General features: G+C 34.5%; 3 protein-coding genes across 3 annotated transcripts; 2 read left to right on the top strand and 1 right to left on the bottom strand.

Annotated features, from left to right (window-relative positions):
* Positions 1-18,925: 18,925 nt before the first annotated feature.
* On the bottom strand, positions 18,926-20,539 carry LOC143560945 (cytochrome b561 domain-containing protein At2g30890-like). The gene is made up of 3 exons (XM_077049132.1): positions 20,249-20,539; positions 19,837-19,985; positions 18,926-19,281 (listed from the first exon to the last, which is right to left on the bottom strand). The coding sequence occupies exons 1-3, from the start codon at positions 20,522-20,524 to the stop codon at positions 18,972-18,974; spliced, it is 735 nt and encodes a 244-aa protein (XP_076905247.1). The 5' UTR covers positions 20,525-20,539; the 3' UTR covers positions 18,926-18,971.
* A 12,002-nt stretch (positions 20,540-32,541) lies between these two features.
* LOC143560961 (poly [ADP-ribose] polymerase 1-like) lies at positions 32,542-40,758 on the top strand. Its single transcript, XM_077049140.1, has 20 exons — positions 32,542-32,702; positions 33,934-33,983; positions 34,069-34,279; positions 34,695-34,878; positions 34,951-35,236; positions 35,547-35,742; positions 35,824-35,985; positions 36,061-36,121; positions 36,228-36,291; positions 37,002-37,256; positions 37,334-37,568; positions 37,916-38,031; positions 38,112-38,188; positions 38,283-38,443; positions 38,515-38,706; positions 38,794-38,902; positions 39,683-39,765; positions 40,104-40,241; positions 40,347-40,529; positions 40,622-40,758. Exons 1-20 carry the CDS (start codon positions 32,559-32,561, stop codon positions 40,667-40,669), a joined length of 2,955 nt encoding a protein of 984 aa, XP_076905255.1. The 5' UTR covers positions 32,542-32,558; the 3' UTR covers positions 40,670-40,758.
* Positions 40,759-50,602: 9,844 nt separating this feature from the next.
* On the top strand, positions 50,603-51,844 carry LOC143560946 (LOB domain-containing protein 16-like). Its single transcript, XM_077049133.1, has 2 exons — positions 50,603-50,922; positions 51,487-51,844. Exons 1-2 carry the CDS (start codon positions 50,617-50,619, stop codon positions 51,814-51,816), a joined length of 636 nt encoding a protein of 211 aa, XP_076905248.1. The 5' UTR covers positions 50,603-50,616; the 3' UTR covers positions 51,817-51,844.
* The last annotated feature ends 19,015 nt before the right edge of the window (positions 51,845-70,859 follow it).

Consider the following 70,859-nt stretch of genomic DNA (forward strand, 5'->3'; position numbering starts at 1 on the left):
CCTCTTCTTAACCTAAGTGGCTTTCAAGTAATCATATTCAAAACTTGTCACAATTATATCATTTCAAACAAAATTTTCTATGAGTTAGAATTTCTACTTCTATGACACATATGTGTTGACCTTTCCCCATGTACGACTTCTAATCCAACGCGACAGTCACACCAGGAAGATTTTCAGTATCATAGTAGACTCGTCGTTTTTGGATACTTCGATTGGCCAAGAAAGCAAAACATCGATTTTGTTTTCCACTATTCATTGAATTCTATCCACCTAGGTGATACATCGACATACCCTTCCGGCTACTTCATTCCCATAGATGGTATGCCTTAGTTCTACACAGCTACTATCAACAGCTCAAGTGAAACTAGCTGGACTTCTCCACACTGATGCAACCTTACTCACGAGTGCTAGTTCATCACGAATCATGTTTGAAATTGATATTAATATTATACCTAGGATATAAAGGTTAGGACTCGGAAAACTCGACCAGATGTAGGTTAGTGTCTCCAATCTCATTAAATTCTCTTAAAAAGGTTGTTAACCTATAACTTCAGACGTATAGCTTCCCAATATGCACACGCCTCGATAATAGTAAGCCACCTATATGTTCGAGCAAACCCACCTAATGTGAGAACATTCTGGCTTCACCTTCATACACTTTAGACCCATGTAGCATGTCCAAAGTTTGTCACATCTGTGCATGATCTTGCTACCTCTATTACAAAAATTACCCAAAGGGATATATGGTGAATTGTCTTCAAGAAGCCACTTATATATATAACTTATAAAGAATGATGCTAATGATATTTAGAACCGCTAAACAATTCGATAACACCAAGTGTTGACTTCCTCTATACTCACTCATGTTAACTCCATATCAACCATTCTATGTTAACATTTAGTATTCAGTGATCATTTTCATCAAAGATAGTGACCACTGAATCCTCATTAAAAATGAAAATTTTGGAATTTTCTTCTATCGAAAACTAATTTTGTAACCCTTACAATGGGAATGCATACCTAATTTTTGGTATTATTTATGCGTTTTCCTTTAGAATTGTGTTTAAGAAATATTTCTATGAAGAATTCTAAAAATATTTTGTTACTACTATTAGATAATAATTTGGAGCCTTCCCCTAGATATATCCTTTCTTAATTCTTCAGTTCTAACTACTATGCAAACGAACCATACAAACACCTCATGAACCTCATGACACACTACTACCTTGAAAGTCTAAATGTTGAAATCATAAATTCCCAATTCATGATAACTAGACTTAATGGCGAATCAACAGTGGTTAGGTAATGTATATGCAACTATAAACTATTGGAATTTGGAACTCGCTAGCTAGTTTTCAATACCTAGACTAAGGATCATCCCAACTCCCCTTATTTGCATCCTTAACTCAGGAAACCTTAACTTCTTAGTTATGTTCGAACTCTCCTTTATATCTAAGAGCTTACCTTCATGTCCTTCTAAGATCACTCTAATCTTTTTGATCCGTACATATGTCAACAACCTTAATAGTAAAGTTGTATTAATTCTTCGAGTCTTGTTAAGGATAACTAAGATTTTCTTAAAAATCTACAAACCATATCTAAAGATTTATTAAGGTTGACTAGAACTTTATTAAAAAGGGTTATAAAAGATATTTCTAAATTTTGTTAAAATTACTATGTTTTTTTTTAAAAAAACCCTACAAACTTAATGCGGAAGAAGAAGAAGAAGAAGAAGAAAAACTCTGGTTTTTCTTAAATTATTTTTTTCACCTCGTTCAAGTTTTCACTATCGTTTCAATTCAATAAACTTTTGAATGAAAATGACTTAACGTCTATAGGAAGTTTTGTAATTCCAAGATGATGGCTTAAAGACCGTTTCATCAAATACATCTCTTTACAATAGAATTCATCGTTATAAGACTTCTAAAAAGAATGCACATAAAAGTTCTATTTATAAATTATAAAATTCATGCATGCTTACGTTTATAAATCCATATAACTCTAACCCGTTTAATAATAATATTTTCATTATTACTTCTGTTAAACTGGCAATAGAGAAAAACGTGACTCGAATCAACATTCGCATGATACCTTATTCACTTTACCTATTAGACATCTTCATGCGATTTTCCTAAGACTACCCTAGCCTAAGTCAAAAATTGTTGACATCCATTCCAACACGTTGGTCTAAGTCCAACTTAGTTACTTCATGGCTATAGCATCATTTTATATCTTCTAAGCACAATTTGATTTTTCATTTATTTTCAGCATGATAATTACGCCCAAGCCTCATGATGGATTCCGAATGAGACGTGGAACCAACCTTAGCGGCCTTACGACTACAATATCATTTCATTTTTTATTAGAATACGTCATCTTTCCATCACATCTCTCTTCCTTAGTGAAGGTACTGGATTTGATTAAATACAACCTTCAAGCCACATTCTTTAGACAACACTCCTCCTAGGATCATGAACATCTAAATAGAATCCATCCCGGCAACCATTATGAACATTCTTGAAACTAATTCGCTTCTCGAAATTTCCTTCACCGTACTGTAAGCTCTTTGTTTTGTTTTATTATTAATGCTTGGTGAGGAGGCAAGAATTAACATCGTGTGAAGGGCTTCCACATGTTGGTTGCAGTCAATGTTCGTGAACAACAGACAGGTTTCTTTTGAAACATTCCCCATCCAACTAAGATAAATAAGTTGTTCCTAACAGTTTCAACATAGCAAAGAACTGCATTCTGTAATATAATCATTTTATTCTTGGGAAGAATGCCGGGTTTTGTCAACTCCTTAAATTTCCTTACTCTTTGTAGGATTCCATTCCATTATGTAGACCACTCCTAATCGGTCCAAATTCTTCAAACAAACATTTTTCGGGAAACATATATTTACCATAATGCGTGATGATATATCCTCAATTAAGGTACTAGAATTTAATCTTCTTCTTTCATATATTTGTAAACCCAAAAACTAGTGTATAAAATTTTTTTTTCTTAAGAGCCAAATAACTCATTGAATCTATCGAATTACCCCTGGGTAATATCTTATGAAACCTGATATGGTAGTTTAAACGCGAGTTACGATAAAACCAGCATAAACCGAACAAGTGTTTTGAAAGATACAAAATTATGAAGTTTTTGATTTCTAACAGTAAGTATAAGTTAATAAAACCATAATTTGAGTATTTACTTATTTTACAAAAACTTGCCAAGTCCTTAACCCGATTTTTACCAAAACGAACGTTAAACGAGAGTACAGGGACTAAACCTGTTTACACAAAACTTGCTGAATAATCAGACCTGGAAATAACATATTTTTGTATAATATATATTTCTGGAAAATTTGAAGTTTAATTTACAAGACCATTCGTTTACTTAAACTATTCTTTCAAAGCATCTCGTTAAAAATCGACAGCACTAGTGGTAGCCGGCATTGTTAACTTTTGTAAATACAAGAAGTGGTTGTCTTGAACAAGAATCATTAAATTTCTTACATGAATAAATTATATAGCTTCTATGGTCATATGGTAACCCGAAACCTAACCGAAAGCCCGAACTTTCCAAAAATGGAAACTTTATCGAAATCCGGCAAATGAACCAAGGTAACTAAAACTCTCGCGAGTTGAAATAAATACCTAAAAACACAAAACACCAATATTATAATATTATTTAAGTGTGATTGATATAACGTTTATTATTTGTTAATCTCGTGTATATTTTATTTAATATTTTATTAGTGTTGGTCGGTTTCTCGTAAGATTTGTATACTACTAACTTAGTTTTATGTTTTAGGTTTCGGGTTATTATTCCGGTGAAAAGAGGGCGAAAAACGAGCAAAAACAAGCCGAACCGGAGAACCGACGCATCAGGAAACGAACCGGATCGAACTAGGAGTGAACCGGACCAACATAGTGGACCAGACCCCCCTAAGGCCGGTGCGCCACGCGACGAGGGAGGGGAGCCCGCCGCGTGGCGCAGCGTGGTGAGGCGGTGCCCGACTTCCAAAATCTTCCTTGTGTTGGCCGACTTAACCTATTTTTGGACCCCTGTTGCCTATATAAAGACCCCTAAACTCACCATACAAAGATTACAAGTTTTTTGGCGCCGTTGCCGGGGATTCTTGGCAATTGCGTTATTAGCTTTGATTGGAGCTACTTGCTACATACGTGCTACTTGTTGGCGTTTTGTTTGAGTCATAGGAGTCTAATTAAGTCTAGTTTGTTTTTAATTAATAGTTTGTTTTTATTATTTTCGTTTTATTAGAAACTACTTACTCGGTCTTGTGCGTTTTTGTAGGTATATGCCACATCTTCGTTCGCAAGGACCACCGTTGGATTGCTTTGGACCTACTCAGTTGAAGTCCGAGGCAAGTTCAAGTTCATCATCATCTGAAAAGCAACCGATCACCATAAATACTTCACCGAAATCATCACCCACAAATTCTCCCGCAAATAAACCACCACCAAGCCCTAGACTCGTTCCAATGGCCGAGAATAACCGTACCGTGTACCAGCAAGCTTTTGAAGGGTTCCATGGAGACCACTCACCCATTGTCGCCCTCGACATTAATAACCCTAACTCGTGGCAGATCCCATCCTATGTCATGAACAACATCACCAATCACCACAAGTTCCATAGCCGCGAAGATGAAGATGCACCGGCACACATCAACCGTCTGACCCGTGTGTTCAAAACGTTCAACTTGCAAGGTGCTAACCGGGATGCGATCTTCCTTCACTTGTTCCCGTTTACACTTTCAGGTCGTGCAGCCACTTGGCTTGATTCACAACCTGCTGGAGCATTCACCACATGGGAGGCGCTTCGCAATGCATTCCTCAAGAAGTACTTCCCACTTGCTAAGGCCTCTCGCTTCTGTGATCAGATCCACTCCTTCCACATGGAGCCGGATGAGCCATACTACCAAGCTTGGGAGCGTTTTCAGAATCTGTTGTCCCGTTGTTCGCAACATGGTCTCACACCTTGGGCCCTTGTTGAGAAGTTTTACAATGGGCTTACTTATGAGGCTCAGGCGAGGTTTGACACGGCTGCTGGGGGTAATCTGATGGACAGAAAGAACGTGACTGAGTGTAACGAGATGTTTGAAAGTTTCGCGCAATCTGAGTACGCGAAGATGCCACGAGGCGGGAATTCCAATCCCGTCACCAGTACACCCTCATCTGCTCGAGGTGTGCACCAGGTTAATCTGGATACTGGTATGGCTGCTGCTTTGGAGAATCTCACCCGAGAGATAAAAGAGTTAAAGACTAAGGTGGATAAATGTGAGATATGTAGGGGTGGTCATGGCACGCTGGATTGCCCGCTGATGAATAATCAAGATGTTGATTTTGTGGCTGGTCAGAACAGGTTCCCTAATGCTTACAACAACAACAATCAGAACTGGAACAGCTACAAGAATCAGAATCAGAATCAAGGGCAAGGTAACTCGAATTGGCGTCCGGCTGGTGGGGCACCAGGTTTCCAAGCTCCGTATAACCGAAATCAAGGTCAGTATAACATTGGAAGTTCCAATGAGCAAAGTTCGGGTAATGGGAAAGATTCAAGTGGTGGTATGGGAAGATTGGAAGAAATGATGAAGCAAATCCTTAATAGAGATCAAGTCACTCAAAAGACCCTTGCCGACCATGATTTGCGTTTGAATAATAAACAATTAGCTATGCTCGACATGCAGTGAACCATTGGTGATATTGCTCGCCAGTTGAATGAAAGACCTCCGGGACAGTTTTCAGGTTCTACTCAGCAGAATCCGGCCGCTCAAATAAAGGCAATTACTACTCGTAGCGGCAAGGTTTTGGGTCCCGAGGTAAGAAGTAAAGAGGTTGAAGTGGAAGATGAGGAGGTGATGGATGAAGAAATCGACATGGAAGTACCGGGAAAAGTGCAGAACACCGCACCAGTTGCACCGCTAGTAGAGAAGAAGCCGGTTGAAGTCCGGCCATCACCTTTGATTGATCACTCTCGTATCCCTTATCCCGCTCTCGCAAAAGACCAGAAATATACGCGGAAGTATGGGCATTTTCTTGATATGTTCCGACAGTTGAAGATTAACCTCCCATTCATTGAAGCCCTCCAACACATGCCAAATTACGCGAAGTTTCTGAAAGACCTGTTGAAGAGTAAAGATAGGTTGGGGGAGGGGTCATCGATTCCCCTTATGGGAGATTGTTCGGCGGTAGTGTTGAACCACGTACCCGAGAAATTGTTGGATCCAGGTGTGTTTACGATTCCAGTGTTGTTTGGTAGTGATGCGATGAGCCATGCATTGGCGGATTTGGGCAGGAGTATTAATTTGATGTCGTATTCTTTGTACGAGAAGTTGGAGTTGGGCGAGCTTACACCGACTCGCATGTCCTTGTCGTTGGCCGATCGTTCGGTCAAGTATCCACGAGGTATTATCGAGAATTTGTTAGTGAAGGTGGATAAGTTTGTGTTCCCGGTTGATTTTGTGGTGCTCGATATGGAGGCCGATGAGAAGGTTCCCATTATTCTAGGTCGTCCGTTCTTACGTACCGCAAAGGCGCTTATCGATGTGTATGATGGGAAGATCACGCTTCGGGTTGGTGATGAGAATGTTACTTATGATGTCGTGAGGTCGATGAAGCACCCAAGTGATCAAGATGATTTCAGTGGTCCATGCCTTTCGGTCTATTTTATTAACTCTTTTATTGCAGGTATGGATAAATGCTTTGATTACAGTTGTGGTACGGATCTCATGGGAATTAATGGTTTTGGTCGATTGTGATGATTTGGGTGAGAATGAGCTGGGTGAGAACGATTCGGTTTGTGATGAGTTGGCTGAGATTTCGGGTCTGCCCGAGATGATAGAGGTGAATGAGATTAGTTGCGAGAGTGAGGCGGGTTCTGAGGAGAAACCAACTCCGTTGGAATTGAAGGTACTCCCGTCACACTTGGAGTATGCGTATCTTGATGAGGGCTCAAACTTGCCCGTTATTGTGTCATCCAAGCTGACAGAAGAACAAAAGACAAAGTTGATAGACGTGTTGAAGCTACATGAGGGGGCCATTGCATGGAGATTATCCGATATTCAAGGTATTAGCCCCGCTTATTGCACGCATCGGATTTTAATGGAGGACGAGTACAAACTAGTGGTGCAACCACAAAGACGTCTTAATCCGAATATGCAAGAAATGGTAAAGAAGAAGGTGTTAAAGTTGATGGACGCCGGAATGATTTACCCGATTTCCGACTCTCCATGGGTGAGCCCGACTCAAGTTGTCCCGAAGAAAGGAGGTATGACCGTGGTGATGAATGAGAAGAATGAGCTAATCCCCTCACGTACGGTTACCGGTTGGCGTGTGTGTATTGATTATTGGAGGTTGAATGATGCCACCCGGAAGGACCACTTCCCGTTGCCGTTTATTGATCAGATGTTGAAGCGTTTGGTAGGTCAGCAGTTTTATTGTTTTCTTGATGGATTTTCAGGATATTTTCAAATCCCCATTGCACCGGGAGACCAAGAGAAAACGACTTTTACATGTCCATATGGCACTTTTGCGTACCGTCGCATGCCATTTGGACTATGTAACGCTCCGGCTACCTTTCAGCGTTGTATGGTGGCCATCTTTCAGGATATGATTAAGACGTCCATGGAGGTGTTTATGGTCGATTTTTCGGTTTACGGTAATTCTTTCGATCAATGTTTGGCTAATCTTGAGAAGATGTTGAAGAGGTGTATCGAAACGAAGTTTATGCTAAATTGGGAAAAATGTCATTTTATGGTGACGGAAGGGATCGTGTTGGGTCATAAAATCTCGAGAGATGGTATTGAGGTGGATCGGGCGAAGATTGATACTATAAGTAGGCTTCCTCCACCGACGAATGTGAAGGCAATCAGGAGTTTCTTGGGTCATGCGGGATTTTATCGGCGACTTATCAAAGATTTCTCTAAAATTACTCACCCGATGACCCGACTCCTCGAAAAAGACGTACCGTTTGTGTTTGACGATGAGTGTGTGAAGGCGTTCACGTATTTGAAAGAGAATCTCGTAAGTGCTCCTATTCTTTGTTCTCCCGATTGGAGTTTGCTGTTCGAGCTCATGTGCGATGCTAGTGATTATGCGGTTGGAGCGGTTTTGGGGCAAAGACAAGATAAACATTTTCACCCCATCTATTATGCTAGTAAGACGTTGAACGATGCCCAAGAGAACTACACCACCACCGAGAATGAGCTTTTAGCCGTTGTTTTTGCATTTGACAAGTTCCGCTCCTATCTCGTGCTTTCGAAGACCACCGTTTTTACCGATCATGCAGCCTTGCGTTTTCTCTTTCAGAAGAAAGACGCAAAGCCTCGTCTTGTACGGTGGATTCTTCTACTTTCCGAGTTTGACATCAAGATCAAAGATAATAAAGGTGCAAAAAACGTAGCGGCCGATCATCTATCCTGTTTAGAGGACCCGAGGAGAGAAGAGTTGCGTGAGGAGGAGATCGGTGATACATTCCCTCACGAGTTGATCGATTTTGTTGCAGCCGATAAGCAAGGTATGCCATGATTCTCTGATTTTGCTAATTATTTGGCTAATGGTTTTGTTTTGGAGGGTATGACTACGCAACAAAAGAAGAAGTTCTTCCGGGATGTGAATAGGTATGTGTGGGATGATCCATTCTTTTTTAAGATTGGTGGTGATCGGATTTTGAGGAGGTGTGTAACAAAAGAGGAAGGTTGGGATATCATAAAGCATGTTCACGAGGGGTTGACTGGAGGTCATCATGGTGCGCATGCTACCGCTCAGAAGGTGCTGGATAGTGGGTTCTATTGGCCGACAATTGTTAAAGATGCTGAAGAGTTTGTGAAGCTTTGTGATGCGTGCCAAAGAACAGGTAATATTTCTTCCAAGAATGAGATGCCTCAAAACCCCATACAAATTCTTGAAATCATTGATGTTTGGGGCATCGACTTCATGGGACCGTTTCCCGTGTCAAATGGTAACAAGTATATCTTAATGGCGATTGATTATGTGTCGAAGTGGGTGGAAGCCCAAGCGTTGGCTACGAATGATGCACGAGTTTTTGTGAGGTTTCTTAAGAAGTTATTTACTCGTTTCGGTATTTCGAGAGCTATTATTAGCGATCGGGGAACCCATTTTTGTAATACCGTCATGGAGAAGGCGTTGGCTCGTTATGGGGTTACTCATCGAACCTCTACTGCTTATCACCCTCAAACGAATGGTCAAGTCGAGAATGCTAATCAAGGGGTGAAGAGGATTTTGGAAAAGACGGTTGGGTCAAGTCGGAAGGATTGGTCGGAGAAGTTAGATGATGCGTTGTGGGCATTTCAGACCGCGTACAAGACTCCGTTGGTTACTACACCGTTTATGCTTGTTTACGGTAAATCTTGTCATCTTCCGGTGGAGTTGGAGCATCGTGCTTATTGGGCGTTGAAAACGGTAAATGTCGATCTTACCAAGGCCGCGAGAAAAAGGTATTTTCAGATTCATGAGTTGGAAGAGCTTCGGGACGCAGCATATTCTCGATCGTTGAACATCAAAGAAAAGACGAAAGCTTACACGATCGACGTTTAAAAGGCGGAAAAGAGTTCAAGAAAGGCGATAAGGTACTATTATTGAACTCTCGTTTGAAGTTGTTTGTAGGAAAGTTGAAATCGAAATGGTCGGGACCGTACTTGGTGAAAGAAGTTTTCCCGTATGGAGTGGTGGAGTTAGAAAATCTAGATAATGGAACGTCTTGGAAAGTAAACGGTCATCGCTAAAAGCACTATCTTGGAGGACCGGAGGAATCAATCGAGGGGGAGGACACTCCTCTCGATCCGTCGCAGTGAATTGTCACACGAGGTTCTTGAGTGAAAACTCAAGTGTAGAGTTTGTATATTCTTTCCTATTTTTATTTCTATTTTCTTTTTATTTTTCCTTGAGTCACTAATATAGTTTTTGTAGTTTTTCTCTATTTTTAAGTTTTTATAAGTTTTGAAGGAAGATGGTGTGAAGATCCCTTTAAAAAATAATCCAACATTCAAGTGTGGGGATGGAACAGCTGGAGCAGTATACTTTTCTGATTATTTATTTGCTGCTTTTATTCATGCTTATAAGTTTGGTTGGTTGGTCCGATTCCATACTTTGAATGATTATATCTATCGAGGTTGATAAGATGAATTTTTAGATATTGTTTGTATTGTTGCCGCTTCCGTTCGTGTACGAGAGAAAAGAGATGCCGGTTGTGGAGCACGTTCGGTGTTGAAGGGCATTTATGGAAGAAGACTTTAGCGTCATACTTCACTTGCATATTACCAAGTCTTTTCCTTTTTACTTTGTTTTTAGTTTTGATTTTTTTTAGCTTTGTTTTGTTCTTATTTATTTTTGTATTTTTTGGTTTTGTTTTCTTTTAAATTTTTGAGTCGTGTTTCCGTCTTAGGAACACATGTTTTTAACTTATCTAAAAAAAAAAAAAGTTTTGAAAAATGTCCCTTGAATTTGTTTTTTTTTTTGCGTTTAAATGGGAGATGAGGATACCTATCGGGAATTGGTTTTTCAAACTACTAATAATAAGATATAATTAAAGAAGATGCACTTAACTTGGGATGTGTCGGTAGGCTCAGCCTTGAGAATGAAAGGGCAGTTTGATAGTTGGTTTTTATCGATAAATATGATTTTTAGTGGGATACATGTTAAGTCTGTATAAAACACGAGATGAAAGGTCGGCCATACTCAAGCCTCATTTTTAGTTTGATTGTAGAAAATTATGAATTTTATAGAAAATTTGAATACGCTATCATACGATGCTTGGGTAGGTTTAAACGTTAAAGTATACCGTGTAGCCGGTGATATAAACTTAAAGACTTGCACTTCTAGTTTTAGTGTTTAACACTTCATAGGCTATGGTTTTATAGCCATCCTGTATTGATGGGATACCTCGGGTTCAGAAACCACGGGTCTTTTTACGGTTGTTCATCTGGGTATCTTCGGATATTTCATCAAATAAAAGCTTTTAAGCATAAACCCGCAGTTTACTGCAATCATTACACTCACTTACATCAATTACAGTGAAGGAAAATCATGATGATCCAGTGATCATCCCGTTGTTCGTCATACGTGGTCCTCTTACTTGCGTTCCATACCATTAAGAACAGGATCAACTAGAGACACGACGTATGTAAACCGACAGATGGAAACTTGTAAAATCATGTGTGGTAATGGGTCTGGGGTATTGCTTGATAACGGGGGTATGTCATGTAGTGTGGAACACTTGCTAGATAGTTGAATAAATTGAACCTTAATCGTATCTAATGGCTGCTTGGTATACTTTGATGTTTAAATTTAGGCGGATAAACAATATCCTTAATCGTCTTAGTTATTTATGAAAAATGTGCAACAATGTTTTAATCTGCAATTATGAGGTTTAAGTCAAGTTGGGGTGGTTTGATCCGGTAAAATCTAAAACAAAGTGGTTCTTGACTGTGGGTTCCACTAGATTGTATACAAAATAATAATAATAATAATAATAATAATAATAATAATAACAATAATAATAATAATAGTTGGATCTTACTTGTCCCAGTAAAGACAAAGGCATGGGTTTAAGTGGACAACAATATCGGTGACTGCAGTTTTTGCGTTGTTTCTAAAAAACTTTTTTAAGATAATATATATGTTTTTAAGACTGTATTTCTCCGATTCTGATCCCGTTGCAATGAGATTTTTTCAGGGACGAAAAAAGGTTTAAATGTGGTGATATTTGATATAACGTTTATTATTTGTTAATCTCGTGTATATTTTATTTAATATTTTATTAGTATTGGTCGGTTTCTCGTAAGATTTGTATACTACTAACTTAGTTTTATGTTTTAGGTTTCGGGTTATTATTCCGGTGAAAAGAGGGCGAAAAAGGAGCAAAAACAAGCCGAACCGGAAAACCGACGCGTCAGGAAACGAACCGGACCGAACTAGGAGTGAACCGGATCAGCATAGTGGACCAGACCCCCCCCCCCCCCACTAGGGCCGGTGCGCCGTGCGACGAGGGATGGGGAGCCCGCCGCGCGGCGCGGCGTGGTGAGGCGGTGCCCGACTTCTAGAATCTTCCGTGTGTTGGCCGACTTAACCTATTTTTGGACCCCTGTTGCCTATATAAAGACCCCTAAACTCACCATTAATCATACCTTAATCTTCCATCCGAATTTGGTGAATCCCGAGGCACTCAAGAGCAGTTTCCGGCAGCTTCGGAGTTGAAGAATCAGCTGGTGTTGCGCGTGATAGTTGAAGACGAAGAACACGGGTTCTATCTGTTATTTCTTTCATTTATTTTACACCATGACTTCTTACTTGTTTGTTTCGTTTAATTTTAAGATGCTAGGCTAAACGTTATAGACTGCCTAGGCTTATGATGAACTTATCTTGACGTTTTGATTTGATTTGGGATTATTTACGTTATGGTTTTTATGATTTAGTAAAAGATTTGCTTATAATTAATTAATGCGTATGGATGCTTAGGATTGATTGATGAGTTTTGTTCCATAGTTTTCCTTGATTATTGTTTGTCATATGATAGGATTACTATTAGGTTAATTACTTTGTGTTCTTAATTATTTTATGATTTGATTTCGCGATAAGATCATAGGAATAATATTGTTAAATAAACCTAAGTGTGCTGCTAATCTAAAATCTGTAAAGTGCTAGATTATTGATAAGTCTTTACTATTTAATCTTGCTAGATTTAGTTCTTCGTAAGGAGTCCGTCTATGATTGATTATTTATTATTGTTTATCAAATCAATTAAGTATAGTAAATTGCCTTTGATTTCCGCGCTGTAAGGTAGGATTTCGTATAAAGGAACTAAATTATAAACAATTGGGTGACCGTAAGCGAACTTGATTTTTAATACTAGTGTGCGTTAAAACTTGTTAGAAATCCATAGGTTTTCTCTTAAGAAGGGTCAGGGGTACTATTCGGTTTTCTTTTAAGTGTCTATTTTACGATCCCAGTCCATAACTAAAGATTTTCCCGAGTCAAGTCATTACTGAGATTAAGGGAGTCTAGCCTAGGTAGTTTTCTCATCATCATCGTATTTTAAATAATAAACTTTGTTTTCGTTTAAATTTCTTGACTTCTTAATTAGTTTTTAATTATAGTATTAAATTAGTATTTTAAATAAAAAATCCCCCCAAACAAATATAAATAATAAGTTGTGTCTTGTAGTCGAGTCTAATTAGCTAATAAACGTAATTTAAAGAGTCTCGTGGGTTCGATATCCGGACTTACTTAGCTGTACTAGAGTCGATCGGTTCACTTGCCGGTTAGTAGTTTAGTTTAAGAGTCTAAAATTTATTACTTAATGTCTAGATTAGCGTAATTTTAGTTAATAATATTAAACTACTTCAAGCACATCAGTAATCTTTCCATACAAGGAAACTTTATTCACCAAGAACCAAACTTTGTGGCCAGCACTCTGAATTAACTAATATGCAATACCAATAACAAATTTTACATTGTTGTCCAGTAACTTATTGTGAAATAATGTATATACTAGGCATACTTGGTGATTTCTAGCATAGTGCAAGCTCACTGATTATCTTTCATATACATATTGCATACGGACTGAGGTGAGTTTCGAGCCCTTTTTACTTAAACTTTTTGGGCTTGATACTGCTGGTTTTACTTATGGTGTGATGTTTATCAAGACTTGTTTTCTGCCATATTTTTGTCCCGCTTTAAATTACGCAATCATTAACTCATGACTGAGCCTATGGCTCGTATGGGTAGTGCTATTTGGGAGACCCCCACGCACAGTGACCCTATGTCGGGTAAACCACACTGAGGTCTGCGAACCGTTGCGGCATATGACCTAATGTTTGGATTATTGCTTGGCAGAGTAATAATTGGGGACGGGTGTTGTTCGGTTGTAAGTCGAGGGAGGCTTATGATCGAATGCAGGATTGATTGTGGACTTGATTGATGTGCACCATGCTTTATACTTACATACATGCAAACTTGCGCGCTCTTATAAATTTACTCTTTTATGCGTATGTGAGTTAAATTCACCAACTTTTTAGGTGACACTTTTTAGCATGTATTTAGGTACCTTGTGGATAGCAATTTGGATTAGCATTGTAATGAGTATGCCTAAGGATAGAGGCGTATGCCGAACAATAACAATGAAGATTATATGTCAAGGAGATTAGTAGAACCCAACACATATTGCAGCAGTGTTAGAGAAAAGATAGTGGTGTAGTTACGCCTTGTTTTAAATGCGTAGTACAAACATTGTAGCTTATCTTTATTAATGATATTCCGCTGCTTGCATTGGTACTAATTTGTCTATAAAACGACCATGCTCCCTGGCAGGGTATGACCTATTATGATAAAGTCAGCTACCATGTTTTCTCAAACAGTAACAGTTCGAGAGGTGCTGCATTAAATTTCGATATGAAATAAATTATTCGTTTATGAATGAATTGAGGAAACTAAATTCTCATATCGAATACATTCGTGATATGCTTAAAGATCCTATAATTAAAGGTCTATTACCCATAAGTCTTATGAAAGCTCTTATAATAAAGACGGGATTATTTATAATCATGTATAATAGTATATTGTTATATAAATGACTAATTTTAATTAACTAATTATTAATTTTCCTCATCAGTTTTGATTTTGTATGTCTTTTAATATGTTCTTCATGCGTAATAACATATAGACAAATTAGTATACAAATCAAATATTCTGAAGGGCTTACTTGAAAATTTTGATCAAAACTACTTAGGTTTTAAATAAGGACTGCAGTATGATTAATGGGGTCTTGAGACGATGTTCAATTCAATGACTGTATTTCTCTGCTCCAGTTTGAGTTTAAAGCTAAAATGAGTGTTAAAATCTGCAGACTAATCTAATGCTCATAATAAATTATTATTCGGCCAAGTGGGAGAATGTAAGAATAAATATATGGATATACATATATTTATGTATGGCTATCATTATCATTTATATAATAATAGATCAAAATAATTAAATTATACCTTATTATTATATTAGCTAGGTAATTGTTGATGGACCATATTACCCTTTCTTGCTAATGAAAGGGTTTCCCCTTGGGTGTATATAAATATATGGAGAAACTTATTAACATCATAACAAAAACCTTAAACCTCACACAATAAATTCTTGACCCTTTTTCTCTCCATATTTTCGGTTTCTCAATAATCCTAATCCCCATCACTAATATACATCCTAAAGGGGAACTCGACCAAGTTGACTATCATGTTGACTGGAGCATTCTCATCAGCCGTGGCTACCCTCTCTGCTGTAACAGGTATGTTTTAGTTATAGGTTTATCATAATATTCATGTTTTCCATTACCAACGTAAAGAACTAATCAACACATTAGTCACGTATTTGTACCCGCAGCCATGACGTGTGGTAAGCTCTTTCCCTTTAATATTTGTACCCGTAGCCATGACGTATGCCCACAATCTAGAGTTTCACATGCCTAATTTTAGCTATATAAATAAGCTTATTAGTTCATATTTTTCCTTTTAACTAGAAATTTTTTTCTTTTCTTTTTTTCAAATAGAGAGTTTTCCTAAAGTTATTGCAATCATGCGTGTAGGTTGGACCTCATACGCTTACACATTCAACGCTTCGTTTAGGAACAACGTCATCAGACTAACCCAAAGCAGGCACTCTTCATCTCTATAGTAGTGTCTCGAGTTATAAAGGATAAAAATATATTTAAATATTATAAATCGATAAAATTTAAAATTTAGATACTGATGTTTGAATTTTAAAATATGAAATTCAAGCACTTCACATAAACTAAGAAGTAAAAAATTAAACATCACATAAACTAAACTGTTTTAAAGCATTCTCGGCACATTCCCTTAAAATATGTGAGGAGGATTTGTAAATTATATAGTATAGTTATGAGTGATTGTGAGTAAAGGAGAGAGAAAATGTTATATAAGAAAGTTAAATTTGAGAATTCACTATTCATACCTTATAATTTTTTAATATTTTTGAAAAGTGGATGTGAGTGGAGAAAAGAGAAAAAATAATGATAAAGGTATAAAAAGTATTATTTAATTAAACATGAGAGAGAAAAAACAGTAATTTGTAGTGTAATTATATGATATATATGGATATAGGGTAGGGAATGGGTTGGGAATGCTCTTATAGGTCAGAGGAAGTTGATTCTTAGGTTAAAATCTTAATTTTATACTAGGTTATTAAGAGTATTCTCATCCAACCCCTTATTTTGTGTGAGAGGTGTTTTTATAATTTAGAGAGTGATTCAGGGTGTTATGAGTGAAGGGTTTTTATATTTTAGAAAAAGTAGTGATTTTTCTGTATATTTGAAAAGTTACTGTTCATCCCCTATAATTTTTTTAATATATTTTGAGAGTGGTTGTGAGTGAAGGAAAGAGAAAAGGTAATGATAAAAGGTATAAAAATATTCTTTAATTGAAATGGAGATAAAAAATGTAGTGAGTTTTAGAGTAATTTTTGATTTAGAGATAAGGGGTAGGATGGAAATGCTTTAACCCGTATACTACATGGGTGGAAATTAATAAAATTGTCAAGTAAACATACTGTATATGTTTATTATTTATTTAAAGATATATAAAAATTTGTATTAATATGAATAGATAAATTTACATATATATAAGTAAAATCAGTTTCTAAGTAATCATAATTTTGAAGGAATGATTAATTTATATTATTAATATAACTATTAGTAATCAGATCTTATTACACTATAAATAATGTATTTCATAAATAGTTAATAAAAGAAAAGTGGTTCAAAATTTGAAAATAATACTAATATAATATAAAAGAAGCAAGTCGTCATCTTCATTCAAACCCCATAACTGATCCCAAGCCAAATGACCAAAATTTTTATTTTTTCGTGCCATACTATTGGAAAAAAATAAACTTATGGTTTTGATTCTTAATAAAGAGATAACTAAATGGATGGTTTAAATAACTTGACTGATACATGATTCAAATAACGACGGCGAGTGGGGGGAGCTAAATACAAAATAGAAAACGGTTGGGTGAAGGGAAGCATCTGTCAATTGGGGTGTGTGCTCGAAAAAGATAATAAGTCGGTATTTAAAATGGTCTAAAGAAAGTATGTGTTTTAAGACTTATTAAACAATTATTAATCAGTTTCATAAGATAATCAAAACTTTTTATGGTGAACCGAAAATTTAGTTCATTCAAATTTAAATTTAAATGAATGCAATAATTATTATAATTATTCATACAATTCAACTTCCTTTAATTATCTATAAATCGTAACCGCCTTATGTTTTAACTTTACTTGAATTTTCGTTTAGTGATATAAATCACTTACTCTATAACAATCATCCAATATTACCAATAAGTTTCACAATACAAAAATTATTAAATTTAACATAATTAAATTGTTAAATTTGAAAATCACAATTTCTAATTATTAGCTTATTTAACCATTTATTAGGATTTGAAAAGAATAGTGATTTAAACCGTTAATAACAATCTATATATTATATTATTACGTCATAAGCACAAGTTTAAATAGCCTCTCATAAAAAAATATTAAGTTTACAAAATTTAAAAACGGTTTCACTATCTAAATACTCGTATAAAAACATTAAATTTTAGGGCATTCCAAAAATCGGAACGAGTCGGGTTTCGGGTTCAAAAATTGACGAATGTCACACTTTACAAAATCATACAATAAGAACATGAATTATCAATTATTAATTTTATCAATTATCTCATATAACTAACAAACTGATCATGAAATATTCGGATTAAATGGGTCATAGGTTATTAGATATAGTAAATGGGTGCATTCAATAAGAGTTTTTTTTTTTTATTTTGTATAGAATTATTTTAATAATAAGAAATTTTAAGGTTGCATGAAAATAATCAAGTTAACCAATAGGAAAGGGCCACGTGCCCAAAAAGGTCTTGCTTTAATAGATATATAAATATATAGATATAGATATAGATTTCTGAACTTGATTCGGAGTCATTGCGTAAGAAAATGGTTGTGTTAAAAATAATTTAATTTAATTACTTGATTCTGAGTCATTGCGTAAGAAAATGGTTATGTGTTAAAAATAATTTAATTTAATTACTTATAATTTAGATTGTTCATAAAAATTATTAAAAATTATAAATGATGTTTTAAAGATCCACATTGACTATAGTAATGCATTTTAAGATAGTTAATGCATTGACTATGATTTAAAGATAATTAATGTATTGACTATAATTTAAAAATTGTCTAATGATCATATGATATAAGTTGGCATCCAATATGAATTTAGAATTATTTAAATGCGAATAAAATCTAGGAGGCTTGATATTTTATTTTCTTTTTGAATTATTTAATTGTGAAGAAAATCAAAGAAGTGTTTGTTATATGTGGAAACAATAGGGTTGGACCAATAAGAAGAGGCCATGTGTCCAAAAGCTTTATTGTTTTAATAGTATAGTTAGATTAGATTTTGGTGGTTAAAATATCACATTTTACTTTCTTTTTTTTTTGTTTTTGGTATTAAGATGTTGGGTACTTAATCTAATAATCTCTAAACTGCATGAGGCAACATGATGGTTTCACTTCATTCTGCTTTTCTGCCACTGCATACTTAATGGCTTATGCTAGCTGTTGTGGGCTTAACTTGATCATTGCTCATGTTTTCATTTTTTTAAACCGCATATATCCGACTGCCTATGCTGCCCGCGTTGCATCATGAACATATAACTTTACAAAAGTCGGTTTCTCGTGAATATGATAACACGTTAGCCTGTAAGACCCTACTGATTTCTTCAACTTTTGTTAATATTTTAATCAGATCTTTTGTAGCAAATATTTAAATGAAAAAAAAAGAGAGAGATGACAAATAGTTTTGTAACATACCATATATGAATGATTCCACATGAATACTAAGCACATTGTTTTATCTACTTAACACTAACCGAAAATTTTAATTAACATGAATCTTTATTTTGTTTGGCTAAAACCTCTCGATTATCCGTTGGTTGTACTGTAGTTGTAGGTTGATCATTACCGCGAATCGTGCCTTGCTTTTGTATATACTCCCACTTATCTTGAAATAGATATAGAAATCCAATGCACACAATTTCTGCTGTGAAAAAAATAACCCAAGGTGTAATATTCCTTGATGATCTCATATGGTATGCGTGTAGCCCGGTGTACACGTTGATGATCCCGAGTAGAGAAACCGTTGTTCCTAGCAACCAATGTGTGAAAAACCATGTGCTTCGAGTCTTACCGCCTCTGTAATAAGTAGAGGTGTCAGTTTTGGCTCCTTTACTTACATATGGGTCGTTTAAGACTTTAAGTTATGTTTTATCTTTAACAGGCTAAACGGGTTAGACTTGAAAGGATAGAATCAAATGGGTCAGAATCGAAAACCATTTAATGCGTATTCAAATGCACAAGGCCAGCCCGTTTTGTTTTTTATAGTAATATACTTTTTCTGATGCTACTTTTTTGGTTATTATAACCTTTAGCCCGACCCAGCCCATTTTGATCCATACTAAAAAGTACACATTTTGACCCAAACTCGTTTGGCCCGCTACACAGCCCATTTGACCAATTACTTAACCCAACCCGTTTGACTCATTACCTAACCCAACCAGTTTGGCCCATTACTCAACCCAGCCCATTTGGCTTGTTACTCAACATTTGGCCCGTTACTCAACCCGCCCATTTGGCCCGTTACCCAACCCAGCCCATTTGACCTCCATTTGGCCCATTACCCAACCCAAGCAGTCTGACACGGCTTTTTTGTCATTTCAAGAAAATTTTAAATGCGTAAACGCGTATTACCTGGATGGACGTAGAAGCCCGCTAAGTGCTTGCAACAATACAAGCCCATAAAGGGCTACTCCTAATCTCCTATGCATGTTATTGAATGCATTGCTAAAATTCTTTACAGAAAGTACTGCTCCTGCTGTTACAAGTATCACTGACAGAATCTGCAATAAATATACAAATAAATAGATAAATAAATTTTATTTTTTATTCTTCATTATCTTATGTAATACCTTAAAATACAAGAAATTTAGAGCCAAAACATATTTAAAAACCAAGATTAATGCTTGATCATGCCCTTAAAAGCATCTAAACAATCATTACAAGCAACACTAATTGCTCAATAAACAAACTTTATTCATTATTAAAGTAAAAAAGTGGACTATCATGTAATTAGTTAAATGATTAAAAAATGCAGCAAATGAACCTGAGTAACAACATGTATAAAGAACATGATTCTAAGCCTTCTTCCCTGCACTTCTCGGTTCGACAATCTAATGACCAAAATCCCAATGGGAATCAAGAAGCCCATTGAGGCCCAAAGGAGGAACGCGTGGATGATGATCTGCGTTGATAACCGATGATCGCTTATCATTGTGTTGTCTTTTTCTTTATGTTCTGGAGATGAAGTAACTACATATGGAAGTAGAAGAACAAGAAGAATGATGATAAAGTTTTTTGTAGCTTTAATGCAATATTCCATTGTTGTGTTGCGTTGCTAAAAAGTATGTGGTGTATGTGTGTGTTGTGTATCCCTTGATAAAAGCATATAAGTAGGCTTGTGGGAAAATGTTGAATATATACTGAGTGGATTAATCAAGATTATACTTGTGATTGAAAGGTGAAAGAGATGTGAGATGAGATTAAGCAAAAAGCAGATTAATTTGCATGGAGAATGATGGTTTCTTGAAGGGTTTTAGAGTTGGTGTAACAAATAGACAAATGGGCCCAAAGTAATATTAGCTTATCTCATTAGGGTCACCTTTTCATCTTAAAGAAAAATGGTGGACTTTAACAACAACAAAAAAGGAAATTTAAGGAAAAATCATATATTTTTTATTTCTGAATGAATAAAGCCTTGGTTCATATTGGCAAATATTGAAAATTCAAAAGATATTGTTTGCTTTGCCCCCCAATGGATTGCTCATTCAGGAACTTATGGTTCGATTGTCTGACACCAGACGAATTGCCTGCCCACAAAACGCGTCTTGGTAGAGAAGGTTTCTACCTCCTTATAATATTAGCCAAGGCACGAAAGTTAGAAAGAGAACTATTCGATAGAAAGCTGATATATTTCTAAGTGAATAAAAGTATAAAACAATCATGCTAGTTTCTAATAATGTTGACGGATGTTGCCAAATCTTGAAATTCAAAACCGATAGTTTAGTCTTCAAACTAAGAACTAAATAAACTCGTAAATTAATTAATCCAAACAAAATAATATATTAAGGAAAAACCATATCAACAGGACTCGAGATGAAGGAATTTGAGTCTGAGAGTTGGATAGGCGTACTGTCTAGTTCGTCATTTTCGTCCACATGTTACAAATCATAGAACTCCATATAGATCAAAAGTTATATCTATTTTAAATTAGACCATTTTCTAACACACTTGCATTTATTCATTTGCTTCAAATAATTTTTTTTGCTTCAAATAAATTTTTTTAATAACAACTTTTGTTGTATGAAATAAACAAATGGTCCCAAAAGAAGATTAGATTATCACATGAGGGGTCACCTTTTTGGCTGAAAGAAAATGGTGGGATTACAGAGCAAAGTGGTCAGTATTCAATCAATTTGTTTGAAAACAAAAAGATAATGTCAAAGTGGATCTGTGAAATCCATCACCCCACTAGTTGGTGCTCCAAACATTGGTTGTTGTACAGTACAACCCATCAATGCAGTGCTTGAGTTTAACTAGAATACCAGAAAAATAATATACAAATGTTGTGCAACTTTAGTGTTCTGAAAATCTACTAGTGATTGCATAAAAGTCACATGGGGACCTTGCTCAACAATAGAGCCACTTATTTATGTTCAAACTAATCATTACTTTGAGACTTTATAAATCCTATGATTCATTTACATGTGTTTTTAATAATAAAAGTTAGAGGTCGTTAAGCTGTTTATATCGAAGAAAATTTGATACGAAACTTAATCAATCAAGAGGGTATTCTTAGATTTTGATTGATGTATATGTCACAAGATCATGAACATGCATGTTGTTATGAATACGTAAATAATGGCATACGTCGACCTGGTTGGATTGAATGTAATGAGTAACAGGTCAAAACAAAACAAGTGGCAGAATATACTTGGGTGTTGTGGGTTTAAGGGGGTTTGCATAAATGAAAGAGTTCAAACCGTCAAATCATACCGCATTGATGGTACGATCTAACAAAACCATGGGTGGACTTAGAATATAGGGTGCAAGGTCAACCGATTCTATGGGTTTTTGTTTATGTTTTTATTTATATATGTAACGTACATAATGATTTTCCGTGGCCCTCAAGATTTTTAAACAACGATCCTGAGATTTATAAACTTATAAGGAAAAGACCAATCTATTATGTCATGTTTGAAGAAAAAAAAATCATGATCACCACATAATTTTCATTGTAGCTCTTAACATACCGGTTGTCATAACATGTTTTTAATATTTAATAGTGTGACACAACCCAACCAAATCGAAAATTAGTAGACACCGATGGAAAGATATCTAGGGTCAATCACCACAACCAACCCGATTGATTTAGTTTGTTGTTTTCCAAAATTGTGGTAAGTAGTTTGATCCATACCTAAGCAGTTAATGCGGAAAAATATCGGATATCGGTCGAGGACCGATATTTGAGATATCGGTTATTGCGGTGAGATATCGGTGGAATATAGGTAATTTTAATATCATGCAAAATTTATATATATAGCACTTTAACACTAACAATACAATATATTCTCCTATTAACAAATTAACCTTTTGCAACACTAACAATTGTAGAAAGTAGGAACTGATTAATATTCGAAACACCAACATTTGTAACATCCCGAAATTCCAAGATAATATTAATTATATTACTTAATAATAGAGGGAAAGTTTACTCGGGTTATCGGGATATAAATAGAGTAGGAGTTGGTATGGGTCGGGCTAGTGTTGGGTAATGGATATGGGTTACGGACTTGGGTTATGAACGAAGGAAGGAGAGTCCATGGGCTTAAGCCCATGATCCCTAATATAAATACCCTTAACCACCATTTCTCACATATTCCATACACACACTCAAAATACACACATTCTAACCGATCAAGATTCGAAGCCGAGACCCGAGATTTTGTTGATAGATCTGAGTTGGTAAGGTAAGAACAAATCCAACAAAGCTAATATTACTGAAAATGGTTAGGATTGGATGGGTTAACCGGACCCGAAACCCAAACTGCCCAAATCGGACCCCTAAAACGTCGATTTTAGGCCGATTTGATGGTTGGGATTTGTAGGCGCCGATCATACGATTCCGTGGGTACCAAAATCGAGTTATTTGGCTAAGAAACGAAGGATTTATGGGCAAACAGATCTGCAGCTCGATAACTTCGCCTGCAAGATTAAGTTCGCCTGATGAACTTCGCCTTCAAGCATAACTTCGCCTTCAAGCCAAGTTCGCCTAAGGGTAACTTCGCCTTCAAGCCAAGTTCGCCTAAGGATAACTTCGCCTGAAGCCAAGTTCGCCTAAGATTTAACTTCGCCTGAAGCCAAGTTCGCCTAAGGATAACTTCGCCTGAAGCCAAGTTCGCCTAAGGTTTAACTTCGCCTGAAGCCAAGTTCGCCTAAGGTTTAACTTCGCCTGAAGCCAAGTTCGCCTAAGGTTTAACTTCGCCTGAAGCCAAGTTCGCCTAAGGTTTAACTTCGCCTGAAGCCAAGTTCGCCTAAGGTTAACTTCGCCTAGAGCTAAGTTCGCCCGAGGGTTAACTTCGCCCAAAGCCAAGTTTGGTTAGAAAATAAATTATAAAGCGATAAGTTAAAGTAAGCTAATACTAGGCCACCAGATTAGATCAGACGAGTATTGATACGTGTAACTTGTACAGTCAGCCGAGCTCAGTTAGAGAATGGATTTACAGCTATCAGAAAAAGAAGCAGAATTCAGGTGAGTTTCTAGCCCCATTCCTTGTTATGTTTTCGGGGCTGTGTGCATACTCGATGTGTTGTTAATACATTTATCCTAAGTGATAAGTGTATGTCATATGTGATATGTGTGATAGATATGAATGATTGCTTGTCGGTACGCGAACGATCTTCGGATATTGCGCGTACTGTCAGGTTAAAAATAAAGGTACGAACATTATATATCGAAGATGTATGAATATTTCAAATGAACACTTGTCGGGGCGTGAACGATCTTCGGATATTGCACGTATCGACAAGGGGTATGGTTAAATGAATGATGTAAAGAACGCCTGGAGTGTTCTTATGTAATTATCGTATATGTAAAGTATGTGTATATAGGTACACGAATGGCATGTGAGTTCTATGTTCGACGTGGTAAGTTAGGATGGCAAATCCCTCTAGCTTCTGTCGGACATAGACTCGGCAGGTGATGGCGTAGTTAAGGACTGCGAGCCTTATACGTGATGTAGATGATAGATGTAAATGTAGATAGGTGTCAGCATAGGAAAGGGCTGTGAACCTTATACGTGCTGGTTTTGTAGCATAGGGGAGGACTGCGAACCTCGTACGTGCTATGAGTTAGGTTGCAACATAGGGAAGGACTGCGAACCTTGTACGTGTTGTGGATGTATGTCAGCATAGGAAAGGGCTGTGAACCTTATACGTGCTGGTTTTGTAGCATAGGGGAGGACTGCGAACCTCGTACGTGCTATGAGTTAGGTTGCAACATAGGAAAGGACTGCGAACCTTGTACGTGTTGTGGATGTATTATGGTATAGGGAAGGACTGCGAACCTTGTACGTACCATAAATGGTGAACATAGGTAAGGACTGCGAACCTTGTACGTGTTCACGACCTTGAGTACAGGTATAGACGGTGAACTATGAACGTACTCTCGGTAGACTGAGGTTAGCGATTGTAGATATGTATGTATGTATGGTAGCAAGTATGTATGTAGAACAGAAGGGTAACTAGTGAAGTATGGATATGTATCTACGGATATGTATGTATGTGTATGTATTGTATGGCGTTCGATTAACTAGAACTCACTCAGCGTAGCTGACTTTTAGTATGCACGCAGGTGAGCTGATTATAGAGTTAGCATGAGGATGACACACGGCATGGATTGAACGGCTGGCATCTGAAGAAAGAAGTAAAGAAGTAAAGATGTTTTAAATATAAAGTTTTGTGTTATGGTATTAAAGAAAAGATTTAATGTTTTGTAACAAATGATTGATGTTTTATATTCCGCGAAAAGTTTTAATAAACTCTGATTTGAAGAACTGTGTTTATGAGTAAATCCGACGCTAAAGTAGGGTCACCGGGTTCGGGGCCTTACAACATTAAACACTAAAAGTTTAAAATTAAGACTTAAAATGCTGATATCAGGAATATTGGTGATATATCGGTGAAATATCAGTCAAATATCGGTGAAATATCAGTCAATATCGCTGATATTATCGGTACCGATATTCTGACCGATATTTCACACGATGACCGATAACCGAGATACCACCGATATATCACCGAGATACCACCGAGATTGACTGCATAGATCCATACTTCTCATCAAAACCCAATTGAACCAAATTAAATTAATTAGTTCATGAATAGATAAAGTTAAAATACAAAAGACAACAAAAATGAGAAGTGTGAGAAAGAATATAATCAATTGATCTTATATTTGAATGGTGGAGATTAATTTAAGAAAATAAATTGATGAGAATGACATAAAGGTAATTACCCACTTTTGTTGACTTTCTTTTTCCACATGTAAGACACATGTTAATTCTCCAATCATTTTAAAACGTCCATAATTTTTTCATGTAATGTTATTTTTTTTTTTAAATTTCACCATAATAACAAGCGTTTTTTTATCTTTAATATGAGTATCATATTGTTATATAAAATAAAAAAATAGTGGGTTTTTTATATTATGTTATTGGTTGTTCATTATGATTTTTAATTGGGTTTTTTTATGCATTGTTTTATAGATTTTGGTTATTGTGTTATCAATTGATACCCATATTAAAGATAACAATTAAAACAAAGATTACGTCATTGTGTCTTTGTGCTCATCATTTATCTTTCTACTTATCATAGTGTTTTAGTCATTGTGTATTACGTTCATATCATTGCGAAATACGTAGTTTTCATTGTGTTTTACGTTTAAGGTCATGTGTTATATGTATTCACCATTGTGTTTTACGTTTCAGGTCATTGTGTTATATGTATTCATCATTGTGTTTTACGTTTCATGTAACTGTGTAATATGTATTCATCATTATGTTTTATGTATTAGATAATTTCTTGTTATTTTTATCATTATATTTACATATTATTATTACACAACCGTATTAGTAGCATTAAAAAAACACAATGATGATTTGAAAGACACAATGATGAAAAAAACACAATGACAAACAAAAAGACACAATAACGAAAAGACGCAAAAACACAATGACGTAAATTTTTTTTTTAATTTTTATATAACAAAGTCATACTCATATTAAAGATAAAAAAACGCTTGTTATTATGGTGAATTTTTTTTTTAAAAAATAGTGTTGCGTGAAAAAGTTATGGACGTTTAAAATGATAGGGGAAATTGACATGTGACTTGCAAGTGGAGAGAGAAAATATATACTATTACTTTTATACCATTTTAGAGCATTCCCAGTGGGTTCTCCAAATTATATGAGGGAGTTCTCCATATTTTAGAGGTAGTTAAAAATGGTTGTGAGAGGAGGAGAGAGAAAATATTACTGTTCATGGTTAAATTTGGAGAAACACACTGTTCACCTCTATAATTTTATACAGGGGCGAAGGTTAGAAGGGACCGGGGGTGGCCCCGGTCATTGCCTAAGGTTAGAAGGGACCGGGAGTAAAATGTGTATTTTCTTAATTTTCTTCAAATATTTTGTATAAATATTGCAAACATGGATAATACCTATTATACATATCTTGAACATTATCAGTATAATCCATATGTATAACTGTTTATTCTATGAACTGTTTTTCATTTATTTATATGACTTTTTGTGCAGTATAAAGGGTTTAAGCAATAAGAAAATCAATATTTAGTTTTCAATATTTTCTTCCATAACTCAGACTAATATGCTTCAAAAATATATATTTTATGGATTGATTTATACTTTTCTTATATATTCAAATCATATTCAGTTTAATACGCCTTATAAGACAGATTACTTAATTAAAAACATTCAAAATGTTAAACAAAGAAAATTTGTTTCAAACTCATTCCACTATTTTCGTTTTCCAAAAATCATTTACATAATTTCAATATTATATTAACTTAATAATTTTATTTTGTATTCAAATACAACGAACTAGGGTTATGTTAGTTTACATGTTGGTTAGTACATTATTAAAGTATTTATTATGATTTATATTCAAAATAATAAAGCTATACACAAAACTTTAAAAAAAATTACATTTATAGCATTTATTATTAAAATATGTTATAAAACTTCATTAAGATTCATATCTTAATAATAATGTAACTTAATAGAAATATTTATTATTTTAATTTTAATTTTTATTATTTGTAACTTAATCATGCTCCTCATTACATTTCAATGATATTCCATTTTCACATTATTTTTTTTACATAAAAATTGTTAATCCGGTTAAAAGTCATTTACTATGCTCCCATAAAATCCGAAATCTTTGCTTCTTTTTTTTTCTTCTATAAGTTGTTAAAATATATATATATATATATCGATTAATTAAATATTCCAACAACATCCCATAATATTAACTAATAACACGAGATTAGTATTCAACATTTAAACATTCCTAATCTAATACTTTTAATAATTATAAATAAGAATTACTACATTCACTTTATGCAACTTTAAATCTTCTAATATTCTATTAACTCAGATTAATCACTGTTATTTGAACATGGCTTTAAGGTTAGTATGTCTGACTATAACATTCATACGAAATGAAATAAATTATTTTGTTATATTTTAATTTTTGGATTTATATGTGTTGCTTGATTATGCAATTGTTAATTGTAAAATATAAAATCAATTAAAAATTTGTCATACACAGAAAATTGATAATAAATTTATCATTATCAATCAATTTCAAATTCTAAATGGTGATTATATTATCAAAGTTCAGGTAATCTGGTTTTTAGGATAATCATGTTTTTTTTATAAATATGAGCAAATGATCTCAAATGACATCATATTAATTGATTAAAACGTATAATATTTTACGTGTATGAATATTTTTTTATTAGTTTCATGGATACATTATCATTTATTTAAGGTTGGTATGCACGTACTTGAAGAACCTTACTTCTCACACAGAAGAGTTATAAGCAGAACTTATATGTTACCTTACCAAGAGTTACAAGCATACATGGATTAAAGATTTTGTTTTTTTGATAAACAATGTATGCCGATCAATACAATCACAAATGTAGTGTATCAATACAAGTATACGGTAATTTTATTATAACATATTTGAGTAATCTTAGTTATGTAATTTCTGTAATTTCAATGTAAATTGTAATTGTATTAACAATATATGATTATTTTGTTTTTGTTGACTTTATTTCACCTGATGATTAAAGTTTAAAATTTTCATTAATTACCCGTGTAATACACGGGGCTCAAATTAGTATATTTGTATTTTTCAGCTACCCACCAATGTTATTTTCATATGAGTAAAGTGTCGAAATCGTCCTTGAGGTTTGGTCAATAATGCGATATGGACCATCGAGGTTTCTTATTTCTTGCCAATTACGTCCAAAATGTTAACTCTGTTAATTTTAACCGCCGACTCATTTGTATTTCCTTTTCCTATGTTATTATTATTATTATCTAATAATAGCAAACCTTCTAATATAAATAAACAAATTAAATATAACCACCAGATCACTCCTCATCTTCATACTCCAGTCTAAGCCACTTACCACTATTCATGGTCGTCGACTATTTTTATACCCGCCTGGCAACACCGTCTCCTCCGTTGGCACTAGCGTCTTCTCCTAACCATGAATTTGAACTAACCGACAGAGAATAATGGCTTTGATTTTAAGTCAGATCGAGAAAGATAGCAGATTGAATCGGCTTGCGGTGCTTGGACTTGGCTTCTGCTGGAAAGTAATTGGTTGATTACTTGAGATCGGCGACTTTCGGTTTTAACAAAAAGGTCGATGACTTTAGTCGGTGGTTGGTATTGTTTTGGATTTTGATGATGAAGTGAAAAAACAGAGTTAACATTTTGGATGTAATTGGCAAGAAATGAGAAACTTCGATGATCGCATTATTAACTAAACTCAGAGACGATTTAAGCACTTTACTCTTTTCATATTCTTCGATAATTAAGGAAGATAGTGTATAAACATGACCATTGGTTTGTACAATTTTAAGGCCAGGTTTGATTCACAAAACCGGGTTTAAATCTAAAAAATAAGAAATAGCATGGTTGAATAAAAAAAGATTTATTTAAGTATAGAGATTCAACATTGCCTATTTGACTTGATGCATCATAGGTGTATGAATCATAGTTTTACTTTAAAAAATATAATGGCTTTCAGAAACTTCACAAAATAGAGTAAAATGTTTTTTCTGGTTTGTCTAAATATGTGGTTTTAGTTCAATGGTTTTAAATCTTCAAATTTCATTTTTATAGTTTCATTTCATTTGCAATTAAACCCGACCCTACTAATCACGTTAAGCTTGGTCATTGAATTCATCAGCGTGCCTCTCGCGTATGGGGTAGTTTTGTCTTTTTCCTCCCCAAATAAACCCAAACCTTACTTCGCAAGCCCCCTCAAGTGAGGGGCTGAGGTGTATGTGGGGAAAAAAGGACAAAATTGCCTCTCACGTGAGGGGCACGCTGATGAGTTTCATGATCAGACTTAACGGAGTTAGTGAGGTCGGGTTTAATTGCAAGTGAAATGAAACCACGAGGACGAAAATCGCAGATTTGAAACTATTGGACTAAAACCGTAGATTAGGACAAACCATATAAACGAATACCGCAATTCACTCTCACAAAATATTATGCATGTTTATAAACATTGTTAAGAAAAACTTGAAGTATCATAAAATAACAAATATGATAATGAAAGTTTACATCATACTTCAAAAATTGGTTTGAGAATCACCCTTAAAAGTTTTAAGTCTAGATGGTTACAAATATGCTACCATCCTTTCTTGACTATGATATATCCTTTTAGCATCCAAATGTCAAAAAAGCTTCATCTCTCCCCCCCCCCCCCCTCCCTTTTTAAATCTATCGTTTTTTATTTTTTAATTTACTTACAAATGTAATATCCTAACTTATATTATGCATGCTATAGTACATGTTTGTTTGCATGTCATGTACACGTAGTTTGAAGGTTGATTTTTTTTTTAAGTTTTATAAAAATAAAACTTGAATAATATACAGCTTTATTTTTAATATCCCTTAGTTTAAGATTTTATTTATACAAGTTTAAACAATAACTTTTTGTTGTAAATGATTATTAAAATCTAAATGAGTAAATATTCAACCCATAAAATGAAAAGTAAAAATAAAAGGTTAGAACCATCAGGCCCAATTGACCTTTCTAGAGTTGAGGCCTCTAAGTCCTGAATTGAATATTTCATTTCAACATTAAACCTTTTAGGCCCATAAGTTTCTTTGTGTTACGCTTGTTCCATTAGCATAAACTTAGTGTTACGCTTGTTCCATTAGCATCGTCACGAGCGCAGTTCAAACCGCTCGCTCGGAATTTGCTCGGAAAATGTTTGTTTCTTTTTTCGCTCAATTGTAAACGAGCCGCTTTGCTCGGTTCGGTTTATAAACGAGACAAGCAACGAGCAAAGGTCTGCTCGCATATTTTTAATTTATTTTATATATAATTATATATAGACAGATATATAGATACACACATAAAATATAAGTATACAATTTTTTAAACCCTTTTAAATTTTTTCTATTCCATCAATTTTATAGTTTTATTAGTTTGATTCAAATTTTTAGAATACTAAAAGTTTGTTTGCATACTCATTATATCTCTCACTTCAAATTTTTTTTTCCTAAAAGTTTACAACCTATTATACGTTTGTCTAAAAATTACTAATTTGTTTACAAAATATATTATTTACAGCATTCTACTTGTTTCTTATTGAAAATTTTAAGCTGAAAACGAAATAAAAAATTGCTCAAAATTGTTCGATGTTCGATCGAAAAATGCTCGGTTCAATTTTGGCTCGTTTCGTTTTTCGCTCGGTTCGAATTCTAGCTGTTCAGTTTGGTTGTAAACGAGCCAAGCAACGAGCAAGCATTCGCTCGATTCGGCTCGGCTCGTGAACAATTTGTAGCATCTATGATCTATGCTTTGTCCAGGTGGGGTATAAACATAGACCACTAATACAACATCCAAGCAAATACACGAAATTTAGTTGGTCAAATTTAACCTAATTAATTTGTTTTTAATAGCAAATGTCCGGACACCCAGTTTCACATAAATAAATCATTATTCGGTCTCTGAAGAACAAAACATGGTGACCGGTCCACTTCCAGGAGGAAGCCCACAGCTAGAAATATGTCCCAGTTAAACCTGAAACAAAATACTCAGACGAGACTTAAACTCCCAATCTTCCATAAGAAAAGTTATGGGGTTACCGCTTGACCAATTGATGTTTGGTATCTAATGTTGCCCTTATTAAGTTATAAACTAAAGGAAGATACAAGAGAAGAAAATAAAATGAGTTGCAAAAAAAAAAAAAAAGAAAAGAAAAAGGGAGTTTAATTAGCTTCTCTCTGTTTTCGAGTTGATATAGATGGAAAGCAAACAAAATTTAGAAATCTTTGGTTAGCAAATAGTCCATTTGTAACTTGTTTTTTCTTTTTTATGAAATGAATGTATACTTTCTTTTATTTTGTTATTGAGGCAATTAAAACATTATGGCTAAAATATTGAAATGTTTAGTTAAACAAGTTTATGTCTAATATGCATAGGGCTGTTCAAAAAGTTTGAGCTCGTGTCTTGCACGATAAAAGCTCGAATAAAATCAGCTAACAAAAATTTGATTTGAAACAATCTGAGCAAAGTTGGCTCATTTTTGTAACCGAGCAAAAAATGACCCAACCTCGGCTCTGGTCATGGCTTGGCTCGATCTTAGACTCGCTTAACTTTAAAATCAAGCACGAGACTAGCCGATATGCCTCATTTAATTTTGAGTTTGAGCTCGAAACCACCCTGACTCGACTCGGTTACAGCCTACATATGCGCCGTCTTCCTCACACAAAAACACAAATCGATCTCTCCCTCCATCCCGATTCCTAATCCTAAAGGCCGACGGTCGCATACCCCATCAAAAGCACATTACCCAATAGCCGGTACCCGTATACGCCCCTCCCACCTTTATGGTTAATATTTTTCAATTAACAGTTCGGTTTTCAGTTATGTTTATAAAACACAATCACCCAATCATATAATATTCTAAAATAAGGCAAAAAGCACACTTATTGCAATCACAACAATATCACACATTGTGTGGAAAAGGCACATTATTGATTACGACTGTTTTCGTTTCAACACACAGTGATCGATAATGGCGACTCCCCCGAAGCCATGGAAAGCCGAATATGCAAAATCAGCAAGAGCTTCATGTAGAACATGCAAAAGCCCCATAGCCAAAGAAACATTACGTCTTGGAAAGATGGTTCAATCCACCCAATTCGATGGTTACATGCCTGTAAATAATCATCCCCTAAATTACCCTTATGTTTCTTGCAATAAAAATCCTTGCTTTTTTAGGGTTCTTGATGTTTAGTTGTTGCAAACTGTTTATATGCTAAATGGGTTTGGTTTAATTTTGTTGGTTATATGAATCTTGGTATAAATTTAGGGTTTTTATGGTAGACATTAGTGGTTGTATGAGTCTTGGTGTGAAGTTAATATTAATAATATTAACATTGTTTGTAAAGATGTAACCTTTTTGATATATTTGTGCATTTTTACAAGCTAAAATGGATTTTTTTTTAATTTTTTAATGTATGGGGTTTTTTTCTTTAATCTTTAATTGTTACAAATAGTCTAAAATGCTAAATGGGTTTGCTTTAATTTTGTTGTTTATGTGATTCTTGAGGCAAAGTTAGGGTTTTAAAATGGTAAGACACTAGTGGTTGTTTGAGTCTTGGGGTGAAGTTAATATTAACAATATTAACATTGTTTTGTAAAGATGTAACCTTTTTAATATATTTGTGCATTTTTACAAGCTAAAATGGATTTTTAAAATTTTTTTTAATGTATGGTTTTTTTTAAAAATCTTTAATTGTTACAAATAGTCTAAAGTGCTAAATGGGTTTGCTTTAATTTTGTTATTATGTGAATCTTATGTAAAGTTAGGGTTTTGTTGCCAGACACTAGTGGTTGTATGAGTCTTGGTGTGAAGTTAATATTAACATTGTTTTGTAAAGATGTAACCTTTTTAGTATATTTGTGCATTTTACAAGCTAAAATGGATTTTTTTTAAAAAAATTTTAATGTGTGGGTTTTTTTAATCTTTAATTGTTACAAACAGTCTAAAATGCTAAATGGGTTTGCTTTAATGTTGTTATTATGTGAATCTTGATGTAAAGTTAGGGTTTTTATGCCAGACACTAGTGGTTGTTTGAATCTTGGTGTGAAGTTATTATTAACATTGCTTTATAAAGATGTAACCTTTTGATGTATGAAGTGAAAGTTATGTAATTTTTGCATTTTTGAGAGTATAATGGTGAATATTGTATGGGTTTCTTGATCTTTAGTTGCTACAAACTGTGCTAAATAGGTTTGCTTTAATTGTGTTATTATATGAATCTTGTTGTGTTAGCATCAGCATTGTTTCATAAACATGTAATATCTGTGCGTTTTTACAAGCTAAAATGGATTTCTGCATTTTTGAGGGTATAATGGTTATAAATATTATATGGGCTCTTGAACAGACGTGGAATCATGCTAAGTGCACACTGATGAAGGCGAAACAGATAAAATCGTATGGATTTTTTCATATTTTGTTGTTATAATGCTTTCCATTTAAGAACTATATTTATTTCTATTTTGTTATTTTTGTGTTTTAGTTGTGATGATGTAGAAGGCATTGAAGCGCTTCGTTGGGAAGATCAACAGAAAATTAGACAATATGTTGAAAGTGGTGGAGTCGGGTCCTCAACAGCTGCAAGTTCATCTGCAAGCACGCCGGCTCGTGCTGGTAATAAATGTGCGATTGAAGTTTCAAAAACATCCCGTGCTACTTGCAAGATATGCAGTGAAAAGATTATGACTGGAGAGGTGTGTAATTGTTTTTAAGAGGTGCAAGCGGCAAGCCTGCCCCCACCCCCCACCCGGGGGGGAGCGGGGAGCGGGTCAAAATGGGCTATTTTTGGTTTTTGGTAACGGTTGGGTTGACTTGAAACAATTTCTATCCAAACATTTTATTTTCTTTAAACAGTCAGTGTGGCAAATACGATCATGAAGATCCTGTTATTAAATACAAATTAATCTTTTTTGTGCAATTTCTTTCTAAATAAGTTGTGTGTCAAATACAGTCATAATAATTATATTAATACCATAAAAATCCTTTGTTAGAATGAGTCAGGAGTTTATCTGCTTTAAAAGTACATTATGATTTGACTTTCAACTCTTCTTTTCTTTTGTGATAAAAAATGATGCGTTTGACACACTTTTTTCAATTTTTTATGGGTAGGTTCGTATATCTAGTAAGCCCGAGGGTCAAGGTGCTAGAGGTTTAGCATGGCATCATGCTAAATGCTTCATGGATTCTAATTCAACTACTCAACTTGAAACTTTGGACGGGTGGGAAACTCTGCCGGATTCAGATAAGTCAACTGTCAAATCACTGGTCAAAAAGGTCTCAACCACCAAAAAAGGTAAATAACAACATACTATTAGTTCATTTTTATATAATTATGTGACCATTTTGCTTGTTCTTTTTGGAAAAGTTGAAGTGAAGGAAGAAAGGGAGACTGTAAATGGAAGCTCTAAGCGAAAAGGAGCCATTGACCGTGACGATAAGTCAAAGATAGCCAAGACTGAGAACAACAACACTTCAGGGGACTCTGAAATGGACCCGTCTAAATTGCAAAGTCTGTTAGAGGCCCAATCAAAAGAATTTTGGGCTCTTAAAGATGATCTTAAAAAACACGTGTCAACATCAGAGTTAAAGGAAATGCTGGAAGCGAATAATCAAGATTCGTCAGGATCAGAACTAGACCTGCGTGACCGTTGGTAAATTCTTTTATAAATAAAAAGTCTCACACTTTCTTGTTACCCAAATCTTTATCAATTGAAAATCAACTGTAAAATCCAATTCTGCATTACAAATTAAAAAAGTCTTAAAACTTTCTTTTTTTACCCAAATTATTTCAGTTAAAAATCATCTATATAATCCAGTTTTGTATTTATAAATAAAAAAGTCTCTAAACTTTCTTGTTACCCAAATCTTTATCAATTAAAAATCGCTGTAAATTCAATATTTGCACCTCAAAATAAATAAAAGTCTCAAACTTTCTTGTGTTTTCCAATTTTTTTGAATCAGTGCTGATGGGATGCTTTTTGGAGCACTTAAAACTTGTGAACTTTGTACCGGGCATCTTCACTATTCTGGAGGTACCTATAAATGCAAAGGATATCTAACCGAATGGAGCAAATGCGCGTTGTCTACTTCTACCCCTGATCGTGTAAGCGGAAAATGGAACATTCCAGAAGATTCGAAAAACCAGTATCTGAATAAGGTAGTTTGGTAAACGGGTCATACTTCATTATATATTGGTGGCACACAATTTCTAATTATGTTCTTAACTAACAATTGTCAGTGGTTGAAATCACAAAAGCTGAAAAAGCCCATTAGGATAGTGCCTCCACCTTCATCTAGCACTCCTGGTAAACTTGCTAGTACTGCAACGACTCAGTCATCTTACAGTGAAAAATTGGAAGATTTGAAAGTGTCAGTTATCGGTTTGCCATCTAAAACTATGGTACCATTTTCAATAAGTTTGTTTTATTAGGTTTTTTCTTAAAGCATACAACTTTCTGATATTATTATCGCGTAGGGTGAGTGGAAGACCAGAATTGAAGGCGAGGGAGCCCAATTTCATGCAAAGATCAAGAAAGGTATATTAGAATCTAGTTGTTGTGAGTTGTGACATTTTGACCCGTTTGTAAACGGGTCGATTTGGGTTATGTTGACACAAAGTCTGATTTTATGTGAATATGGCAGACACAAGCTGTTTAGTTGTAAGTGGAGTGCCAGATAATATGAATGCTGAGATGAAGAAAGCAAGGTATCTGATTTTATAAACCAATTATTGTGATTTCAAGTTGCAACAATCAGTTTAAACCTATTTTGTTTTGATTTTCTGATTTGCGAAATCTTTTGAAGAAAATAAGTGATTTGGAAGGAAACAGAGAGGATTAAATAGATTTATGTTTTTCCTAAACTTTCCTCCCAAATATGAGGATATATGAGGAAAAAAGAAAAAAGAAAAAAGAAAGACTTGATCTTTTTTTTATTAAATGACCAAACTACCCCAACCTAACCTACCCATTTTACATTTCAAGGTTATCTTTGTAAAGTTGATAACTTTTTTTCCTTTTCTAACTCAAGCAGACGAACAAGAAACTAAAAGTTGCATTTTTTTCCTTTCTTTCCAAACATGTTGCCGAACACCTACTTTTAATACACATAAAATCCTATAACGTGTTGTTTAAAGATTTTAATTATTATTGTAAATCATTTATTTTTGTAGTTATAATTAAGAGAAATAACTAATTTATGAAAAGTTAAAATTGACATAAAAGTGTTTACGGGTCAACCTAACCTGACATGGCCCATTTCAACCCGTACTCTTAAAATGACCTTTCTACCGTAATCCCTTTTGATATGTCAACCAACTAGCCCATCTTGTGGCCTCTAATAAATGGAAGTATTGAAAAAATAAAGTATTATTATGGTTAATATTCTTGAAAATATGAGCTAATTTGAGCTTGACAGGAGGATGAAAGTACCTATTGTGAGGGAGGATTATCTGGTTGACTGCTTTGCAAGGAAGAAAAAACTTCATTTTGACTTGTACAAAATAGAAACCAATGAAGAGGCTAACAAAAACATGGTCACTGTAAAAGTCAAAGGGCGGAGCGCTGTGCACGAAGCATCTGGTTTACAAGATACGGGTCATATTTTAGAGCATGGAAAAAGCATTTATAATACAACTTTGAACTTATCTGACCTATCCACTGGCGTTAACAGGTGGTTCTTGCAAATTTTTGTTAATTTATGCTTTTCACTTGTGTTTTTATACGTGTAACGTGTATTTTTGCTTGAAGTTATTATATCCTTCAGATTATTGAAGAAGATAAAGGTTCAGGCTGCCACGTGTTCCGAAAGTGGGGCCGAGTTGGTAATGACAAAGTTGGAGGAAATAAGTTGGAGGAGATGTGTAAAGAAGATGCAATTCAAGAATTCAAACGGTTGTTTCTTGAAAAAACTGGGAACTCATGGGAAGATTGGGAACAAAAGAAACTTAAAAAGCAACCCGGACGATTCTACCCCTTGGAAATCGTATTGTTTTTTCTTAGCTAATTACTCTAGTTACTTTTGCATATGTGGCAAGATGGGTGGGTTGGGTAACCGGTCAAAATAGCTTCAGGTCAACACAAGTAATTTTTTTTATCGGGTCGTGTCGGTGGGCCCAATAACACCTTTTTGTCTTTTTTTTATCAAATTTTGTAAATGTTTAATGTATTAAATATGAAAATATTATAGTTTTTGAAGATAAAGCTATCACTTTGGCGAATTTTGAATCTTTAACCATTTGACCCCGTTGGAGATTAATATAGCTTAAATCGACCCCGTATTAGGTAAATGGTCGAAATGGTCCCTAATGCATCGAATGTTTGATCTTGCAGGATTATGGTGTGAACAAAGATGCGATTCAGAGGAACAAGCTTAAAGATGCTAAAAGTCAACTTGCTCCACCGTTAGCAGAGTTGATGAAGATGTTGTTTAATGTGGAAACATACCGGTATGATAAAATTTATAAATTATATATTTCCTTTATATTCTTATAGAAGGAATACTTTTTTATGTATTCAAACTTTGCAGAGCTGCAATGATGGAGTTTGAGATTAATATGGCGGAAATGCCCCTTGGGAAGCTTAGCAAAAGCAATATTCAGAGAGGTAATTAAATTGCTAATGGATTAATCTATTAATTACCACAATATTGTTATCTTTCCTTGTATAAAGTTTTGTTTTCCTTGATTTTTTTCTTCAGGTTTTCAAGTATTGACTGAGCTTCAGGATTTATTGAACAAGTCAACTGATAACCCTGCAGTCAAAGAAAGCATGATTGTTGATGCTAGCAACCGGTTTTTTACAATTATTCCTTCTGTTCATCCACATGTTATCAAAGATGAAGATGACTTCAAAACGAAGGTAACACGTGTGTTATTAATATTTTATTATCTTTAGTGCTTATTTGTCACTAAAATCTTTCTGATTTGTAGGTCAAAATGTTGGAAGCACTTCAAGATATTGAAATAGCTTCAAGGCTAGTAGGGTTTGATGTTGACAACGACGATTCACTTGATGATAAATATAAAAAGCTTCAATGTGAAATGGTCCCACTTCCTCATGACTCTGAAGATTACCGGTTGGTTGAGAAATATCTCCAAACGACGCACGCCCCTACACATACGGTTTGTCTAATTTCTCTCTTTGTTCAAGGGCTTTTTAGTCTTTTCACATAATAACACATGCACTAAAAGCTTGTTCTTTTTTTGCAGGACTGGGCACTTGAACTTGAAGAAGTGTTCACGGTTGATAGAAGAGGGGAGTTTGATAAGTTTTCTCCATATAAAAATAAACTCAATAACAAGATGCTCCTTTGGCATGGTAGGTTTGACCAACCAAGACTTTCTTTATTCTCTTTCTATAGTTTCGTATATAACAATGATTATATATTTTCAAATTGATTGTTGTATTCTTGGAGAATCAACCGGTCAGACTTGGAGACAACCGCTCCTTCCAATCTACATTCCATGTCTTCTCCCACTGTGGCTTCATGAGTTCTTCGGCCGCTGCAGATTCGTTGGCGTTGATGGGCAAATCCGGAAGACATGCTTCCATCAGAGTGTGGATATGTTCTACAATGGCACTGACTCATCGGTGAGTCACTCTCTGCACCTAGTTTCTAATTGATGAAGTGGAATTCTTCTAGCGGGGTGATCCTACTCTCTCGGGTTGGCATTACAACCCAAGAGAGTAGAATCACTTTGCTGGAGGAGTTCCACGACATTGAAAAGAGATTGGGTAAAGCGAGTCAAAGGTGATTCAGTGCCTCTGCAGAACACATCCAAACTTTGTTGGCAGCAATGATTCTCGCATTTGCTCCTTGACGCCTATGCGTTTGCATTGACGAAAAACTAGTGGGAAAAACGTGCCATGTTATTTTGGAATGAAGAAGGGGTTTGATAATGCTAATGAATGGGAAATAACTTATTAAGCATGATTATAGATGCTATGTTCGAATGAGGATCCAGCCTTTATGAATAAAATAATTCACGAGGTTGTGAACACTTAAAAACATATTTAGGACACTTTTAAACCGTTTGACGCGTATTCTTTTTAGCTACAATTTTTTAAATTTCACTCCTGTAACACATTTTCTGATAGGTTCTCGGTTGACAAACTTTGTTGGTATCTTAAGCCAAGGATTGCGAATAGCCCCTCCTGAAGCTCCTGCAACAGGATATATGGTTCTCTCTCTCTCTCTCTCTCTCTACACACATGCACGCACATATAAATATATGTGTATATATATAGAGTTATGTTAAAAAGGAAATTATATCTAAAAGTGTAGAAGCCACCACGACGCCACGTGTCCAAGGAAATCATGGGAGAAATAAAAATGCGTTGACGCATATAAACTTTTAAACGGATGGTTATAATTTCCTTTTACCCTTCTTTGGCAAAATATTTTTTATAGCAGAACCCTTTACTATATAATAATAATAATAATAATAATAATAATAATAATAATAATAATAATAATAATAATAATAATAATAATAATAATATTTTTTTTGATGTGTAGTTTGGTAAAGGAATTTATTTCGCTGACTTGGTGAGTAAAAGCGCTCAATATTGCTTTACCGACAAGAAAAACCCGGTGGGTTTAATGCTACTAAGCGAAGTCGTGTTAGGGGAGATGTACGAACTAAAGAAAGCCAAGGTCATTTTTTACAATCTTTTGTTATATAAAATTTGTTATTCTTACGTGTAATATTTTTCATATTTTTTCATGGTCATGAGCTTTTCTTTATTTATTATTATTCAGTATATTGACAAACCTCCTAAAGGGAAGCACTCGACTAAAGGCCTTGGCAAGAACATACCTAACGCGTCCGAACACCTCAACTGGAAGGATGATGTCACCGTGCCATGTGGCAAACCCGTACCCTCAAATGTTAAGGCGACTGAGTTATTGTATAATGAATACATCGTCTACAACACCGGTCAAGTAAGTTGTTGAATATAAAACATGCCTATTTATTTTCTGTCACATGTAACAATATTTATTTATAGATTATATAATAATATCTTTGTTAACAGGTTAAGCTGCAGTTCTTGTTGAAGGTGAGGTTTCATCACAAGAGGTAAAAAGACATAAGAAGTGTGTACAAATATGGTTAATGCTTTTTTTTTTGAAGTTTAATTGCTGAATGATCTCTTTTTGGGGTTTGTTTGGAGATCTATAAGCAAAGCTTTTTAGAATTGTAGCTGCAAATACTTTTGAAAACCGGTGACTTCTAAGATGCCTATTTCTATGTTTAAATTCCATGAAAACGGGCCAGTTTTGTGGGTACGGGCTGGAGTTGAAACGGGCCGTTTAACTTAAAAACATATATTAAATTGACCCATCTCTTGTTGAGTTTGTTTCATGAATTTTAGTGGTGTTTTAAGTATAGTTATCGCGGTATGGATGAGTGTCGGTTTTGAATGGCGGTTTCAAGGTGACGAATACCAGACAAACCCGCTCGGTTTCAGTGTAAATGAATCCTTTGTTTTCTTCAAATAGTTAAGTTGGTTTTTCTATATGATAGTCAACAGTTTAGGTTGGAAAATCATGGGAATGTTAACATGACATCATGGTCTATGTATTGTTGGCTGTAAATCTTAGTATATGTTTTCTTATTTAGAAAGAAATCATTTAAACTAATTTTTTAACTTAGTTTTGCTATATTAAAGTTTTGGTGTTTTTTTAAAAAATAAATTTTGTTGTGAATAACATTAAAATAAAGAATATAAAAAATTTGAGGGTACAAAGGCATAATGGTTTTGATAACATATCTAAAAGTTAAAAAAATAAAGTTAAGTTATCCTACAGAGACTTATAAATCTTGAAAGGGTACAATGGCATAATGGTTTGTAAAAATATAATACAATGTCGAACAAAATGCAACTAGTTTGAGTTCAATTAGAGTTCGTTGATACATTTCTACGACTTTCTAGTTTTAGAAGACTATGTGTTTGAAAAATTAATGTGTTACATGGGTTGTTTAATATTATTTGTTTCTAATATTTAAATATATATATTATTTTAATTTTATTTATTATAAGGATAATAATAATATAAATAGGGCTTGATGATGAAAGTGTTTTAAAAATAAATGAGATGTTATACCCGGTTTAAAAGCTATCTGGATTTGGTGACCATTACATGTTTATTCTTTTTATTATAAAATTGTTTATTAATTATAAATAATATGATTTTAAAAAAATCGGATACTAATTTTTAGTATATCTTTATTTTATAGGATTTTCATATCAAATATTTGGTAAGATTAAATTTTAATTTAGTGAGATGTTATAACCCGTTTAAGGGTTATTTGAGTTAGGTGAGACCCATACCGTGAATTCAGGTCAGATGCACGAGAAGTATCTATCTACCTATTCTAATAAAATAAAATAATTGTGAATACATATCATTTGGAGATTAATTTCTAGTCAAAATTTTTCGCTCAAATTTTTCTTCTATTTTTAATGAAAACACATTTATGGCAGTGGAATTAAAAGATATCAATCTATTTTTTAATCAAATAACTTTATCTAAATTATATGGATTAAAAGTATGCAAATATTTATGTCAATATAGTCAAAATATTTATATCTTTAATGAAATAAAAAATATATATATTTTTTTATTAAATCAATTTAATACACTTTTGAGTGTAAGAGATGAATGTTGTAAAAATTCAATAAATGATATTTATAAGTTTAAGATGATAAAAACAAGAATAAATTATGAATGAATACCAAATTTATTCTCACGTATTATTCAACCTCTATGGATTCATGGAGTTGTCATCAATCTCTTTTGAAACTCTAATACAAAAAATGTTTTATTCATGCTAATTTTATTATTAGGGGTGTTCTTCGGGTTTCGGGTTTTTTGGGTTTGGATCTTCGGGTTTCAAAGTTTTAAATCTTAGCCCGAAACTCAACCTAAATCTCTCACAGGTAATTCGAGTTTGGGTTTTCCAGGTTGGGTTAATCGGGTTTCGAGTAGGGCTGTAAACGAACCGAACGAACACGAACAAGGCTTGTTCATGTTCGTTCGTTAAGAAAATAATGTGTTCACGAACAGTTCACGAACGCTTACCGAACGAAATTTTATATTCGTGTTCGATCATTAAGGAAATTAATGTGTACACGAATGGTTCACGAACACAAATAAAATCGGCAGAGCCTAGAGAATGAGACCAATGTATTCATCAATGTAAATAATGAAAACCTATAAACGAATCGAATGAACACGAACAAGGGCATGCTTGTGTTCGTTCATTTAACTTTAAAAGAGCACGAACACTTAATCGAACAAATATTTATGTTCATGTTCGTTTATTTAAAAATGGACATTTGTGTTCGTTTGTTTAAAATCTAAACGAACATGCATGAACAAATGTAAATGAACACAAATATAAACGAACTTAAATGAAGAGAAATTACAAATACAGGTGACCTATCCAGATAATATTTAATTATTTTCTTTTAATACATATAAGAACTAAATTAACAGATATAAATGAACATAAACGAATGTCACACCTCAACCTAAGGCAGAATATGTCGGGGCACGACATAATTGTATTATTGCTCAAAAAGACACTAAAGTATAATACACGTGTCAATATCTAAATTATTTATTTCATATATCAAGTACGCAAAGCACAATATTGTCTCAAAAGGAATAAACATTACAAATGAAAAATAATTAATTTCATCTAAAAGTCTTTATCCGTCATGCAACCTAAAGTCCAACTATTCTTTAATTCGTTTTCTTCATCTAATATAGCTAGCTACCTGCACCATGCGTGAAAATATATAGTTTGCAACACACAGTTGAGCAAGTAATCACGGTTTTTGAATATACATAATATTAAAAAGTCAATTCCTTGCGATAAATATGAATTACAACAACTAGCATAACAATAAATATAAAAATTGTCTTTTCACTCGAATCACATAGATAGTGAGCTACTTTGACGGCGTATGATCATACTAATGAGGATGAGATACCAACCATCAAAATATAAAATTAAACACATAGTTACATTTACACGTATAACTAATTGAGCAATATCATATAACGCAAATATTAGAATTGTAGTGGAATAAAATGATTGAGTTGTGAACGCATAATGCCCCCAAAATGTAAAACGGTAAAAAGGGGGATGTGAATTACTACCTTATCGAATGGATTAATGAGGGTGAAACGATGATAAGGAGTTAATATAGGCTTTGTCACGCTTCTCGAGATACGTCACAAAAGGTCCTATTTGTTAACAATAATATTAATAAACAAACAAAAATTAATAATACATAATGATTTGAGATTTGATAAGATATTATTAGTTTAATCATCATTGTTGCGGTTGATAATCGGTTGGAAGGATTTGAAGTCGTTTTAGGGTTTAGATTATTTTATTTATTAATTATTTACATTTACTATTTGTAAATAATATAACTAGAGAGTATAAACAATTAAAAATAATGCAACGTAATATAACAGTTACTAATCGGTTTAAAAGACATTTGGAGACTTTATGGATTTACGCTATTATTATTATTACATTTATTATTAGTATTAATATTATTATTATTTTGCATTGATAAATAAAACCATAAATGTTACTCCTGATTTATGGTAATGGAAAAGAAATATAAACTTTATTATTCAAACGTTTACTAATTCGGTTTATTTTAATTATATACGAGGAGAATATATATGTTATACACATGTAGGTTTATTAACGGGATAAATTATTTGAACCTTGGTTTATTATTATTATTATTATTATTATTATTATTATTATTATTACTATTATTATTATCATAATCATTATTATTATTATATTTAAATAAATAAGATATGAATTATATAAATCTATTAACGGGAAAGTTAAGCGAAAAAATGAATTTTGATCAATGAACAAAGTTCAGTTCATGTGACGAATATATATACAAGTTTATTGAAATTCCAATTATGTAACAATATAAATATATCTATGTATACATATGAATATATGTATTTGTATATAATATAACGGTGTCGGAAAAAGTCCAGAATCTGATAACTCGGGGTTCGGTTTGTAAAAAAAATATTTATTTATATAAAAGCATAATATTGATAAAATATGATTTTAAGGGTAAAAAGAAAAATAAAAAGAAAAACCGGGCCTAGAGGGACTCGAACCAGTGCCTCCAGGCCGGTTCAGTGTCTGTAAGTAACAAAGGCTGGCCATCAGGCCAGCGCTTGATTTGTTTAAACATCTACAACATATTAAATATATACAAAACGAGCAAATCGTGTTCTTCCCTAATTAAAACCCTAGCATTTAAATCCGTTATATTGGTTCGTGTTTGTTACAATTGATTTTGGGTTCTTGATTGTTGGGCAAAAACGAGCTGTAAGCACATTAAAAATACCTCGTATGTTAATGAATTGAGGGAGAACGGCCAATTAGGGTTGCGATTCTTATTGGAGATCGAAACAGGTTGAGAATGGCTTTGTTAATCACAATTAGGTTAGGGTTTAGTGTCGCGAGGTTGAGAGCATTGAGTGTGCAGGTTTAATTGTGTTTTAGGTGAGTATTTATAGTGTGATGAGGTCGACGGTGGTCGCGGGTTTAATAGACACGATTAGCTGTCCATTTTGATTCAATTACCATGTTTGATATGTCGATTGGACGATTTGGTGAGATCAATATCTTGATTATACACGAAAATTGAGGTCCAAGAAAGAGTTTTGGGTGCCCGCTGTGAGCTTGGAGGGAAGGAGAAAAAAGAAAGTTTTTGAAAAATATTTGCGGATTAGTCCCTAGTCAATAGAGTTGGATACACATTTGGTTAAAAGTTAGTCAAGGGGTTGATTTTGCTCATTCCTAATAGTCATTAACAATTAAATAAGAAAATAAATAAATAAAACTAAATTAGAAATGCTAATCAAACTCGGGATTTTATTTGTGAAATAACCGAGTACAAAGATGGGTGTCGTGAAACAAAATAAATGATCGATAATAAATTTATTACTTCGATTAAATAACAATAGACCGAATAATACAAATTTTAAAATGGGTCGGGTTTTATGATCCGAAATTTAACGAATGTTACAACGAACGTTCATGAACATAAATGAACGAACGAAACATGTGTTCATGTTCGTTCGTTTAATTAAACGAACACAATTTTTTTGTTCACGTTCATTCGTTTATTAAATAAACGAACATAAAACGAACTTCTCGTCGAACGGTTCACGAATAGTTCACCGAACATTCGGTTCGTTTACAGGCCTAGTTTCGAGTATCCTAGAAAACAAAAATTATTTTAAACATTACGATACTAAAATTGAAAACACATATTCTTCTTTGCTCGTAACGTAAATGACCAAATAGTGAAGCAATATAACTTGATAAAAAAATTCAAAAGAAGAGTAAAACAAACTCCAACAATAATCGTCTTCAGTCAAGTATGTTTTGGTTGTTCAATTACGGTTACCATTAGTCATAAACGTAAATTATAAATTAATAATAAGCATTCGATCTATAATAGGTGGAATGACAATAGTCGATTAAGGCTACATTTTGATAACTTTAATGGCTAAGGTTTAACCTATTATACCTAAAAATATAGTTGGCATAAAACATAAAGTTTATTCGGGTTTTTCGGGTTGACCGAAACCCATAAATCAGACCCAAGAACCAACCTGAATTACTTCGGTTGGGGTTAGTCTTTTCTCGGGTTCGGGTTTTTCGGGTAGGGTTAGCTTGGGTTCGGTTATGGGTTTTCTCGGGTTGGGTTTCAGGTAAAACTGAGAACCCTAATTTTAAATATGATGCTATTTTTTATGTCATTTATAATGAAATATTTTATCATCTTTTGTTAGAATTCACTATTTCATTAAAAAATATTACAACTTATAAAATCATAAGATACATCTTTTTCGTTTTCGTGATTATGAAAAAATTGTGTAAGAATACACCACATATTCTTATGAATTGACCATTAGAAAATATAATTTCAACTTATCAAACCGTTTAATTCGATAAATATAAGTTTAAAGAAAACAATTAGTCATTTAATGTGCATATTTTAATTGTATTTCTTTTAAGTATCTCGAACATTACACGGGTTCTAAAACTAATTTACAAATAAAACAATTTGATAACTTGAAAGGGTATTGGAAGAAATCAGAGTGTTTTTAAAATTTTCGTTGATATATATTTTTAAGATAATTTTATTGATGTATAAATCATATAGAATTTTTACTAAAGTATAGAAAGTTTAATATTAGTGGTGAAATAATAATAAAGAATAATGTGATAAAAGTTTGCTGGACGGTGACATGGATATATATATTTTATTTTATATTGCTTTTTAACGTCAAGCTTTACAAAAGCAATTTTTCCCTTTTTTTTTTTAGCTAAAATCAAATTTAAAATTTAAGTAGAGTAACGTAAGAATCTTATAAACACATACTTATTTGTTAACTATTAACAGTAACATTTATAACTATATAAACTTAGTTACAATAATTATATAAAAACTTTAATTATATATGCATATAATTAAACGAGATCAAACTGAAATTTGTTTGGGCCGTTGGACCCGAAACCAAATATTTACTTTGATTGATTGATTGGTTGTTGACTTGGAGGCTTTAAACCAAAGCGGAAAAGATAGCAAGCCAGCAATTAACCAAGTACATAATTTTATGTAATTACTTCAAAGCAAAACAAAACCGAATTTATGGTTTCGTTTAGCATATTTAAACCGTGCAATGAACCAAACTGATAAATATCGGTAATCTTGGATGTAAACTAACAAACATAATTCTATTTATTTATTAAATAAATGAACATAAAGAGAAATTTACTAGTTAAGATGAATAAACATGAGTAAAATGCTTCTTCTCTCATAGATAAATAATTAAATAAGTGTAATTTGCAATCCTTTAGACCTTCTAAATTCACATCTCACTTCCTTACGCTTATATTATATGGTACGATAATAATATATTAAATAAGTTTAATATATATTAATTACGTTTATCTGTTATTTAGTTTCTTTGTTTACTCAAATTAGGTTTCTTTATTATTTATCTTTTTTATTTTTATGCCTTTCTTTTCCTACAATTTGTAATCATTGTTTGAGAAAAATAATAAGAAAATTGTCTTAAATTCGGTTTCTCTTCTTCTCTTCTTGCTATTTGAGCTTAACCTACTCTACGGGTCTATTGGGAGACTGACCATCTCGAATCCGTCTCTATCATTATACATCTAGCCATTAACATTAACTTGTGTCCGTTTGTATTCGTTTTCTAGAACGACGTTTATACTCATTTATAACTTACTCTTTTTTTTACCTAACAAACAAACACTATAAAATCATCAAAAGCTGTTTATTTATCTCTATATTTATTTGCTTTATATCTATTCGAAAAAATTAAAACCAATTAACATGCATTATAACATAAATTTACGCCCATGTCTATAATAATATTTATAAGTCAGAAAACTGAAATATATCACAACAAATTCTACTCATATAACTCTTTTATAACAAAATAGAATACAAACACGCAACAAGCTCCATCGGTAATCCATATTAGATTTCTTAACAAAAACATATAAATTATGAACTCAAAAATAATATATATATACAAATTCTTTTGTTCTGTGAAAGTTAATAAAGGTTTTCAAAGTCAAAACAAATGACTTGACCATATATGTTTGTTGATGAAGTGATCCTTAATATAGGGAAATACCAAACCAAATCTAAAAATGAGTCAAATTTGTAAGTTAGTGTTAATTAACGTCATAATCACCTGATAATCTATGGACACGTCAGCAAATGACAAGAAGACAAGTTACAGCAGTTCCCAGGTGCGGCGGCGTTCGGCGGAAAAGTATTTCTTTAAAACCCTTTCAAATTAATCAATTTACACATGGACCCTATACCTTTTGCCTTGCTAATCGCTCATAAAAGTTGACTTTAATAGTATTAATAATAATAAACTAATAAATTAATAATTTATAACTCAATTATTAAATATACTAATACTAATATGCTTTTCTGATATCTTAATGTGTATTATTATTATTATTATTTAACGAGCTTGGTTGTAAGATGGTTTTCGAACGAAAACTACACTATTTCTATATTACATTATTTTCCTAAACTAATTTATTGGGACTCGATTAAAGATAACGTTCGAAAAATTAAGATACAAGAAAGTGTGGAATTCATCGGGCAGTTCTTGTTATTTTGGTTTTCGGAAATGATTGGGATTCAATTAAGGATAATGCGTCACACAACGATCAAAAAAAAACAAGAGACAAGAAAGTGTGAAATTCATCGGGTAGTTTTTGTTGTTTTGGTTTTTGGACTTATAACTAAATGCCTTATTCAACTTGTAACCTCACCCATTTTGTCTCTTGATTCCTTCATATTTTGTACATTTTTATTGAGGAAGAGAAGATCAAGAATAAAGAGACTGAAATATAAGAGTTGTTTTATAGCTAAAAAACTTATTTATTCTTGTGTTGTATTTTTTAGATATTTACCTGCGTATTCTAGTGACCAGTTTGTGAGGGGTTGATCACCACTTGTGTTGGTGATTTGAAAAAAGAGATTAATTAGTGAACATAAAATGTGACCACTACCTTATATTAGTAAAACCTTTGAACAATGTAATCACTATCTTTAAACTAGTGAAACACTTGGTCTATTGATGATCCCTTCTATTGAAGAGAAACGCTATCGGAGCAACTCCCGAATGGAGAATCGGGGAAATGTCGTATAATGAATTAGTTAACATCCTGTTGAACCTCTAGAAATTAGTTTTGTCATATATATATATATATATATATATATATATATATATATATATATATCACAACTCTTTACTTATTTATTGCATATCTTACATATTAAGTTGTAAAAAGAATCTAACAAACCAAACTAGTTTCCTAATTAAGTAAAAAGATTGAAGAAACATAATCATTCCCTCTAGTGTTCTACAACGTAATTAGTCATCATAAGGCCTTGGTTACTCTCCCGCAAGGCAGAAGGGCTGAATGGCTGATATAGTTGAGTGGTGCCGCTAAGATGGGAACGCCACACCGTAGGCTATTACGTTGTAAATGGTGAGATTATGCACGGGTGAGGCGTCGAACGGGGTGATGTGAGAAGTATCATGATGGTTAAATGATCAAAAAACTTATTTTGTTTAAATATATCTTTTTTTTTCCTACTAAATCGCTTACCTCTATAAATACTACTTTAACCCTTTAACTTTATACAATTTCAATAGGCTACAATGACTATACAAAACGAATTGAGGAAATGTCACGCCTTGAACCTGAGGTGTCACAGATGTTGGGTTTACACAAATGAAACGTCAGTACAGAACATGTTGAAACATTGGATTAGAGATCCTTTTAAACATAAATTGTCTATAACAGAAACATGGGTAGACGCCAAATTTTGAGTAGGTAGTCCGCTCCAACACCACCTAGCACAAACGTCATCAAGAAAAACCTATACTTTACCTGATATGCAAACTAAAATTCTGGAATACTTAGTGAGTTCTAGCTTTACATCAAGTTAGATAAAATTCTGGAATGCTTAGTGAGTTCTAGCTTTACCACCTCAGTGACGAATTTCACCGACATGTTTCCAACCAAAGTAACATTAGTGATACTTATTTGTTTAGCCAGTATATAAGAAGTTAGTTTGTAATTTCTTAACTTCTCAAGGCTTGATAACCAACCCAAGAAACTTCTAATATATTACAAAGTTATATATAATAAAAAATCCTATCACAAAATCTATATTTAGGATGTCAATAGTAGTTATGGTCTATGCCCATTAAAGAATAGATCCAGAAAACTGCATACGCCACAAGTGTCACTTCACAACCCTACAAACACACCTCCTTTGTCCCCTCTTGCCCCTTAAAACCCCTCAACACGCCCTCATTATTCACCATTTCCTAGTCTCCCCGTGTGCCTTGTTCTTGATCTCAACCCCTTAACACTTTCACCATGGCAACTACTGCTGGCTCATGCTCAGGCTCAGGCTCAGGCTCTCCTTGTGGTGCATGCAAGTTTCTGAGGAGAAAATGTGCTGCGGATTGCATCTTTGCACCCTATTTCTGTTCCGAACAAGGACCGGCTCGGTTTGCTGCCATTCATAAAGTGTTTGGCGCAAGCAATGTTTCAAAACTATTGCTTCATGTGCCTGCGGCTGACCGATGCGAGGCTGTTGTTACTATCGCGTATGAGGCTCAAGCTAGGATCAAAGATCCTGTTTATGGTTGTGTTGCACATATCTTCGCCTTGCAACAACAGGTATATACATATATCATATATTACACATTAAAATATTATAACCACCATTATATAATTCACTAGATGATCCGAAGCTATACATAACTATGTATGGTGAAAATTTTGTAAGTATTACAAAAGTTTAATGGTGTAATCATGGGACTAATTAAATGGTGAATGGTTGTGATCTTATGTAGTTTGCTAGTATGGCAAGCGAACTTGATCACTTGAGTTTTCTGGTCAAACGAGCGAATTACTCCATCCTCACTTCTTTTCAACGCAAAGATTTTATGAAGAGTAACGAGAGTTACTGTTGGCTTGAGTTTGCTAGTCAAATGATGTAACTCTAGTTTTGGTCCTTACCCAAGTTTGCTTGCTACCTAAGTGAACTTAATAAAAAATGCCAGATTTCCTTCGACTTTGCTCATAAGTGTAGCGAGCTTATTTGTACAAAAACTTATAAAAAGAATGTCTATAATTACTTCCCACATCTATAAACCTATAAATCCAATAAATTCATTCTATTAATTAACTTCATTTCAGCTTCTTTACTAATTTGATAATATGGCAATTGCATGATCATAGGTTGCATGCTTACAAACACAGCTAATGCAAATGAAAGCTCAAATGGCACAAGGATTCTACAATTCAAGAAACACAGAGATTCAATGGCCAGAATCTGAAGTGTACCAAACTTATCCACCTTTTACCGATCTTATTAACGGAAATATATCACCTCAAAGCTCGCTTGAGTCCATCGATCACAACAATGAAGGAATAGGGGTTCAAGAGAAACAAAATAGAGATGATGATCATTATCATGACATCTCTTTCCAACAAGTTTGCAAGAAGAGACCTTTTCCAAGTGAATTGAGTGAGCTTCAAGAACTTGCGGTTAGAATGATGAGGAACTGATTCACTTTCTAATTTTAGTAACCCTTGAGAGCCAGTTTGCTTCTTTTGATCATCATTTTGTGTTTCTCTCTCTCTCTCTCTCCTTTTTTTTTTTTTTTTTTTTTTTTTTTCATATTAGCATCAAATCTTATAGTTTGCAGTTTATGCATGCCTTAAACCATATATGTATATAGGGTTGAGTTAGAGCTTAAGTTAGTCTTCAAGAATTACCAAGAACTTAGTTATCCATGTTATAAAACCTTAGTTCTGCTTTCAGTGTGTTATACTATATATCTCGTTCTTGTTGACCTTGTTAACATATTATTGGTTGTGTGCTTTTAGTGTTTAATTCCAATTACCCAACTCTATCATTTTCATAAAAAAATAAATTTGCGCAAATCATATTTTGATAAATATATTTAAAAATTTAATTGTTTAAACCCAATAAAGAACCCTTTCATTTAAAGCCTAATTTTCATCTCGTTTTTGATCGAAAAGCTTTTCATGATTCTTGACGATGGCCCTGATTGGACGTAATAGCTAGAAGAAGTCGTCTCGATGCATATCTAGAGGCTAGATAGAGTTGGAACATTTGATAATAAGGACAACAATATTGGACACACATATATCATATCTTTGACATTTTAGGCTGAGGGGTGTGGGGCTTCAACGGGGGCGCTAGAGCCCCTCCGCTCGCGCCCCCAGGCACTAACACCACACGACCAGGGCGCTAGCGGGGGCGCTAACGGGGCGCTAACGCGAAAAACAATGCAGGCGTGAGCCGGTTAGCGGGAGAAGAGAGAGGGCTGCACAACTTTTGATGGTTTTTTGACCGTTGGGAGCCGAACAAACCAAAAAAAAAAATATTTTTCCTATATAATTATACCCCATTTCACCCATTTTTATACCAAAACTTCAAACCTTTACCCAAAATCAATTCATCTTCTCAACTTTTTTTAAAAAAAATGGCTGGAAATTGGTTCCCAAACCTTGATTCAGATTATCTTGACGATGATTTATGGTCGTCACCGCACCAACCGATGTTTTATTCGGAGCCGCAAGAATCATCCGGCTTTCAACCATCCAACACACAACCGTCTCCTAACTTTGTTGTTCCGGAGACACAAGAATCACACGGTGAAGCTACGGGACCAAAAAGACGCGTCCACCGGAAAAAACAAGTTGCAACGGACGGGTCGGGACCGGCTTCGACTCCGAGGACGAAACGGAAAGCCACTATGTGGTCATCGGATGAGAAGGAAGCCTTGTGTCGGGCTTGGATAGTCATTTCTGAGGATCGGCGTTACGGTAATTGTTTTAACGTTTTTAAAAATGATTTTTAATAAAAAAGTTAAATAAAAAAGTTAAATGGAAATCTAATTTATTTAGTCATTTTGCATCCGACTACCAAAAGAGCAAGATTTTTTGGACAAAGGTTAGGGAGACGTTCTACATGCTCGTTGGGAGTACAGAGCGGAACGCCGATATGATTTCGGGTCGGTGGTCCGAAATCAGAAAATTTGTCGGCTTGTTTACTAATCTTTTCAACAGGAACAGCGGTCGTATGAGATCAAGTGGCAGTGATGATTTGGCGGTTTACAATTTCACGGTCGAAGAGTGGAAGCAGGAGTGTTTGCGGAGGTATGGGATGGTGAAGACGTGGGACGATTTAAAGTTGTGGGAGAGGTTGAAAAGGTGTTCCAAGTGGGTTGAGCTGGTGGCGCCGGACTTTGATGTGGAAGTAAGGCCGAAACGGACTAAAACTAGTTCGTCTGGAGCGTATAGCACTTCAACCGGGTCGGATTGCCGCGTTGGATTCGACCTAAACATTGCGGAGGAGGAAACGTCTTCACCGCCGAGGAGGTGGCCATTGGGAAGGGACGCCAAGGGGAAAAAACCGGCTGAGGGGGAAGCCGTAAACATCGCCAATCTTGTTGAATCCCTCAATAAATTCAACAAAACCATGGAGGTGGTCTCTTATGACAAAAAGGAAAAAAGTCGAATGAGAGATTTGGACTTTCTTACTAGAGACTTCAGTAACCTAAATCCGGTCGATCAAATGCTAATGGAAAAGCAAAATGAACGTATCCGAAAGAGGTTGATCGAAGAAGACCAAGCCGAAGAATAAGAAGAATGTTTTTTTTAGTACTTTAATTTTTATTTTATTTTTAGATATTAATGTGTTTTTTTATTAATGTGTGTTTTTTAATAATTTATGAGTTTTTTTAATAATACGTTGTTTGAATATATTTATAAAAAAATAAAAAAATAATTCGCTGGAGCCCCTGCTGGAGCCCCTCCACACCAGGGCCAGAGGCTCCAACGGGGGCTCCAACACCCCCTTATTCATTTTCTCTCTCTGCCACACGTCATAATATTATTGGTTGGAGCCCCCATTAAAGCCCCCCACATCCCTCAGCCTTAAGGGAACCCCTCGTTTTTTGGGTCATTTTGAAAAATCATCATCTACCAAGCTAGATCGTACGTCAGGAAGAATTGAATAATATATGTTTATGGTTTTTTGTATCATTCTAAGATAAATGTATGGATAATTGGAGTTTGAACCCACTAGTGTCTTTTCCCAGGATTTTTAATTACTCATTCCCTATGCATACTATAGCAATAACTATAGTCTCAAACGTTTCCATGATTTATATAATCAGAGTCATCATTCTAACTATAGATTGTTATCCATCCTATACCGTCAACAGTTGTTATCAATAAAAACATTAATGAAAAATATATCACTTATTTTTCTTAGAAAGGCATCTGCAATAATAAAGACTCTTTCAAAAGGTTATAACACTTATCATCACCAAACAACAATAAGGGGATTTGAAAATAAGTTTGACATGCTAGCTAGTTATAGTCGAAAAAGAAGAAAGGTTACGATTAACCCCAACTAGAAGAAAGCACGGCCTCACCACTTAATTATTAGAATTGGGGTCCCCAAGGCAACAACTTGCAGTGGAAACATGGTGTATACTCCAACCAAATAGTTGCTTCAAATTTTATAGAGTAGTGTAATAATTTTAGGAGCAGATAACTTTCTCATGATGCATTCATACACATTCCAATCCTGATTTAAAGGCATCACAACACACTGTGAAATCTTCAGTTTTTTCTGATAATCCAAGTATTGGGACGCTTGTTAACTTTTTCTTCAAAGTTATAAAAGCTTCTTCTTGCTAGAGTCTCCATTCAAACTCGACATTTTTACATGTTAACAGAATTGCTATTCGAGAAAAATCTTGAATGAAACGTCTATAATATCCTGCTAATCCTAAGAAACTTAGAATTTCTGTAGGAGTTTTAGGAATTTCTCATTTAGTGATAGCTTCTATTTTGGCAGGGTCCACATGAATACCTTCATGGTTAATCAAGTGACCTAGGAATTGTACTTCTTGTAGCCAAAACTCATACTTTGAGAATTTAGCATAAAGCTTTTCTTTTCTCAATAATGCCAAAAGTGTATGAAGATGTTTGAAATGATCATCATTAGTTTTGGAATAAATAGGTATAATCGTCTATAAAAACGATTACAAATTTATCCGGATACGGTTTACATATCTGATTCATCATATCCATGAATGCAGCTGGTGCATTGGTTAGACTAAACGGCATAACTGTAAACTCGTAGTGACCATATCTTGTTCTGAAAGTAGTTTTAGAAATGTCTTCTTCTTGCACTTTTAATTGATGGTATCCTGAGCGTAAGTCGACCTTAGAAAAATGTCGAGCTCCTTGAAGTTGATCAAATAGACCATCAATTCTCGGTAATGGATACCGATTCTTGATTGTGACCTTATTTAATTCTCTATAATCGATATACATACGCATCGACCCATCTTTCTTTTTAACAAATAACACTAGTGCTCCCCAGGGTGATGAGCTTGGTTGTATGAAACCTTTTTCTAGCAAATCATCTAATTGCCTTTTCAATTCTAGCATTTCTATTGGCGCTAATCGATACGGTGCTTTAGCAATTGGCGATGTTCCTGGTATCACATGAATTCTGAATTCTACTTCGCGATCAGGCGTTTGTCCAGGTAGATCTTCTGAAAAAACATCAGAATATTCCAATACTACCGGAATTTCTTTTAGCTCCCTTCCTTTGGTGCTAAAGATTACAGAAATCATATATATACACTACAACTTGCTTTCTTAAGTAATTTGTCGCTTTCATTACTGATATAAACTTCGTAGGTTTAGAAACTTTGTCTCCTTGAATTGTAATAGTGTCTCCTGTTGGCGTACGAATCTCAACATAATTCTTATTACATAGGATTCAAGCATGATTGACTGCTAACCAGTCCATTCCCAATATAACATCGAATCCAACCAATTTCATTGGAAGAAAATTTGCTTTAAACTTGTGTGACATTTGAGCCAAAACAAGGTACACCTCAGTACGTAATTACCGATTAAGCAAATAAACGCTTTTTGCATAATAAACGAACGATTAACCGAACGGGTCGAGTTATGACCCAGATATCTCGGGGGGCCATCTATGAGTGATATACGTTTAATACAAGCTAAAACATTAGAAATATGGCCTTAGTTTGATAGCAAATAAGTTAAACGAAAATATGCTCGTTTAACTACCCGTTATAGATTTAAACGCAAAAGATAGTTACAAACCAAGCATTGTATCATCCAATAAGCCGAAAAAGACTTGCCAAACACTTATTTGAAATGTTTTAAGCGATCCGTGAAAATATATTTGATTTTTACAAACATATAGTATGTTTTTATAATTCTTCAGCACATTTACTGATTCTTAAAAAAACTTCTGTCTTTTCTAACCAACGTAGTGCTGAAATGGCTCCTTCATTTCCAGAAAATTCGGTTGGCTTATAGGCCAAGAAATCCTTGTAAGTACAACCATTTGTTTTTGACTCTTTAGGTAATTTATTTTTATTTCCCCCATTCACACTGTTACTAGCTTTAGTGTTAGACTTTAGTTTGTTGCTCTCGATCTTATCCATAATTACAGTTACTGGTTGTCTAATAGCTTTAGCAATTTGAGGGATTGCTTCAGTGATTCTCTGAGCTATCATATTTTCAATAGCATTCATATTCAGAGCATTTTCTTGATTAGAATTTTCATAATTGTCTTCACGGTTGTTTTGGTTAGAAATTTCATTCGACATCTGAATTTCAAACAAGAAAGGAATATTAATATCATAATTAAATAATAAATTAAGCAAGATAGTAACACATAAGCACAGAATATGTAAACACATAGGCACAGAATATGTCAAAATCGTCGATCCTTACGACATTTACTCTTTTTTGTTATATATATACGCATCTTAATATTTAATTTATAATCTACATTTTCTACATATTCTATACATACATACACACCATTTTCTTTTACAAGAAAGAAATTACGATAATGAACATATAGATATTATATATATTAGTAGTCTTATATATATGGTTCTCGGTCGCAATATCTCCAGGTAATGTTCTCCCCAATGTCTCTCAGCCTGTTTCCTGTTTCAATCAGCTCTTCCCCATAATGACGGAATTTTGTTGTTATCTCCGGTGTCATTGTGGGGTAGTTGGCCGTTTCGGCTTGGAATGATGCGTATGGGTTTGTCATCATCGTATGGAATTGCCAATCGTTTGTCCACCATTCTTCAAACTGAGAATGGTATAACATCTCAGGAATACCCTATTCAAATTTAGGCTAAAAATGACAAATCTGAAACTTGGAGGGTGTAAAATGAAACTTTAGGTTTTCTAGACCCATCGCGCTAAGCGATGAGTAGACAGTATAGATCATCGCGCTACGCGATGGCGTTTCCCAGAAATTAAGAAAGAGGGAAGCCGCGCTACGCGATGGTCCAAGATCAAGTGGGCATCGTGCTACATGATGACCACATTAAGTAACCTGGTCCACGTGTCCAACCACGTGTCAACATGTGGCAGAATCTTGTGGATTGCGGCGTCGCACTACGCATGGCCAGAAGAAAGCCCCATCGCGCTACGCGATGGTGACCAAAATTTGCCTATAAAAGGGGAGCTACGGGTTTGAGGCCAAAGCATCCCACATTCACCTTCACTTTCACACACTTAACATTGGGGAGCGTGCCAGTTTGCTGTGACATCCCGAGGTCTTGTTTTCTCGTGATTTGTGCAAGTAGAGGAGCCTTGACGCCCTGTAGATTGGTTAAGCTAGTTAGAAGCAAAGTTCGGCCAATCAAGCAATCACTCTGCCTTAGTATTAGAATTCCCACTAAGGTAGGATCTAAGTTTAAGTTATTTCCAATCATATTATAATAGCTTAGACTCAGTCAAGGCTATGGCCTTTAACCTTGAAATGATTTTTCAAAACATTCACAAACAGTTTTCAATAAACATTACTTTAATAAGAGTAATGTTACACAAAACTATATTTTGACGGGCATGTAATAACTGGAAGGGGATATCATTAGTAGAATCTTCTTGCCTAAGGTAAGTAATTTGTATACATCCCAATCAACCGCGGGACCTGTTTACTTTCCTGGAGAAGTTTTCCAACGTGATAGACTTTATTAGACCAAAGCATGCTATATCAAATGTCACCTAAACATAAAAATAATTTTAAACATTCACAAACCTAATCAAGGTTAAATACCTGACTTAAGGTCTGTAGTCTAATCGTGACACACTATCAAGGTGATCATTCAAACCTATTTGTTTATAGGTTAACAATCATTCACAATCAAGAAGGTTTATAAGGCAATCACACTGACAGTACAGGTGAATACGTTAAACCTTTACAAACAGTCAAAATATAATTACACTCTGTAAGATAAACAGATTGTTTGTCTTATTAAACGTTTACATGAGATTACGTGATCTCTAAAACGTTATAATATGAATTAGAGAATAAAAACAACTCAGACCAAATACAAATGTGTCTGGATCCAAACATAACTGTTAAGCCTATACAGTCAAAGGCTACATGGCGCAGGCTAATGGTCAAAACAAGTTCTCCGGAATGGTCTACGTGGCTTGAAGACTTTTGTGTGTGTAGGGCAGTGTTACAAATACCGGGTATAGCAATATATCTGCTGAGCTTGTCAAGAAAACTATATTTGTATTATGATTGTTATTTAAATGCTTTTAGAGTCATAATTATTCACCAGCATATAGCTGATGTATTTTATTCCCCATTGTAGGTAACTAATAGTATTGATAATGTATTCAAGAATTAGAGTCGTCAAGGTGATAGATGCTCGCATGCTAGATGGCTCAATTTTGAAATCCTTGTAATATAAAAATACTATTTTGTAAACATCAATTTGGGTATTTAATTCCCAAGTAAAATTTTCAATGTAAATTAATATTATATTAAACTTTAAGTCTTCCGCTAAAATTAACCCATAAACTTTGATACATTTACAAAACGGGTACCAACTATTGGTCACACTCCTAGGCACAAAGTCGGGGTGTGACAGGTTGGTATCAGAGCCATAGGTTTTAATGAATTAGGTATTATGATAATAGTACCTAAGCTTTAACCTTAAGATTATTATTATTCTTTATTAAGTAGGGATAAGATAGGATTGGTAATCTTTTCTATCCCTAAAACTAATTAAGTGCAGATGTCGTATATTAACTACCTTGGCCATAGACACCGAATTGCTAGGAGATCTAACCCAACACCTATTCCTGATCCGCCAGATATGGCCAGCAGCAATTATAATAGTTACTACACCAAATTTTTCGGTCGGGAGCAGCCGACAGTTCCTAACCTACCATATGGAACCCAACCAGTATACTTACTGGGCAGTCAACAAATTCCGATCGAGATATCGGACAATACAATCGAAAACATTCCACAACATTACCCGACAGAGGAAGTCGAAGTCCAAAGTAGGTTCAAACAGGAAATTTACACTGATTCATCCCGTTGGGTGAATTGCCATTCAGACCCGAGCAGGCGGCCTTCCAGATCTCCACCTCCAAATGTTCAAATATTAGCAGGACCCTGTCACCATAACTCAGTACATTCTTAGATGCCAATAGATGACTCCTCTGAACCTGAAGAGGAAGATGAAGAATTTCCTCCTCAATTCCCATCATACGTAGGCCCAATTCTGACAATCTCTGATGAGATACGAGAAAAGGGGTGTTTGATAGAAGGCTTATGTAGCCAACCCGCACTTATATCCCAGGGAAACTGCGTATCCTTTCCTTGCTGCATCAGCACCCACTGGATATCCAAACATGCCTAACGCGGTGATGGACGAACTTAGAAATGAGCGGGCTGACAAAAAGAAATACGAAAGAAAATTATAAAGAAATGCGATAAAATGAAAAACCTCGTTAAAAACTGGGTTAAGGGTTAGAATAAGTTAAGAAATGTTGTTATTGTATTTCCTTTCTCGTGTATTATAAATCAAGTGAAATGGAAATGTTGTAAAACTATTTTCTAAGTTATTGTCATCTTTATTTACAGCATGCCTGGAAAAGAAAAGGTTGATAGCAATCCTACTGTCCAAGACAACAATAGAGAAAAGACAGTAGAGGAAAATATAAGAGCGACACCTCCAGAATATTTGAGTGGTATTCGCGATTTAATAAAAGAAGTTGTAAATCCATTGGTTGAACTAATGAAAATAATCCAAGTAGAACTGCTTCATGGTCTAAAATACCTAGTCAAAGTAAAAATGAAACCGTCCAATCTAAAAGAGAAACCAAGAAAGAAACTGAAAAGAAAGAGTCTGGAAAGAAGGAGTCTAAAAATAAAGAATCGGAGAAGAAAGAAGAAGAGAATGTTCATAGCTCGACTGTTGAAAAAGAGCTACCTGATAAAACAAAGAAATTAAAAATACAAGAAGGGTGTGATTTCAAGGTTTTTAAAGTTTATAGTCCTAAAGAATTTTACGGGGATAAAGGTGCGATTGTAAACCTCCGATGGTTGGAGGAAACGGAGTCGATTGTGATTATCAGTAAATGCACCGAGAAGGTGAAAGTTCAATATACCTACCAAATGTTTATGGGGGAGGCCTTAGAATGGTGGAATACCCTTATTGATGTCAAGGGTAGAGAGAATTTATACAATTTGGAATGGAAAGTTTTCAAAGAGACGAGTTTGAGAAGGCTTTGTCCGATTAATGAAATAGATCAAATTCAAACAAAGTTATGGAACCATCTAGTTGTTGGGACAAACTTGAAAGAGTACAATACCAAGTTTCTAGAGCATTGCAGAATTGTCCCTCATGTAGTCACTCCCGAATTCAACAAAGTGACTAGATATATTTACGGATTGCCGATTGAGATCCGTGATTTGGTCTGTTCGCACATTCCCGTGATAACGGAATCATCAATGGAGTTAGCCGGATATCTGATGGATGGGATGATCCGGAATCATGATGAAAGGAAGAAAAATGAAGAGAAACAACCTGTTGGTGGAAAGGTAATGAAGAAAAATGAAGAGAAACAACTTGTTGGTGGAAAGGTTAAGAAGGTTGAGAAAAAGAGAGAAGGGACGTTTATGTATACGCGTCCGATTTGCAAGTCATATGGAAGAAGGCAATATGGAAAATGCTTACGACGAGCCAATATTGTCACTTGTAATTTCTGTAAGAAGCCTGGTCATACTGAAGTGGATTGTAAAAGAAAGACGGTTGTGTGTTTTTATTGTGGGGAGAAGGGGGCATTTTAGTACGGAATGCCCGAAGAGGAAACCAGTAGTCACCACAGCAGGTGCAAGTGGAAGTGGTGCAAGAACTGATGGTAGAAAAGGAAATGCACGAGTTTTCATGCTTGATACACCAGACGTGATCACCGGTATGTTTCCTATTAGTAACATTTTGCTAGAATTCTATTTGACTCAGGTGCTAATCAGAGTTTCATAGATCATAAATTCTGTAGTATGATAAATGAACCTCTAGTGAAATTAGATAATCATTATGAAGTTGAAACTGCCAACGGTGATATGATTAGAATACATTAGGTTTTAGGTAACGCAACAATTTCCTTAGCCAGTCACAACATACCTGTACGACTATTACATATGACCTTAGCAGGATTTGATGTAGTTTTAGGTATGGATTGGTTATCAATAAATCAAGCCCGTATCTTGTGTAATGATAAAGCAATTGAAATTCGAGCACCGAACAATAAGATTGTCCGTATAGTTGAAAACAAAGAGGCAAGAAAAGTTGGAATAATTTCAAAGATAAAAGCAAACCGTTGCTTAGGTAAGGGATGCCTTGTATTTATGGATTTTGTAACCAAGGCTCATGAACCAAAGAAGATAGAAGAAGCGCGAATCGAATCTGAATTTAAGGATGCATTTCCTGATGAGCTACCAGGAATACCGCTAGATAGAGAAGTGGAATTTAAGATTGATTTTGTACCCGGAACCTCACCGATGGCTAAATCTCCTTATAGACTAGCACCCACTGAGATGAAGGAGTTGAAGAAACAGCTGAATGAACTGTTAGAGAAGGGATTTATAAGACCAATTTCTTCACCGTTGGGAGCCCCGATCTTGTTCGTTAAAAAGAAGGATGGTTCGATGAGGATATGTATAGATTATCGTGAGCTGACTAAAGTCACAATCAAGAATAAATATCCGCTCCCAAGAATCGACGATTTGTTTGATCAACTTCAAGGGGCATGTCATTTCTCTAAAATTGATCTTCGATCCGGATATCATCAATTGAAGGTACAGGAAGAAGACACACCAAAAACAGCGTTCAGAACAAGGTACGGACATTATGAGTTCACTGTTATGCCGTTTGGACTCACTAATGCTCCGGCAGCTTTTATGGATATGATGAACCGTATTTGTAAGCCACATCTTGATAAGTTTGTCATTGTGTTTATTGATAATATTCTCATATACTCAAAAACCAAGGAAGATCATCAAATTCACTTTAAGAATTATAATGGAAACTTTAAGAAAAGAAAAGTTATATGCCAAATTCCCTAAGTGTGAATTTTGGTTATCGGAAGTTCAATTTCTTGGTCACATTGTAAATGCCAAAGGTATTCAAGTTGATCCGGCTAAGATAGAGGTCATAACCAAATGGGAGAAACCAAAGACGCCAACTCAGATGAGAAGTTTTCTAGGCTTAGCTGGATATTATCGGAGGTTTATTCAAAATTTTTCAAGAATAGCTGTCCCGTTATCCGCACTCACTCGAAAATCTATAAAGTTTGAATGGGGATCAAAACAAGAAGAAGCTTTTGAAACATTGAAAAAGAAATTAACGAATGCACCAATCTTGGCTTTACCAGAAGTCTAGGATAACCTTACCATATATTGTGATGCTTCGCACACGGGTATGGGATGTGTTTTGATGAAAGGAAAGAAAGTAATTGCATATGCTTCAAGTCAATTGAAAGTTCATGAAAAGAATTACACCACACATGATCTTGAACTGGGCGCTATAATATTCGCATTAATGTTATGGACATCATTTATATGGTGTTAAGTTCACAATATATACTGATCATAAGAGTTTGAAGCATATTTTTGATAAAAAAGAATTGAATATGAGGCAAAGACGTTGGATGGAAACCCTGAATGACTATGACTATGAAATTGTTTATCATGAAGGAAAAGCCAACGTTGTGGCAGATGCTTTGAGTAGAAAAGAGCACGACAAACTTAAACGAGTTAGAGCCCTTAGATTAGAACTTAAGGTAGACTTGATCAATCAAATTAAAGAAGCACATAAGTTGGCACTAGAAGAAGAAAATTTTAAAGTTGAGAAAGAGAATGGAACGATTGATCAACTGGTTAAGGGCGATGATGAAATACTCAGATTAGGGAAAAGAATCTGGGTACCGATGGTTGGAGAATTAAGAACTAAGATTCTTGAGGAAGCTCATAAGTCAAAATACATGATGCATCCGGGAAGTAATAAGATGCATCATAATTTAAAGAATGATTATTGGTGGATTGGCATGAAGAAAGACATTGCCATATATGTTGCTAAGTGTTTAACATGTTCCAAAGTAAAAGTCAAGCACCAAAAGCCATTGGGATTGTTACAACAACCAGAAATTCCAATATGGAAATGGAATATGATAACCATGGATTTCATTATGAAGTTACCAAAGACTTCGCGACAAAATGATGCAATTTGGGTTATCGTAGATAGGCTGACTAAATCTGCTCATTTCATCCCAATGCAAGAAACATTTAGCATGGATAAGTTAGGACAATTATATGTCGAAAACATTGTATCTTTGCATGGCGTGCCATTATCCATTATTTCAGATAGAGATAGTCGTTTCACTTCAAAATTTTGGGCAAGTTTTCAAAAAGCTATGGGAACGCGATTAAATTTAAGTATCGCGTATCACCCTCGAACTGATGGTCAAAGTGAACGTACTATCCAAACGTTGGAAGATATGCTTCGAGCATGTGTAATTGATTTAGGAGGAAGTTGGGATACTCATTTACCTTTAATGGATTTTCTCATATAACAACAACTATCATACGAGTATCCAAATGGCACCATTCGAAGCATTATACGGACGAAATTGTAGAATGCCCGTATGTTGGTCAGAACCGGGGATAATCAATTGTCATGTGCAGAAATTGTTCAAAGAACCATTGATCAAGTAATACAAATAAGAGAAAGATTGAAAGCGGCAAGAGATAGACATAAGAGTTATGCCGATGTTCGCCGCAAACCATTAGAATTTCAAGTAGGGACAGATTACTACTTAAAGTATCACCTTGGAAAGGTGTAGTACGATTTGGAAAGAAAAGAAAGTTGAGTCCGCGATTTGTAGGACCATTCAAAATACTTGAAAGAACAGGACCTGTTGCATACCGATTGGAGTTACCCGAGGAAATGAAAGGCATTCATGATGTATTTCTAGTATCCAATAGTGTTTAGCCAATGAAACTCTTACAATGCCATTGAAAGATGTTGAGGTTAACGAAATACTTAAGTTTGTGAAGAAATCAATTCAAATTGAAAATAGTATGATTAAGTTCCTTAAACGCAAACGACTCAAGTTAGTAGAGGTTCGTTGGGGTTCAAGACGTGGACCTGAGTATACATGTGAACTTGAATCAGAAATGAAAAGAAAATACCCATAGTTATTTCAATAAATATCGAGGACGAGATTATTTAAAAGGTGGGGAGGATGTAACATCTCAGGATTACGCTATTCAAATTTGGGCTAAAAATGACAAATCTGAAACTTGGAGGGTGTAAAATCAAACTTTTGGTTTTCTAGACCCATAGCGCTACGCGATGAGTAGACAGTATAGATCATCGCGCTACGCGATGGCGTTTCCCAGAAATTAAGAAAGAGGGAAGCCGCGCTACGCGATGGTCCAAGATCAAGTGGGCATCGTGCTACACGATGACCACATTAAGTAACCCGGTCCACGTGTCAACACGTGGCAGAATCTTGTGGATTGCGGCGTCGCACTATGCGATGACCAGAAGAAAGCCCCATTGCGCTACGCAATGGTGACCAAAATTTGCCTATAAAAGGGGAGCTACGGGTTTGAGGCCAAAGTATCCCACATTCACCTTCACTTTCACCCACATAACATTGGGGAGCGTACCCGTTCGTTGTGACATCCCGAGGTCCTGTTTTCTCATGATTTGTGCAAGTAGAGGAGCCCTGAGGCCCTGTAGACTGGTTAAGCTAGTTAGAAGCAAAGTTCGGCCAATCAAGCAATCACTCCGCCTTAGTATTAGCATTCCCACTAAGGTAGGATCTAAGTTTAAGTTATTTCCAATCATATTATAATATCTTAGACTCAGTCAAGGCTATGGCCTTTAACCTTGAAATGATTTTTCAAAACATTCACAAAAAGTTTTCAATAAACATTACTTTAATAAGAGTAATGTTATACGAAACTATATTTTGACGGACATGTAGTAATTGGAAGGGGATATCATTAGTAGAATCTTCTTGCCTAAGGTAAGTAATTTGTATACATCCCAATCAACCGCGGGACCTGTTTACTTTCCTGGAGAAGTTTTCCAACGTGATAGACTCTATTAGACCAAAGCATGCTATATCAAATGTCACCCAAACATAAAAATAATTTTAAACATTCACAAACCTAATCAAGGTTAAATACCTGACTTAAGGTCTGCAGTCTAATCGTGACACACTACCAAGGTGATCATTCAAACCTATTTGTTTATAGGTTAACAATCATTCACAATCAAGAAGGTTTATAAGGCAATCACACTGACAGTACAGGTGAATACGTTAAATCTTTACAAACAGTCAAAATATAATTATACTCTGTAAGATAAACAGATTGTTTATCTTATTAAACGTTTACATGAGATTACGTGATTTCTAAAACGTTATAATATGAATTAGAGAATAAAAACAACTCAGACCAAATACAAATGTGTCTGGATCCAAACATAACTGTTAAGCCTATACAGTCAAAGGCTACATGGCGCAGGCTAATGGTCAAAACAAGTTCTCCGGAATGGTCTACGTGGCTTGAAGACTTTTGTGTGTGTAGGGCAGTGTTACAAATACCGGGTATAGCAATATATCTGCTGAGCTTGTCATGAAAACTATATTTGTATTATGATTGTTATTTAAATGCTTTTAGAGTCATAATTATTCACCAGCATATAGCTGATGTATTTTATTCCCCATTGCAGGTAACTAATAGTATTGATAATGTATTCAAGAATTAGAGTCGTCAAGGAGATAGATGTTCGCATGCTAGATGGCTCAATTTTGAAATCCTTGTAATATAAAAATACTATTTTGTAAACATCAATTTGGGTATTTAATCCCAAGTAAATTTTTCAATGTAAATTAATATTATATTAAACTTTAAGTCTTCCGCTAAAATTAACCCATAAACTTTGATACATTTACAAAACGGGTACCAACTATTGGTCACACTCCTAGGCCTAAAGTCGGGGTGTGACAAATGGATTAATAGTTCGTACAGGGGAGTTTGTTCTCTGGGTTTTGAGTGGGTAAGGTGGGGTTTATCTAGGTTCCTACTCGTATTTCATTAATTATGGGTTGGAAGATTTCGCATTGATCTAGGCATATTCCTAGTCTTTCTACCACTGGGATTTGAGCAGGTAGTTGCGGTAGAGAAAGTTGTGTTTCTGTTGGTGGTTCTGGTTGAGATTGTGATTGTGGTGTTGGGACTATTACTTTTCTCTTTTGTTTTCTTATTCCTCTTCGCCAGTCTTTATATCTTTTTCTTCTTCTTTTTGGGCTTGGTTGGGTTGAGGTTGAGGCTTGGGCTTTAAATACCATTGGCTCATTTGTATTTTCTTCGGTTGAAGGATTTCCCGTCTCCATATTCTCATTGTTGACGGATATGTTTTCAAAAGTTTCGATGAGCTCAATCATTCTGTTAATCAAGAACAATAAAACAACGAACTCCAAAAGATAATCGTATTATTTATATTCACGTGTGATTAGAATCTTATCCATATGGTTAACACATAGGTTAATACATTTATTTTCTAACACTTAATTTTAAGATTAGGTATTGTTAGAATACCTGTATTTCTTAAACCAGTGGCTCTGATACCAGTTCAGCTGTCATAGCCCCCGACCCCTATACCCCGGGATGGGAGTCGTGAACATCGAGTGGTGGCATCGACGTTTATTAAAATAATTTGCAGCGGAATATTTCATCGGAATCGTAGTTAGAAAAAATGATCAAAGTTATAAAAACACCATGATTCTTCATAAACTGGGATTAAAACCCACTTTTATACAAACATAGGTTTTATAGGGATAAACCCTAATATACAAAACATGTTTCTTTATTCTGCTGACAAGCCACTTATTTAAGATGGAAGCCCGCAGGCATCATTCCTTTGTCTTTAACAAGTCACCTGAAACAAGTTTAAAAATATTTGATTAGCAGAAAATACTGGTGAGTATATTCATTTATAAATTACACATTTTACAGTTACAATATTAAGATGTTTTTACATCTTGCCTGCTTACAAATTACCGAAAGGTACTTGTCACTCGACCGTATTTGTGACTGTGATTATATTACTTATTGGCTAACACTTGTCCAATAAGTAACGTGTAATAGCCCAGTAGGCAAGCCTTGTATACAAAACACCATAATACAAGTAGTAACCATCTTGTAAGTCTAAAGAGACTTAATCACTGTAATGTAATTAAAACCCTTTGAAAATGTATTTAAAAACTTTTGGACTATCTGTCATGAACTTAATAGGTTTAGAAAATCATCATGACAGTATTGGAAAATCAATTGTCTCACGCAAATGTGAGTTGTGCAAAAACTCGAATGTCTCATCTTGAAAGTTTATATTTAACAAGCCCCCCTGATATTAAGCACATAAGTTAAGCACAACGTAGTATATCTAAGTTAGTATAAAACCATAATCATAATGATAATCACGAGACATGAAACTTTACAGGATGACACAACCTCTTACCTTGTTCAGGTAGAGCTTTCAGATTCGCGTATTAAAGTTTCTTTCAATCGGAAAAAGGGTATCGTTAAGACCACTCGGGTAGTATACCAACTTCTTAATAAAAGAAAAATGAGAGAGATGTGAGAATTGTGTGAAGAAGGAAGTCTGGATTTCAACCCTATTTATACTTGGAATTTGGTTGTAGCGCGAAGGAAACCTAAACACCTAGTTCATGTCGCACGAAGGAAACATATGGTTATCGAGTCAGCCCTAGCGCCCATCGCACTTCGCCCGAGCCCGTGCGCGTCGGGTGCTTCGCTCCCTCCGCTAGGACTACTAGATGTGATTTGACACATAAGAATATTATCATGTGAGTTCTCTTCCTTATAAAGAGCTTACAGGTTTTATAATCTAGCGATGTGGGACGAGAATTAAAAATCTTATTTATACCATGGTGGAAGCCTTCCATTTTCTTTTACATAATGTCCTCATAGGCTCCATCCATTACACATCTACCTATATATTAAAGCAACACAATTTTTCCATATGCCATATTCAATTAGACCTTCCACATAGGTTACAAGTTTTCATTTTACAATTTTTTCTTCATAAATGATAAAATGAAAATTATATTGTTGGTGAGATTTGAACTTACTACCTTACTTTTAAAATGTTTATAGCATACCAACTCAACTAGGATAAATTGATGTTAGTCTTCTCTTTTTTCTTAATTGGTATAGATTCAACCTTCTATTTTATTTCTTTTAAAATACAAATACAAATTAATCTTCCTAATCTATGTATTTTAGGAAATTATTTATATCTTATAAATCCATAAGATAAGTTAATATATATTATCAAATTTAATTTTTCATTTTATTGTTTAACTACACGTGTATCACACGGGCTCTATTCTAATGGTTTAATAAGATGGTTAACCTTGCATGAGCTATGCAACTAATAATATTTTTAATACGATAATTAACACTACCTTGTACACCTTGTACACCTATACACAGACAAAGTGTTTCCTTCATTAATTATATTACGACTTTAGTAGCTTTCATAAGTTTGATTAATCTAATAATTATTTAGATTTGTTTGGAAACCTTAGTTTAATCAATTCGTATTTAAATCATCTGAAAAGAACATGATCCATAATTGTTATTTAAGTAGTATTTATTTCTAAATTATTCAAGGAACTGATCTTAGGAAAATAGGATATATACACCCCATTAAACTAGTATAACACGAGTGGCCGATTAATTATTCAATGTTCATTATTAAATAAAAACATGGTATAATCTTACTTTTCCTTAATAATTGGCATTATTATTTCAAAATTACAAATTAAATGTTTAGTATATGGCTCACGTTTCCGATGGATGCATATCTTAGGGTAAACGAAAGGTCAATGTGGTGGGTTCGGGCCTGCTGGACGGGTGGCTTCGCCCCGAACAAGGTGGCAACCCTAATTCTCTCCTAAAGGTATCAGTGGTTACATTAACGTTCAACGATAATATTTTAATTAAAAAATTATATAATTTAAACATATAAATAAATCAACCATTTACCCATTTTAACACTCAAAAATTTCAACCCCTCTTCTCTAATGTTTGAAGAACTTGTTGCTATAATGATGAGGAATGATTTACTTTCTATTTTTAGTAACATCTGGAAGCCATTATGTTTTTTTCCCATATTAGCGTCAAATCTTATAGTTTACGGTTTATGCATCAAATCTCAAAAGGTTGTCAATTTCAACCTTTTGACTAAATAAGAGATATTTTTACATATTTAATTCTATTCTGCTTTAAAGCACCCACAATATACTGTTTGTATGAGCACTAGTTCATCCGATGTGGAAGCCCATAAATGAGCAGCGAAAAGCGAGCGACTGACTGTTTGTCCGTCCAGGTGGGTTTGTGCCAGCAAACGAGAAGGCTGATGGGGAAGTGGAGGCACCCTCTCTCTCTCTCTCTCTCTCTCTCACACACACACACACACATACACACATCATATATTCTATTTTATTAATTTTTAATGAAGTTTGTGTCGGTTAACCTTGATGTCGCAGGAGTGAGGAGTTTTTAAGAAAAAATAATAGAATATTACGCTGATATTACATTATAGGTGTTCTTATATTATAGATCTTTAATAACTAAACCACAATATAAACCTTACTATATAATCTCATTTGATGTGCTTTTGAAAGGCTTAATGAGCAAATATTTGTTTCTTGAACGTAATTAAAAACTTTGAAATAAAAATCTTGACCTTGACCAAATAATTACACTTTATACATTTTAATTATTATCAACTTGAGGGCATATAGTGCATTTGATTAAATAGCCCAAAAAGATAATGAAAAATAACTAGAAAACAATTCATATCAAAGTAGTAAAGGGATTCAAACTTCAAAGACCCCATAAACTAATAAATCTTTATGTACTTCGAGCCCATGACCCCAAACATATTTATTTAGTCAAAAGGTTGTCAAAAATTAAAGCGTGATTAGCACATATTAACGTTCGAAGAGCCCATCTTTAAGTTATTGAAAATTAACGACCCAATTACAAATTTTGTCCTTTAAAAAAAGCCAAATTACGGTTCGTGTCCTTTCCTTGCAGGCGGTGTCCTTTAAACTTTTTTTTTCTACACGTTATGTCCTTTACG

The sequence above is a fragment of the Bidens hawaiensis genome, unplaced genomic scaffold (genome assembly GCF_021521415.1).
Source record: "Bidens hawaiensis isolate Kalapana, Puna unplaced genomic scaffold, B.hawaiensis_p1.1 tig00020517_1, whole genome shotgun sequence".
NCBI lineage: Eukaryota > Viridiplantae > Streptophyta > Magnoliopsida > Asterales > Asteraceae > Bidens > Bidens hawaiensis.

What these genes read in the sequence shown, in the direction of transcription:
- LOC143560945 (XM_077049132.1), bottom strand. Translation starts at nt 20,524, where the DNA reads ATGGAATATTGCATTAAAGCTACAAAAAACTTTATCATCATTCTTCTT. An exon ending in TTATACATGTTGTTACTCAG is followed by an intron (nt 19,986 to 20,248) that starts GTTCATTTGCTG and finishes TATTTATTGCAG; the next exon opens with ATTCTGTCAGTGATACTTGT. An exon ending in GGGCTTCTACGTCCATCCAG is followed by an intron (nt 19,282 to 19,836) that starts GTAATACGCGTT and finishes TACTTATTACAG; the next exon opens with AGGCGGTAAGACTCGAAGCA.
- LOC143560961 (XM_077049140.1), top strand. Translation starts at nt 32,559, where the DNA reads ATGGCGACTCCCCCGAAGCCATGGAAAGCCGAATATGCAAAATCAGCA. An exon ending in AAAACCAGTATCTGAATAAG is followed by an intron (nt 35,743 to 35,823) that starts GTAGTTTGGTAA and finishes AACAATTGTCAG; the next exon opens with TGGTTGAAATCACAAAAGCT. An exon ending in TTTAATGTGGAAACATACCG is followed by an intron (nt 38,032 to 38,111) that starts GTATGATAAAAT and finishes CAAACTTTGCAG; the next exon opens with AGCTGCAATGATGGAGTTTG.
- LOC143560946 (XM_077049133.1), top strand. Translation starts at nt 50,617, where the DNA reads ATGGCAACTACTGCTGGCTCATGCTCAGGCTCAGGCTCAGGCTCTCCT. An exon ending in TCTTCGCCTTGCAACAACAG is followed by an intron (nt 50,923 to 51,486) that starts GTATATACATAT and finishes GCATGATCATAG; the next exon opens with GTTGCATGCTTACAAACACA.